This window comes from Indicator indicator, chromosome 5 (assembly GCF_027791375.1).
Source record: "Indicator indicator isolate 239-I01 chromosome 5, UM_Iind_1.1, whole genome shotgun sequence".
NCBI classification, from domain to species: domain Eukaryota; kingdom Metazoa; phylum Chordata; class Aves; order Piciformes; family Indicatoridae; genus Indicator; species Indicator indicator.
This window is the reverse complement of record NC_072014.1, coordinates 20,061,191-20,133,279: the sequence shown is the minus strand read 5'-3', so window position 1 is coordinate 20,133,279 and position 72,089 is coordinate 20,061,191. Positions and strand designations below refer to the sequence as shown.

Below are 72,089 nucleotides of genomic sequence, written 5' to 3'. Positions count from 1 at the left end.
CTTTAGGTATCCCAAAGGCTCATCTGTTCTACAAGTACCTGTTGCTGACAAAAAGGTGAGCCAGGAGTGTAACTGAATACAGACAAGGGCTTCCTTCACAACATGCAAATTAGATGCTGCAGTTTGAATGCAACTGTGCAAAGACAGGCTTTTTGTGGTTGTTTTGGGAAACTTATACAGGGCTTCTGCAAACATTTGTTTACTTTGAATCTCATTCTACATAATTCTACAATTCTGTGACACAGCTGAACCTCACTGCCTCCTTGCAGCTCATTAGTGCTCAAAGTTTTTCAATCAGTATTTGAAGCAAGTTGGCTAGAAGATTGTTAAACACTATCAGTCCTGTGACAATGCATTCTGTCTATAAACTGTACTTTGGGAAGGATATTTCCACAGTGAATTTTATTTTTCAGAGGAATGAAAGATTAGAATTGAAAAGTAAAGAAACTATTTGGAAAGATTCCCCATTTACATATGCAGTGTGAGTCTTTACGCTTCCTGTAAATCATGCTAGGAAAGAAATAACTACAGAAACACCTTTACTCATTTGGAAAAATCAAGTTGAAAGCAAAGCTCTGATTCATAAAGAACTAGTGTTTTACATACTAAACCAGTCAAATAATATACTGGTGCTATTTTTACTGCTTCAGCTTTTGGTGTGTCAACACTCCTCTAATTAACGTTACTTTAAAGAGCATGTCTCAAATTTTCAAGATTATCATCTTCAATTTGCATGTACCATCTGAGACCACTTCTGCACCTCTGTGTGCAAACAGGCACATACTCATCAGGGAGCAGCAAGGGCTGGCAGCTTCCCGAGGGATGGTGAACCAGGAGTAAGAGGTCACCCCAACACAACATCATCGCCAGTCAAGGACACAGTCCCACAGGGCCTTCAGCAGATCTGGGTGTTTGTAACTGGGTTCATCAACAGCCCCTAATGCAACCAGCACTGGAACAGGTCCTGAGTCCCTCCAGCTACAACCAGGAAGCACAAGAGGGACAGAGACTGGGACATGCTACAGTGTACAGCCATGGGGGTCTATCCAGGAGAGCATGCCTAGAGCACACCCACCTAGAACACAGGCCCAGGTTCAGATCCATCCAGGAGACAGGGCCAGAGGCAGGCTTGAAGACAGACACACCTGCCATGTAGCTCAGAGAGAGACTGGAGGTTCAGGGCTGAACTTAAGTGGAGTCCCCTGAGGGAGGAGTGAGTCCCCCAGATTGGGCTGAGCAGGACCATTAAAGGCTTATTAATATACTCAGACCCCTGACAGTTTGCATACAAGAAAAGTAATCAAGCTGCTAATTACCTGACCTACCTGAACAAACAAGGAATGCCCTGATCCTGCAAGATTAAGATTACTCAACACAAAAATAAAGGTAAAAATTCCAAGATGTGCCTTCTAGGACACATTTGTGTAACCTGCAAATCCTATTCTGTGGAAGACAGACCACATAAACTAATGGTCCTGTCTGGCCTTAAAACCTATGTTTCACCAACGAAGGAGATCCATAGTTAAAAAATGCCTTAAAAACTGCCTTTATCTTATGACTGTGTGGGTGAAAACAGTAACTCCCGCTGACAAATATGTTTTTCTCCTAAACGTTTTAATTGATTCCTATGAGGACAACACTGCTACAGCATTGTTAAACACTTCTCATTAAAATCTCTTGAATTAAATGGAGAACACCAAGAAAAATCTACAGTGTCCCTATTCTAGACACAATTAAGGCAACAGAGCATTTACTTTAGAACAGATGGCAGATAGAGTCATGGAATCATAGAATGGTCTGGGTTGGAAGGAACCTCTGAAGGTCATTTAGTCCAACCCCCTCTGCAGTAAGCAGGGACATCCTCAACTAGGTCAGGTTGCCCAGAGCCCTGACAAGCCTCACTTTGAATATCTCCAGGGATGGGCCCCCAGCCACTTCCCTGGCCAACCTGTTCCAGTGCTCCACTACCCTCATGGTAAAGAACCTGTTCCTGACATCCAATCCAAATCTACTCTTCTCTAGTTTGAAGCCATTGCCCCTCATCCTATCACTACAGGCCTTTCTAAGCAGTCTCCCTCCAGCCTTCCTGTCGGCCCCCCTCAAGTACCGGAGGTCCACTATCAGGTCTCCCTGGAGCCTCCTCTTGTCCAGGCTGAACAACCCCAGCTTCCTCAGCCTGTCCTCATAGCAGAGGTGCTCTAAACCCCCTGATAATTTTCACTGCCCTCTTCTGGACCCTCTCCATCAGCTCTGTGTCCTTCCTATATTGAGGGCTCCAGACCTGGATGCAGTACTCCAGGTGAGGTTTCACCAGAGCAAAGTGGCAGAATCACCTCACAGAATTCCTGGTCCTTTGTAGCCATTGGATGTCCCATTACTTCATCCAAAGCTGTGCACTTTCCTCGTACTTTCTAAGTCAAACCTGTCTCTGGTTTCATGAATAAGTCTCTCCATTCAGTAACAGTATGTAATGTAAGAAAACATTAATTAGCATGTGAAAACACAAGGCAAACCATACACATCTATTACATCAATGACCAAGTAAATGCAATTAAATCAAACACGAAGCACTGTGTCAAGGCTTGGTTGGTGGAATCTTTTTTCCCCCCTCGTTCTAAACAAGAGAGAAATGCATTCCACATGTACAACAAGGCATTCTTGAGAAGTATTGTGGACGTATTTATATATCTTTTCTGCATCTGCTGCATTTGGTTCTAGTAGTAACTTTATTCATATTCTCAGAGCTGCAGTAGCAAGGTCATGCTGTACAAGAGCATGAAATAGTTCAGGTGGGCATCAGAGGGGATGGATACTGCTCCTTGACCCTCAACCATCCTTTACAAGAGTTCAGAGTTGCCACTAATTCCAAAAAGTTATTTTCCCAGGGAACAGATTTTTAGAACACCATCACAGCCAATTTTCATTCTAGACACCAGCTCTCATGCTCTGAGCAGTCCTGCTCTATATTTTCAGCATGGTGAGAAGTGTCATTTTGAAATGCAATTTACACCAAAGATGACACAGAAATGTTAAAAATCCTTAGCACAGTAATGTGTAAAAAATCCACTCCACACCAATTAAAGAAGAAATAACTATTTCTAAGCTATTATGAGCACCTTAAAAACATTGACATTTTTTAGACCTTGATGTTTATCCAGAGGAAATTTAAGCCCAAAAAATTTAGGCCTATTGTCCTAAGGAAACATCCAAGGCAGCTAAGAGAGCAAAGTCCTCAAAAAAACCTGTTTTTTATCTCATAGGTAAAAGGGATGAAAGAGACTAAAAGAGATCCTTCAGCCCATCCTTCTGAATTTAAATACAAATATATATACACAGAGAGATAGATTACATATATATTTATTTGTGTGGGTGTGTAAGCATGTATATGCATGAAACAGAAACCAGAAAAGCCTACCTAAAGCTGAGCTGTGTTCCTTAAAAATTCAGGTCCGTTTTTAAAGTAAATTCACCAATTATGTTCAAAAGGCTTATGGGCAACAACTATTAAAAGAAAAAAAAAATCTTCTGATTTTAAGATTCACTAACTTCTTCAGAACGCTGTCCCTAAAGAAAAAAAAAAAAAAAGGAAAAAACCCAACCCAACACATCATCAACAAATTTAAACCAATTTTAAAAATAATGTAATTACCTATATTTCATTAATATAAATTATTATAAAGAAGAAACAAGAGAAACCTCATTAAAAATGGGAATACCTATTCTTTAGGATGCACTAACTCTTCTGAACATTTTGGAAGCTCATAATTTTCATAGAATTTTAGTACCCCTTCACCATGAAAATATCCACAGAGCAGAAACTGCTTCACACGTCCAATTTTACCATCTATCAATTAAGTACTATTGTTTGTTAAGGTGTTTCTCCAGAACATAAACAGCAGCCAAGCATTCCCCTTCTTCATAGCTACTTATTTCTTCCAAGACATCTATCTTATCTACGTCATGATAAATGAACACCCAAAAGTGATAAAAGCAGTGGAGGAAAAGATGAAATTGAAGAAGGAAAAGATGAAATTGAAGAAGGAAAAGATGAAATTGAAGAAGGAAAAGATGAAATTGAAGAAGGAAAAGATGCCCTTAAATCCAAGTCACATGCCAAGACTCAAGATATTGTGCTGATAACAATGGCAATTATAACTTGCCAGTTATCAGCAAGTTTTCTGTCTGGTCCTAGAAACAAGTTAATAGGAAACAACTGCCCAGATACATATTTCTCAAGCACTGTAACTTCTGTTTCATGCATCATACTAACATCAACAATTCAAAGCACCTACTATCATCGGCCAGACACTTGTTTTCAGTCACATCCTCCAACGGGCTGATTTAACTTACAACACTTGCTAGTGAGATGTGCTGTCATTCAGATCCTTATGACCATCAGTATCACTTTCCAGTAGAGGAAAAATTTTGAAACTTGAGTGCAGACATTTTCACCAAGAGTTTTCTTTAGTCCATGAACAGATGAAAATATCTCAGATGGTTGGACTGCTATGGTTAGTAGAGAGTTCAGTGAGGCACATAAAGCCCATCCTTTCTAACACTGCAAATGAAGATACTGTTTTGCTGGCAAAGGTAATGGGTTCACTAAAGTTCAGAGATGGGCTGACTGGCTATTTGCTCTTGTCCTATCTTTTCCTTTGCTATCTCCTCACCCCATCATTTATCCAGCTGCTTCCATTTATATTTTTCCCTGTCCTATCAACATCAGTTTCTTTTCTCAACTGTTATTTTATACTTTGTTTACTTTTTACTATTATGAAGTGTAACCAGTTGACAGTTGTTCTATTTTCTCTGGATAAATGATGATATTTTGATATATTTATTAATATTTCCTTCCATTATACAAACAACAACTGAAAAAGGAAGAAATTACATAAAGGTTTTTTTCATGTCCTGCTAGTCTGACAAAAATAGACTTGGAAAAAACCCCACTTTGCATTAACATTAAATCTCTAAAAAGAAAAAAAAACGTTTCACAAACCACTTTTGTCTGCTGTCTGTGGACATAACCTTATAGCTTATAGAGAAGGAAAGTGCCATGGATACAAAACCTCAGTACTACTTGCAGACCTGGGAGCAGAAACAGTACCAGGGGTTCTGATGAGAAATGAGGCACCAAGAAAGCAAATATTCAACCGATAATCTTTAAAAACCAAACAAGAAATATCCAGCCTGGAATATAGCTATAGAAGTAATTTGATACCAAGTGCTCAGTAATAAATACACTCTAAAGCCAAAGACTGACTGACTGTAAATAAAACACAGCTTTGCAAAGAGAGCTCATCCAGCTATTGACTTCAGTGTGTATTACAAAGGCACTCTCAACCCGGCAAGATAGACAGAAGCTGCTAAAAAAAAAAAAAAAAGTTAGCAGATATCATTCAAAGAATGTGTGCTGGTGGATGATGGAAATGACTGTATGTACTCATAAAACACAAGAGAGCTAGGGGTTAAGGAGAGCAGAATATGACAGCTCTCAGTGAACAGATGGGAAAACCTCATAGCCTCTCTTGAGATATTAGCCTTCTTGGCATAAATCACTGGACAGGGATAACTGGACTGGGAAAACAACTGCATTCAAATGCCTAGAGAAAAGGTCAGATGTGACAATTTTTTAAAAGAAGAAAGGAAAAATAACAATACCTGAAAAGGGTCTTTTCCAAGGTATTTGACAAATCTGTCTACAGGTGATGTAGTGTAATAGATGTCTTTGGTTAGTGCCTCCATAATATCACGGAAATTGCCATAGACATTAAGCCCAAAGAACTTCTAAAAATCCTTTCGCTGCTCTTAAGAACAAGCTGCACTTCAAATAAAGGACTGGATTTAAATGTTGTCGCAGTGTTTTCAGTCAGATACTGAAGAGAACAGTTGATAGCTTTGAACAGCCCATCTACAATCATGTGGTCTGTGTATTCAGTGTAGAGTTTCCATTCATCAGAAAGAGGATCTGCCTGGAGCAAATACTGATTGTCCTGGAAAGAGTAATTTAGAGAATCAGTAACAGGAGTTTAGAATTGCTCTTCCCAGTGTGGATTTCTTATCCCAGCTGACTGATCAGTCCAGGAATAAAGGAACTATCACTTTGATGAAGAAAAGCATTCCTGCTATTTACAATGTAATTACCTTTTCATTGTAACTTTTACAAGCACTTCTGGAACTAATTACTAAAAGCTATTACCCTTTGGATTTAGATTTACATCAGCAAATGCAAATACTTGAAAACAGTTTTAACTTTTACTTAATCTTGGTTTTCTTAAGTATTTAACTGCGACAACAGCTACTCCCAGGACAAAACATTTACTTGGCGTAGTCATATAGACTATCTAGTGGATCTTTCTAATGTTTCTTGAATCATACTCCATAGTTTGAGCATTTTATTTTTTTTTCTCATTACCAAAGGATAAAAGAAAGGATTCTTGCTATTTTTTCTTGACCAGAAAAAAAAAAAAGGGTTGACTCTTTGTAAAACATTCAATTTCACATTATGTTTGAGCACTCAGATTCTGTTATCCACATTTTAAATAAGGTCTCCCTATATGCTGACTACAGTCCAAGAGATCTGCACTCTGACAAGTCAGAGGCAGACATCATTTGTCTGTCAAAATTCTCCAATTCACGCATGCTTTTCACAGTGTGGTCTTCCACGGCTTTTTAATTAAAGTTAAACTTGCAGTATATCCTTTCTAAGGTTACCAGAAATACTTTTTGTCAGAAGTTTCCCTTCTTTGTTCAGTCTGTTTAGTCAATTGTGCCAAATCTGAGTGTGTTTATGTTCAGTAAACTGATGATCTTTTCTGTTAGGAAAAAAAAAAAAAAGAAAATAATAAAAATCAAATGTACTCAAACCCTGAGTTTTAAAAACATCTAATCCCAGGTTCTCATTGGGTCTTGCTTTGTTCTTATTACATCAGCAGAGTCTGCATCCTATTTATGCATTAGTGGAGAATCTGGCTTGCAGACCAGGCAGGATTGCCTGTAAAACTGAACATTTCTGACTCTCCCTATGACAGATGACTGGGCAAAAGCAGGACAAATTTCTTTGAACTGCAGCTCCTCCTTTAACTTTCTGCCATATCTTCTATGTGAAATAACCAGATTTTAGTTCACAGTCAAATTGGTACAATTCTGAATGTGGAGGTTACCCTGTTTCAAAAGTGCAGCTTGTTCCTGTTGTATAACAATCCATTTAGACCCTAGAAAACTCCTTTGAAATATGCAGAACCATTGTAACTAAAGGCAATCCAATATCACAACTTTGATTAAAAAAGGTCCAGATTAACTTTGACAGAAAAAATCCTGCAAGTATCTGCACAGTTCCTGAGACACCAGCAGGTTGAGGGAGGTGATTCTCCTCTGCAGTGTTGAGACCTCACCTGCAGTACTGCATTCAGCTCTGGAGTCCTCAGCATCAGACAGATGCGGAACTGTTGGAGCAGGTACAGGGAAGGGCTGCAGAAATGATCTGAGGATGGAACATGTCTTCTAAGAAGGAAGGTTGAGAATGTTGGGATTGTTCAGCCTGAAGAAGAGAAGGCTCCAAGGGGACCTTATGATACATTTTCAATACTTAGAGGAGGCCTGTAAGAAAGACAGAGAGTGTCTTTTTAGCAAGGCCTGTTGTGAAAAGACAAGGCTTATTGGTTTTAAGCTGAAAGGAAAGATTTAGACTAGATACAAGGAAGAAACTTTTTCATGATGAGTGTGGTGAAACACTGAAAGAGGTTGCTGAGAAAGGTGGTAGATGCCCTGTCCCTGGAAACGTTCAAAGGTTGGACAGGGCTCTGGGTAACCTAATCTAATCTCTGTTCACTGCAGGAAGGCTGGACTAGATGATCTTTTAAGATCCCTCTAAAAATCCTTTTAAGATATTTAGACTTCCAACTCCAACCATTCTATGATTTATACAATGCCATTTCCATCAGCTGCAAGAAGTCTCATTAAGTACGTTTAATTATTTCTTTTTTTCTACAGAGGAGGCAGCTGCACACTTCTAGTCAGTCCTCACTAGAGTAATGACAGTAGTTTTGTCAATATGCATTTCCGGTAACTGAAATAAAATCACTGGCAGTTTTTATCCCAGTCCCTGAAAAGCATTCTGTTCAGCCTACTAAGAGAAGTTTCATCATCTATTCACAGTCTCATAAACCTCTTATGCTTGATTTCATAAATTTCTTGATGGGATGAATTAGTTCTGTCCATGTACTTACAAATTAATGCATTAGGACTCGCCCTTTTGTATTCAAAGAACAACATACATACGCTCAGTAAGACTACAGTGTGTGATTAGCTACAAACTACAGAGTAACAATGATCCAGCAGACAAGATAATTGGGAAAAACAGTTGAACACAGTCTGGTTTTGGTTTAGTGTAGTTGAAGATTTGAAGAGATTATTATGGTTATGTCAATTTTCTAGTATGTCTTCATATTCATACACATCTGTCAAAATGAATCTTCTTTATTTTCCTTGTAAAGTGTGCAGCTCTTGCAGCGTGAGAGTACTGCAACTGCCCGGTGTTAGAAGGATGTTACAAAATCTCAAGATATTACCCACCTTGAAGAAATAGCAGAAATCTACAGAATCACAAGAGATTTTGTTATTCAGAAAAAGGCACTCAGACACTAATTAAAAAGCTTTCTCAAGTTACCACATCACAACTACAGAATTTACTGAAGCAGAATTTACATCAGCCTCCTGAAAGCAATAGCTACAAGTCTTTGCCATCTGTATCCTGCAGTTCTAGTGACTTCCTTTAGATCCCATGTGTAATATCCTCTTCTAAAAATGAAATCCAAATAGCATTTCTTTTATTTAAACCACTAGTGATTCACAGGGAACATGTATTTTAGTACAAACACACAATCCTGTTATTCCTTTTTGTAACCTGAAGTAAAAATTGATGAAATCTGATACATAACTTATGCTTATCTATAGAATGAATTTTTACCATAAAGCAAGATGATTGCTAAAAGAATTAAATGAGATCCTTATTGTCATGCACTGAAATTTACTACTGTGTTATTTTCTGATAAAAATTGCTTCATGCCATCCAAATATGAATCAACACTTACACTGAAGTCTGACCGACAGAGGAGGTGTAGATTCTGTGTCTAGTACAGGGATATTTCTTCATTTTATCAGTCCTTCCATCCCAACACTCTCTTACATTTTTGGAAAATAGGAGTTGTTTCCTCTGTCTGCAAAATTCTGCAGAGACAAAAGAGATTTCACCTCAATGTCATTCTTAAGCACACAGTGCAGCTATATCTTCAGAAAGTGCCTGAAGTGTTTTAAGCCCCATTGTAGCATGTTTTACAGCAACACTTACAGATGATTGATGTACTTAAAATGTATTCTGTGCCCAAGAAGCATCTCATAACTCCTAAGACATTTTAAACTGCCTGCAGTTAATCGCAGATTTTTCATAATATGCATCGTATCCATTCCTAAAGTTAAACAGAAACATCCATGGTGACAGCCAGTTTTACCCTTGTATGAGCTACACATAAAACATGAATCCAGTATCAGTGACTAAAGAAATAGCAGCTTCAGATCCAGAAAACCTCAGTCTTTGGGCAAAATATCTCTGGGCTCCCTGGGACTAGTTACTTTGGGTGACAGAGGAGTTTGGGGTGTCTTGCAGCAATGGTGTCATGGCCTGCTCTGTGAAACATTCATTGATCTAGAAAGAACAAGGCTTTCTGCTGCCTCAGGCAAGCCCAGTGGTTTTTCTAATGGGCCTTAGAAAGGAAAATGCATTTACAAAGCCTGGAGAACTGTAATGTGTTGCTTTGGCAACATTTCAGCAATAAGCATGTAGATGACACCAAAACAGGGGGCTGCAAACACGAATGGGGACACTGTTGTATAGTCATGAGTTCCATGAAGAGGAGAGATATCTATCAGACCTCATGTGGCTTGTCACCATGCAGATCTTATTTTAAGAGCATTCTGAAATCTGATTTCTGCTGTTACTGCCAGGATAGCAAATTCCTTTCTTTAGATTTTTCTTACAGAGAACAATTTTCTTGACATTTTATGATAATTTTTTTCTTTCTTCCATATGATCCCTGCACGAATCAGAGAAATCGGGGTGGGGGGGTGGGGGTTGTTAGAAATAAATCAATGGTAAGGATAATTCCAAGTATGACTCAATGCTCATGGAAGGGTTTATAAAAATGAAAAGGCACCCTATGCAACCATTATGGGCACATGTTTCCATATTTGTCACTCATATCAAAGAATACCTGTAATTGCTTATACAAAGATGTGCAGATCTGAGCTTTTAGAGACAGGAAATAGAACCAAAATGTCACTGGCTCCATCTCTGCTGTAGTTATTTTTCATCAAGTTTCTAAAGAACTGCATATGGCCTGTCAATTTTTTGTCTAATTCTATTTCATGTTTTAAGTGTTTTGCTTTCAGTGAATTTCATCAGAAGGTAATTTGGTTGTGGGGGAAAAAAAACAGAGGAGGAAAAAAAAGCATCTGCATGTTCATTTTAAAGTGGAAGTTTAACATAATTTGAATTTCTATGAAATAAAATGAGAAAGTGTTCAGATTTCAAGTATTTTTAATTTTCAGCAGCCTCTAGAACTTGCATTTTGGTTCACAAGAGCATCTGCTTGTTAAAATCTCCGTTTCCTGCTACTATCATTACTCTGTCAAGTTTCTTTTTATAGCATCTTCTTTTTCAAATCCTAGTACAGAGAGATGTGGTCTGCCATAATCTTAACTATGAGTGTCTCATTTCCACACAGGCAATAGGTATCATTAAGAATTGATCAGTAAATGGGAATTTTAAAATGTTTAACTTCCAAAGCCTGCATTTAGGCCAGCAGGATTGGCGAAATACCACAAATCCTCCACACGGTACAGTAAATCTCCTCGGAATGAACTAAATCTCCCATGAAGTCTGCTTGTAATCAAGCTAGAAATACTATGCAAAACTGCATGTCTCATGATATTCCAAAAAAATTGATTTTGGATTTGTTTAGAAGTCAGGAAGTGCCAAACCTGACAACACATGAAAACGAGCAATGTTGCAAAGACCATGTCAGCATTTTGAGGAGATCGGCAAAAATCCATTGCAGGTTTATTTTGAATTCTGTTCAGCATTCTCCTCAGTCATTGGGCTAATTTCAATATGTGTGGAAATATGCTTCCTTACTTTCTGATTACTTCAGAAAAAGTTATTAGCCATACAAAATTTCATTACCTTAGGAATTTCTGGCTTGAAAATGAAGACGTTCTTCTAAGCTTCTTTCTTTCAAAGAAAAAAGATACTTTAATTTTTACCACCAAGGTGTGAACATGAACAGAAAATTGTGCTCTTCTAGTTAACGTAAAATATATACACAACTATGTATTTGCAGAACAGTGATACCACTAAAAACACTGCCCAGCAGAAAATGAAAGAAGTACTTGGAACCGAAGTACTTGGAACCAAAATCCTATGAACATACAGCATTTGTCTGATGGTAATTAAAAAAAAATAAATCAATATGCATAATACAGAAAACAAGCAAAGAAAATTACTGTATTTCTGAGACTGCATATGAAACTATGAAGAATATCAAAAAATATAATTGAAAATACCTAGCTAATTATTTAAATCTTATGTCAAACACCAAACAAAATAAAAACATATATCTCTGGGGAAAAAATCATTAATTAATAAGGTATCTTAGGTCAATTAAATTCATAAAAATATAAAATCAAAGTAAATAATTGAACCAAAAATTATAATGACAATAAAAGGACATTTTCCCTAGTTAATGTTACTGATTCTCAAACATCTCCTTATATTAGCTAACTTCCTCATCAAACATTGATGGAAGGACAGCAAAACTGGGATTAGAGCTGGAACTGGTGTCAAACCTTTCCCCTAGATTACTATATATCTGCAAATTGGCAGAAAATTCATTGAACAATAAAGAACTGCAATTTTATTCTAAAACATTTTACTCTAAAAACTTCATTTTTTCCAGAAGTTATTTTGTTAAAATACTTTCACCCATTTTACCAATTAAAAGCTTGCCTTTTTTCTTTTTCTTTTTTTTCTTTTTGGCTGGAAAAGTAAACTATTATTTACATTAGGAACAGTACCTAGAATCCTCTTTTGCAGTTACCTTTATTGCCTCACCATGTGCAAGATTAATGTCTACCATGAAATGTAACAGCACTGAGGAAGAGATTAGGAAGAATTGCATGATGAGAACAAATTTAATAAAGCTATGAAAAGCCAAATATAGAGGGGAAAAAAAACAGAAGAAACTTACTACCTTTAGTATAAACAGAAGACAAAGAAATATAGAACTGTTGATATATATATAAGGAGATATCAAAATAAATATTATTTATTTAAATAGTAATTAAAATTAACTTTTTGCTTAAATTGGTGGTTCTAACAGACAATTAAGAACAGTGGCTGGAACAACACCGTGAAAGACCCATATCTTGTACCACTGAAAATCAGACTCAACAACATGCCCAAAAAACACCTTTCAAGAAAGGATGAAGTATTTGGGGGAGGAGGGCAAAACTCCGTTACTTCCATGAACCAGGACACTGAAACAGTGATCTATAAACATGAGGAAACACTTTGAAATAGCATTGTAAGACAGTTCTGCAGTCTTGCAAGTGGCATGGGCCAGGAACTGATGTTTTTTAAGACATTATCCTCAGTAGGTCTTAAACTTTAACACTGGATCAAAACACCAGTGGCACAAAGCTGCAAGGGAATCTGGCAGAAAACAGGAGAACAGCTATCCTGAAGCACTGGACAACCATAGGTCAGAGTTTCTCCACTTACTCAGTGTCAGAGATCTTGAGGGACTGAGACAACAGAAATTCTTTTTCCACTGATGTGGTTGCACTTTGAGTTAACAACCACTAGGAGATAATGCTGTGGATGGTAATCCTAGAAGTTTTTAACTGCCTGTTGAGCCTGTGACAATCCAGTTTGTTCAGAGGAATACTCACAGTACAAAATAAGTCTTCTTGCTATGTAAATGCCATTACAATTATGCCCATGATACTGTGAGAAATGGCACTGAAGCTTTGACTTCTTCACGTCAGGTCTGCAAAAGATAAATTGCATTGTGGACAAATTCAAGAAACACAATCCAAAGGTTTATGGTGTGATTTTATATAATTCTTCCAATAACATTTGCTGTATTTGAAGATGTATTGCCAGCAGCAGCCTCTGTTTCTCACAATTTGTGGTTAAATATCCCATGAAAGCTAACTCACTTGTTCTGTTCTGAACAGACTACATTCATGCTGACAACCCAAATTACAGTATTTTATTAGACTGCATCTTTACTGTGTCTTTTATTTATCTCTGTTACACCTTTTACTTTTTGGCTTCTATTCAAAATCTTTACCTGCACTGTGCTGCTTGCGGGGGTGTGGTGTTGTGAGGGAGGGGGTATTGTAGCTTCTTTTTTCTTTGTACCCAGAACAGTATCTTTTATTTTCATATACTACAAAGTTCATTAGTTTGGAGAGCTTTTGCAGTCTCTCAATAACATCAAATTGTGCTTCTGAAATGCCAGACAGCTACAAAGATAGCCTGTGTATTAAATCACCAATTTTGACAACCTCTGAAACACTACTCATAAATATGTTCTTTATGGCATTAAGCCAATTTAATTTAGCAGCTACATTTTTGAGTGAAATGTCACAGTAAATAAGTATGTTACCTATAAGCAATTTGCAATTTAACTGCTTTTTACACTGTCCATTTACTGTTTGTTAGAACTTCATGTCTTTCTTTGTTACACGTCTTCATCCAGTCCTAATAATACAGCATCTGTGAAAACTTGAACTTTTCATATGGAGCACAAAAGTTTGCTCCCTGCTGTAATAGATATATTCACCTCCTTGTTTCAGAATTTCCTGGAAAATGTAAAAGCTTTAACAATTATTGCCTTCATTTAGCAATACATTTCATTGTGTAGCTCTTAAAAGTAAACACTCTGCCTTTAACTTAGGTTTACCTCTAGAGTCTGAGTCTACATAGGCTCACCACAGGCATAAAACAAGATGCTTGTATTCACTTCAGCAGTTGCACAGATATGAACAGTTAGTGAGCTTTGTTTGGTGACATTTAACTTGATCATTCTTCACAGCCACACATGGGTTTTTTTCCAAAATTTCTAGAGTTGATCATGAGATCAAGTTGCACAGCTTCCACTGATTTTAGTAGCTCTCATTGACTTAAAAATAAGTTTTGTGGCTAACTCCTTGGCAGCTCTGAAAATGTGTCTCGCAGGTATACATTTTTTTTGTACCTTCTTTCAACAGGAGTTTACAAGCTGCATATCCAGATTCAAACAAATTAAGAAAGATTAGTCATTTTTCCTTGAGTCCAAAATTTTGCCCTTGCTTTTATAGCTGCAGCCTATGGTGGTCTTCTCTCATCTACTGCAGGGGAACACACATCTTGAATAATGAATGAGCCTGCCATCAAAAAATATGCAAATCTTTATCTTCATTTCAGTATTTGGGCATATCAACTTCAATTTCCAAAACCCTCTCTTCTAACTTCATCTATTAATGATGTTAAGACAGTTATCTAACTCTACCAGGCTGCCTACTGTGCATCTAACAGAAACTCTTACTTTTACTAGAAAGTCAAACTATTTCTGTAATTATTTACATATAATTTCCTTATTCTTCTACAGCATTTCTGTGTCTTAAGTAGTAGCCAGCTATCAGACAAGGAAGCTTTATCTGAGAAAGTGATATGTTCTTATAAATTCTCTGATGTAAATAAGAGCAAGTAAGCCTTCAGGCTTATGGCTCCTTCACTTGTATCTTAAATTTGTGTTATTTTCAATGAGGTTGAAATCCACTGTTAAACTTTGGTCATCTAAAAAAAAAAAAAAATCTCTTACTTTTCTAAGGATTTTATATCATTATACACTGGCAGCCAGCTGCTGCAGTGGTTCTGAATACTTTCTATGAAGCAAAAGACCAAGGTACTGGAGGAGCTCTGAGTCACTGTGCCAGACCAATAAGGAAGCCAGCCACAGGGAAAAGAATTCAGATTCCAAAAAGCCCAGGGTACATAAAGCACAAAACATTCTGCATCCTCTGTTTCAGAGAGGTAATAGAGACAATACCACTTGCAGTGGGCAAACAACAGGATTACATTCACTGTCTCCCACTGCATCTTAGTCAACTGCAGTTGGAGTCAGGGTCACCATATGTCCCTGCATACAAAGTGACTTGCAACCACAGACTAATATACCTTCAAACTGCTGCAAGGTTATGATGTAAACAGATTTTCATTTAATACCATTGGTTTTAGCTGAGGCTGAGAAGATACATATCATTTGTCCATATTTTTCAGTTTTTCTTTCCCCAATTTTCTTTCCTGAATTCAATAAAACAAACCATTTACTTAGTTTCTTTCTCTAAGGTATGTGGTTTCACAGGACCATCTGAAGCTAAATGTACAGCTGAGAACAGAAGACCCTAAATAACAGATAATGCACAAGGTTCAGTCAGCAGCTCTTATATCACTTGTTGAGCTTATGACAAAAGCAGCTCCCAAGACCTCCCTATGTATTACAGAATCACAGAAAACATCTGGTTGGAAGAGACCTCAAAGATTATCCAGTCCTACCTTTGACCCAGCACTGAAAGGTCAGTATTAAACCATGTCCCTAAGTACCAGGTCCACATACTCCTTAAACACCTCCCGGGATGGTCACTCCACCACTGCCCTGCACAGACCATTCCAACGTTTGAGAACCCTCTCTGTGAAGAAGTATTTCCTAGCATCCAGCCTGAACCTCCCCTGGTGCAGCTTGAAACCATTTCCTCTGGTTCTGTCACTTGCCACCAAGGAGAAGAGGCTGGCCCCCTCCCTGCTCCAACATCCCTTCAGGTAGTTGTAGAGAGCAATGAGGTCTCTGCTCAGCCTCCTCTTCTCCAGACTGAACAACCCCAGCCCCATCAGATGCTCCTTGTAGGCCATGTGCTCCAGGCCCTTCACGAGCCTCATTGCCCTTCTCTGAACATGCTCCAGAACCTCCATGTCCTTCCTGTAGTGAGGGGCTCAGAACTGAACACAGTACTCAAGGTGATCATGTTCTCCTACATGCTCACAGCCTAGGAGGCTCCTGACTCAAGCACAGGGCTCAACCTTATGAACTATTACATTAGCAGGTGTAGCCTACTGACATGACCAATCCCATTAGAGAGAATGAGACAGAAACAGACCAGCAGGGCTACTCCTAGAATTTAATTCTCTATTTTCTGCCTCATTTTTAGATCCTCACCACTACTCAGTTACAGCTGGCTTACCAAGAAATGGCATTATAACCAAGATAATAATATCAAAGAAGCATCTGAATAAGAAAAGTTTTAAAACTCCTATCACCATTCTCCTTTTAAAAGGGCTGAATAAAATTGCTATGGATAAGAACCAGTTAGATTTAGACTCCAGTTTTCCAAGGTGCCTGGTACTTTCAAACGTTTGCGTGCTTAAAATCTCTCACACAGCTCCACAAGCAGTATTCTAACTACACTTCTTCAGCCACATAGCTGGCATTGCAGTGAACACAATTGAGCTGGTGAAGAGAAGAATTAATTTGTATATATCCCAAGCTTACTTACCAGTCAGATTTCCATGATTTCCAGTCACCTTGAGCCATCAGTCATGCCTTGATTTGCCTTTGTGGCAAGGGGACTTCTAGCCAACCCTATCAGTCCAGTGAAATCCTCAGTCCCTCAGATGGCAAGGTAAAGGCAATCAGGGTTAAAAGTAGAGTTTTGTGGATCAACTCCCTATTCCATGTCATCACTCTGAGGGATAAGTATTTTTAAACAATTTGTTAAAAAAAAAAAAAAGTATGTCATGTCTAGATCAAGCAGACACTTTCTGTACAAGAGCAATAATCAAATTTCACCAAAAATTGAATAAGTCTATCGTGTAAATGAAGGACTCCCTAAGCACACATTAGCAAGAGAGACCATAGCAATCTATCATTTCAACGATCCCTGAGCAAAAGGGACTGTAAGTAACTTGGATAGAACAGGTTGTGACAGCTTCATAGGAATTATTACAAATTGCATAGTCAAAAATCTACAGAAGAAAAAAGGAATCAAAATAGGATGTAGGCATTGCGTCAGTTTGTATGTGATCCAGCATGGTGAGTAGCCTTGCTAAAAATCAGTGAAAGGGGTCACTATAATAAAAAGGTACAGTGATAGTACAGGAGTGACTGAAGTGTCACATATGAGCTAACTATACTGAGGACATCAAATGAAGATTTTATTATTAATGAAAATATTAAGAAAACAAAAAAGGATTTCTTTTCATCTTTCTGAAGAAAAAACAAACAAACAAGACTCAAAAAACCCCAAACAAACAAAAAAAACCCTCTGCTCCTCCTTATGTATAAAATATGTTGCCTTCCCAGTAAACCTGTGAGTTAACACTGTAAGAACAGAAGAGTCTGGATTTTTTTTTTTCCACAAGAAGATAAACCCAAATTATATACATGCATGGCATAGTCTGGTATAGGTGGTCAAGTGTGCCATCATTATTTGGGTTATAAATCCTTTACTATCACCTCTTGCCTTGTATATCATCTTACATAGAGATAGTTACAAGTAATTTGCTAAGACAATGTTAGAAAACTGCACTGGTCTTCTCTTTAAAGAATATTTCTGATTTTAAGAAAGTATTTATCTATTTTACAGAACTCTTGAGCAAGACACGACCTGAAACACTGAAAAAGACAGCGGGGACAGGTAGCAAAATATGTCTCTCTCCTCTCAACTTCTCTGCAAAAGAACTGTTGCTGTCTGTGAAAAGTGGGATTTATCTGCCAGCCTATATCTGTGAATTGTCAGAAAAGAAATAATTTAGAACAGCTCAAAAATGCTTGTCCACAATAGTTTAGCCATTTGTGTCAACACTTCTTTCACTGCTGACATCAGTGTTTCCTGTCAATAGACAAAAGTCTACATTTTCACAGTTTTACTTGGGTAAAAAGAAACAACAGATAGTTTAAAAGGGTGAGCTGAAAGGAAGAAATTGTAGTATGTAGATGCCCTAGCAAAAAGCCCATTTTGTATTTAATGTGCTGCCTAAATTTCAGCATCTTTATGTTAAATACTTCATTTATGTTCCCTCTCCTCTGCTCAGGGATCATTCCACATCCAAAGAAAAAAGCAAACTGACACAGCTGATTTAATCAGTACTTCATTGCTCTTCACAAAATCTGGAAACTGAGCTTTCCTCTTCCCCCTCCTAAGTTCAGTGGTAGATTTGCCACAAAGCTCATGAGAGTTTGGGAAGACTCAATTTCCAGCACTTTTGGGAGGCACAAGTATGGTTTAGAACAACTTTAATGTATTACAGGAGACCTGGGCCACAAGATGGTGTTCTGAACACACATTAGAAGTCAAAAACACCAGATCCCAACACACCTTGATAATGACTGATCTATCTAAGCTGGAACGCCTCTTTTACACATTTTTTGGAAGCTTTGATGTCTCTTGGTGTTATTATTCACCAGCTCCAAACAACTTTTGTAAGTATAGCAAACTAAAACAAAAAGCATGTAACTTAGTAAAATATGATAATAATAGACCAATAGGATACAATGCATGTAAGAGTTGCCTTTAGGAAAGATCTGTGGAAACATTACAGCACTGGCACTTATTGACTTCTTGTAATCCAGGGGGCTGTGTTTACTTTTACATGTTTGCCTTTCAACACCCATTAAACTCTTCCCTCACACTGAGCTTCTATGCTGAACACCTTTTGACTCCCAATTTCCATTTTCTCCAACTGAGAAGTTCAGAAGCTGGTGTGAAAAGCTTTATGGAAGAGCAGAACAATTTGAGACAAATCATCCATCCTCTTTCACCAATAAAATGTTTAACTTTGGTGACTTCAGGAAGTTACTTCAGTCACTGTCAGAGGTTCCATTCATTGCCACTAATATGGGAGGATGTCTGTTTTTTTTTTTAACCCAAGAAATAAATATATTTTATTTATTTATTTATTTTACTTCTTTATTTTAAGTGGGCTAAAATAACTGCCCGCTTAGCACACAGTTTGGGCTAGCTGCAAATTTTTTTGTGTCAGTGCCATTTGTAAAACAGCATAGGTGTGTCAGCGTTGGCAACCTACTCCTTAACACCTTCTATCATAAAACAGAACACTCGGCCAGGAATCTGCAGGCATTTGAAGTCACATATTTGCCCCATAAATGCCTCCTTCAAAGAGTGCTCCCTCTGAGAATTCCCACACACATCTCACTCCTCTCTGAGATTTCAGGTAGGAAATGTCAACAAATCAGCTGTCTTTCAATAACTTTTCTTGCATTAATCTATGAAAACTCAACATTAATTTCCTAATTAATTTCCTAATTAATGTGTGAGGTGTCCCTGCCCATGGCAGGGGGGTTGGAACTAGATGATGCTTATGGTCCCTTCCTACCCTGACTGATTCTATGATTTTAATTCAGGAAGTCTCCAATGCATTTACAAAGTTCAAACCTAATTGAAATAAATACAAAAAGCAAAAAAAATTGAATGCTCTAGAATACAAATCTGATAATGCAGTGACTTGATCCTGCTAAGGAGAGGATTACTTGGCACCAGGTCACAAGATCAGTGTAGACAAAAGTTAGACCAAAACAGCTCAAGAATTTAAGTTTTCTCTGAAACACCTTCACTGAAATTCCATCTGTTTTTGATTTCCAGATACAAGTTCTTCTGCTCTCTGCTTCAGGACAGTGAAATGCAATTCATCTTTTGTCCAAAAACCCTATATTGTTACAGTGGATATTATTAGCTCAGGAAAAAGCAGCACTAAAACAGCTGTGGAGCTTTTGGACTAAAGTTGCCTCCAGTCCGGAGCTCAGAAGAACCTAAAATCAATTTACAAAGGCAGACAGTGTGGCTCACTTACAGTTAAATGCTCTTCTTTCTTGAGAGTTGTGAAATGAATTTCACAGTACTAAAGGTCTTAAAAAAAAAAAAAAAAAAAACAAACAAACAAAAAAACCCCAAAACAAAACAGACTAGTAACAATGCCATTATGGAACAATTTTGATTAGCTAATTTTCAACTGCTGCAAACAAACCATTTGCAAAAGTATAAATCATTTACAAAAGTACAGTCCTTCTCCCCAGTAACTTCTAGTTCCAACCAAAATGCCCTGGCTTTCCATGTCTCAGCAGAAAATACATGTTATTTTTCTAGTAATTCATGCAGCACAGGCTACACTATGTTCCTAGCCCACCATGTGGTGGGTTTTTTTCTTTGTTTTGTTTTGCTTTTTTAATACATAAAACTAATATTTAAGATGAAAAAAAAGTAAATACAAAGTGATTACACTACCCCAATAGACAGCAACATTTCAATAATGTCATTAAACTAAGAAAATACCAGTGCAGAAGCAAAGTTTCATTGTTTACCAACTTCCCTCTTTTCTAGGGCTCTAAGAAACTGCCATCTTTTAAGCATAAAAGAATTATTACAACTTCTGAACGCATACACTTTGTTAGATGCTTTTGATTCCTTCTTCTAGATCTATTGAAAAAAATCTCTGCACAAAGCTAATTTCAATTTCAAGAAATACATACACATTATTCCTGTAAGTTTAAAATCTTGCACTTCTACATTTCAAAATATAATAATTCAGTTAACCATACAGCTGTGCAGTATCAGTCTGGGACAACAACCATATCTCTATACAAAAAAATGAGTGATTGAGAGACTGATGTATTGTAATTGATACTCATTTTGTTCTAGAAGTGCATGAAACATGGAAAAACATATCAATTGTGACAGGAAAAAAAAATGACCAGAGAAGCACCTGCTTTACTATGACCATCTCCTTAAGCAGTACCAAAGAGATCTGTGGTAGAGTAAGCTGAATAAATTAAACAAATTTCTTGAGCAGAAGGGAAGGCAGAAGCAGCAGCATTTGGGGCTTTGAGGAGAGTCTCTTGTATACAAAAAGAAAACAAACATGGACAGGCATCAACCTCAAATATGTTCTTTCATTCTGAGGATGTTTACCTTTCTTTTCCCAAATAGATGAAATATCCCATGCCAAAAAAACCCCACAAATTAAAAAAAAAAAAAAGAAACCAACCACAAACCTTAGTAATGCTTTGAATTTTGCAAAGACTCTTTTTATGATGAGCACACTATGAAGAGCAAAAAAAAAAAAAAATCCTATCCTTAGAGCTATCTTTTCCTCAACATCATGCAAGATGTAGTAAATATTTACATCCTCATGCTTCACTCTACTCCCCTGTATAATGATATGCTGCCATACCTACACTGTCTTTATCTGAAGTCTGATTCATTAATGATTGTAAGGCACACTGAGAGGCTCACTTAAAAGCATAATATCAGAAACAGCTTTTGTAAAGATCATAAATGAAGTGTCATTACAATAAAATTCAACTTTTCAATAAGAAAAGGGACAACCACATTCGTATGTGTTTCTTAAACATTAGAAAGAATCATATCCAAAGTTTTTAATCCACAAAAATGAAATGCTATCCATGTTTAAGTACAGAAGAGATAATTCAGTAATGATTCTATTTATAACACCTCATATTTGTGATCTGGAAGCCAGGTATAAGAATAGGCTCGAAGTGATCCTTACCAGACAACTGTTACAATCTGCATCTCTGCTTTGTTCCTGCTCTCCTATGGCAAGGTGCAACAAGGAGGCCTAGCTCCAGGTGATTCAACGTGCCATATGTGCTGCATTTCCTGCACAAGCTAGGAGCATTTCCAGGTTTGCAGTTGTGCTGATTTGCTTGCCTTTTGTCAGTTTAAGCCTGCCCCCTCCTGTTGTTTATACATGTTATTAAATTTGTGCCTTTTCTTCTTAGATAGATATATATATGAAGGACAATGAAAAACATACAATGAAAAGGCAAAGAGAAAATAACAAGTATTCCCTAAAAGACTTAAAGCCAAGTTCAGCCTCTTGGAGAATCTGCTCACAGAAGCATGAAATTTTCACAGATGTCTGGGTAGTGCAAGGGTAGCATGACAGTTATGTTCTGCCACCCCTGCTATTCAGAGTAGTTTTGTGGGTGGCTCTGGGTGCGGGAGGGGCCTCTCTTTCACAGCATTTCAAAACACAAATCAGCATAGCCATTTTGGAAAAGGGAAGACATACTACAAATGCTGGCCTGTATTTTAGCTTCTCTGAGTGGTCCTGCTGACTTCGAAGGGGCCATTCATACATGAAAGGTACAGCATTTGGCATAAGATCAGTTTCATGGTCAGATTTTAGGAGGTATACCAGCTTTGCTGAGCCACCTGAAACTGATTCACTGGCTGTGAGCTCTGCCATGGAGGGATAACAACAAACATAGGAGGCAGAGACGCTGCAGGTCATGCTGCTGCTGTGCTCTATAGAGCTTCAACAGCAGTGATGCTGGTATCGAAAGGAAAAGAGCAATTAAACAAGAGCATTCAGATTGCAGTTTTGAGACTATTACTATAGCTACCATGCAGCATATCTTCTACTACAAGAACACTGTACATTCAAAGGTTGCAAGCACATTCACCCAGGTTTGCAGAGGCATTAAGACAGGAATCACTTGTCCTCCAGCCATTCCCTCCCCTTGGGATTTGGCAAGCTGATGGTTCAAAGATTGCCAAAAAAACCCCCACAAAAACAGAACGGTAAGTCCAATGCTACAGCCTAATTGCTTGTCAGATTAATTGGAAAAATGAAAGTCTACAAAAGCAAGTAATATTGGTAAATATTTTGCATTTGTTACAAATACTGTGAACCAGATTTCCATCCCTCCAAATATCTCTATTTGAATCTTCCCCAAAAAAGACCAAACCATTTTAAAATAAATTCCACACACAAGCTTATTTTTAGCAACCAAGTTACACATTTACAAGAACAGGGCTCGGGGCTGACAGTGCAAATCCAAAAAACACTGCTTGCAAAACACCAATACTGAGTTAACCTCCCAAGCCTATGCTATTTCCTTATTCTGGTCAGACAGACTGCTTTCTGACCACATCCATGTAATTAAATAACATGGAATCTTTTATTAAATACAAGGCCTGATTCTCATCTCACAGGAATTGAAAGCAAAGTTGCTAGCTGAAGTTTAGAACTTATCACACTCTTGTTTATATCTAATATATATTACACGACAAAGTTTTGGGGCTTTTCTTTCCACAGGAAAGAGATCTGGCAGTGTACATCTGTTTCACAGAAAAAACAAGATATTAATATTATCCAGTAATTCAGCTGCTTCCCAGCCTTTGGGCAAACTTCGATGAAGTGAGCAGACTCCCTGGTTTCATACTTGTTAATTCTGCCAGCTTCCTCTTGAGGAATTTACATGAGAATATGTTCATTTTCATGCAAGTTAGTCTGGGGTTTTTTTCCAAATAGCTTTCCAGAGTAATAAATATCATGTGGTTGTAAAGCTACACCCCATGCTATAAGCTAGGTGCTGAGTGTCTGTTTAGTAAAGAAAATACAGTAAACTAATATTATAATTGCACAAAATGGAATCCAGATGCAATTTTAGCAGGTTACACTGAATGCCAATTACTGGGGGGGGGGGGTGAGGGGGGAAGGAATAAACCATTCAGATAGAGTATTAATAACTCACAGCAACATCAGAAAAAATAATAAACTGTGAATTGCTTTTTGCACTGAACACATTCACCACCAGAAGAGGAGAACGAACTTTCTTGTTATAGAAATTGGTGCAAGCAGTATACCTTCTGGAATTCCAGCTGAAAAGCAGAAAATGAATGATATTTTCTATTTCCCCTGGAGACCTCTTTAAATTATCAAGGTAGAGACTCAGTAGGAAGCTATTTAACATATGAATTTCATCGATCGTATCTGCCTTGATTTCAGCTACTTCTGTCTCTCCTTTTGCCACTTACTAACGATTTTTTCAGTTTTATCAGCACAGGTCAAAAGGTGAAAGTTTACATGCACTACTCCCAGACTTCCTGTTCAGAAGAGCCTAACTAAGCAAATACAACATTTGTACTGCCAGGGCACTGGATAAGGACCTTTGTGCAAACGATTTTATTTACATATACAAAGTCTTCCAGAGTTATAGCCTGGAAAAGACTTCAGCAGTGCTGACACCTTTCAGTTACCATCCCTGTGTACCCTTAAACCACTGACTGAACTCCCAACATCTTGTCCCAGCATGTAGAGGATTCAGACTTAACCCTGAAGCTGGCTGCCTGAGAAGACAGTTGATTCAAGACAGTTGTTTCAAGCCCCTTGTTAAGAGTTTGGAAGTGACTCAGATACAGCCATAAATCACAGTATCACAGTATATCAGAGGTTGGAAGGGACCTCAAGAGATCATCAGGTCCAACCCCCCTGCCAAAGAAGGATAACTTAGGATAGACCACACAGGAATGCATCCAGGTGGGTTTTGAAAGTCTCCAGAGCAGGAGACTTCACAACACCCTGGGAAGCCTGTTCCAGTGCTCTGTCACCCTCACTGTAAAGAAGTTTCTCCTCATGTTGAGGTGAAATCTTCTATGTTCAAGTTTGAATCCATTGCTCCTTTGCTTATCACTGTGAACCACCAAAAAAAGCCTGGCCCCCTCCACTTGACACCCACCCCTCAGATATTTATAGACATTGATCAGATCCCCTCTCAGTCTTCTCTTCTCCAGACTAAACATCCCCAGGGATCTCAGTCTCTCCTCATAGGAGAGAGTCCCCTAACCATCCTTGTGGCTCTCTGTTGGATTCTCTCCAGCAGGTCTCTGTCTCTCTTGAACTGGGGAGCCCAAAACTGTACACAGTATTCCAGGTGTGGTCTCACCAGGGCTGAGGGAAGAGGTAGAAGAACTTCCCTCGACCTGCTGGACAAACCTTTCTTGATACATCCCAGGATCCCATTGGCTCTCTTGGCCACAAGAGCACATTGTTGTTCCATGGAGAACCTGCTGTCCACCAGCACTCCAAGGTCTTTCTCTGTGGAACTGCTTTCCAGCAGGGCAGCCCCTAACCTGTACTGGTGCCTGTTGTTATTTCTCCCCAGATGTAGGACTCTGCACTTGATCCTGGGAGTTGAAGCTTCACTCTTTCAGTAGAGGAAAATCACTTCTTCAAACCAAGACTGAAGATAACCCAAAGTATTCATCTCTTAAAGAAGAAGCAATAGCAAAAAAAAAAAAAAAAAAAAAAGAAAAAATTAAAAAGCGAAAGATTGTGTGAGAGATATTCTGGGATACAGAGAGTTAACTCTTTGGCAAGAAATGGTATCACTGTTCAGAGATGATCTACATAGTTCAGAATATAATATAATATGCTTCTCTTAAAGGAAGTTGTCAGTGTCTGATGGGTTTTTATTACAATTGCTCACTATAAAACGCACTATTTAATTACTAGCATGAAAGTGATTCTAGCATAAAGGAAGAAGGGGAAATGAGACCTCTCCACCTTTTCAACAGTTAATGCACTTGTGCACGTAAAAATACAATGCTTTTTTGTATGCATTTTTAATGATGCATTGCATTTCCTAGACCTATGGGATATAATTTCTCTGTTGATGTCCTTAGATATTATGCAATATCTAAAGCAATATATGACCATAAATCAGATTTTAAATCAGTCTAAAATTCTTAAGATATTGGTGAAGGAGAGATTAGTGATTTTATACCAAACTTGACAGTCCATTAAATGGATTGTGGCTAGTGCTCAGCTTCTACGATACAGTATTTTTCTTAAGATGCTTCACATTGAACTTCTAAGACAATTATTGCCAAAATGCTGAATTAACACTTCTTCAACTCTGTGTATAATCTGAAACTTGACTTTTTTTTCTTAACCAATCCACCAGATTTCAAAACTTCCATTCTTGAAGATTGTACAGATACTGCAACAAAGTAATTATCAAAATAAACAAACTAACACAGCACACAATTACAGAAAACACAAATGTTTCTTACAGTGAGCACTCAGGTTTTCAAAAAAGGAAAGCACAAGTCAGAGTTTCTGACAAAATAGCTCTTTTGGTGTGCGTCTTAGAATCTACAAATTCTGAGTGTTCATGGCCATTCAATATTTATATGCCCTATCGAATGAGCAACAGAACATAATGTGAATTTTCCTTACCCTGATGGAAAATTCTTGCACCAGGACAACAATATCCGTTGGGAAAGCAGCATTATTTGGAAAGAGGCCAGATCAGACAGATGGCAGAGAAAAGGGGATGAGTGAAATGTTCAGTGTTAGAAAGTTTCAGTAGAATCGTAACATTTCAAAAGACAAAGAAATTGCTCAGACCCTTCAGCTTCTGATACTAATAATAATTTAAAAAAATAACATAAACAAAACATTTTTCTAAATTAAGCTGAATAAATATCATTGGCTGTGTTTTTGAGAAAAAAGATCTGAAATACTTAGTTGAACATAATATTAAAATCTATATATTCTCTTCCAAAATATTTCCCTGTGTTTTCCAAATTTGTATATACTGTATATATAAAAAAACCCCAACCAAACCCCCCCCCCAACCCACAATAAATGCCTTTTAGCTTGGTTGGACTATAAGGTCTCCAGAGGTGCCTTCCAACCCCTACCATTCCATGATTCTATGATTTTGCAGGCACTTTGAAGATTCAGGGGAAATATTTTAGATAGCCACCCCATTGGGGCTCCTGCAAACATTTTCACGTTCAACCCAAGTTACATATATACACACATAGTCTTTGTATTGTGTCCTATGCAGCTCAAACATATGGCCAGTGTGGATCCTACTGTGCCAGTCATCATGCTATACACTTATTTTCATTTGTGTTGTCTTCTGTTTTCCCAAGCAACTTCACATCTAGCTCTTCATGCAACTCTGTGATGAGGCCTAAGACAAAGGTGAACCAGTTAGACTGCAGAGTAAAACAAACAAATGGGATCCAAACTGGGATCCTTCCTCCTTTCAATCCTCAATTCCCTCCTTTGAATTCAACCATGGGAATTCTGGAGAGGTGAATAAGACAAAAATAATGATCTTTCTGGATCAGAACATTTTGCAGTCATTTAATATTTTAATTCTGATGAGAACACAAAAATAAATTATCAACAAGTCTTTAGCATCGCCCTTTCAAATTTGTATCTTAGGAAAGAAAATTAGTCCTTGCCACCCAAGTTTTTTATATGTGTATATATATATATATACACACACACACACTCTGTACTTTTCATATATATATATATATGGATATATGCTTTCTTATTCCAGTTCTATAGGAAAATTACTGCCTTGGTATAATATGGTAAGATAGCAGATAGAACCTTAGTGTCACTGGCGTTTGTTACTGGTCATTGTGAGAACAAAGTCAAGGAAAAAACTTGGGGTTTTTATGATAATGAAGAAAAAGTCTTATTTTGATTTCACTAAACAAAAGAGCATGAGAACTTCACATGTCTTCTTGTCATCCCCTTCTGTTCCCAGACACTACGGTTTATAGTTATAATCAGATTCAGGACACTGAATGAGTACTTATTCTTCAGCTCCATCCTCAGCTCCCACCTATTAGGGAAAGGATAAATAAGTTCTTGCTGCCATTAATTCTTCAAGAAGGTTGCTTTACTTTGCTGCTTTTCAGAATACATTTTCACATCCTCAGGCACTGCATGTGGCCAGCCATAAAAACTGTTTCAGTTGGAATGAAAATCAAGTAGAATCTGTCAATAAGTCAAACACAGAGAAATAATAGAGGTTCTGAAATGTGGATCTGGGACTTTGGGGAGAGAATATTTACACTTCTGAAAGAAACCTCTCAGCAGTAAGAGGTCAGCAATAACTCTACAAAGACCAAGATAATATGTTAGCATACATTTAAACTCCTCCTCACATTCCAGCTGTTCACATATGAAGAATCAATTTATACACTGAATGTTCTGTCTGTTTTGTGGCAGGACATACACACTTGATGCTACAAAGTCATTACCAGGACTAATGCACTCTAATTCCTACATATGGAAACACTTGGGGCTGAAAGTAAAATATCTGAATGAAAACATTGACTTGCACCTTATTGGAGGGTTTTACATATGTCAAGCCAGCTGTTAAAAGGAGAGAGCTGTTTCAGCATTCTATGAAAATTTAAGATAGTTTGAGAAACAGTTACTAGGAACAACAAGGTTTTGGTGATCAGTAAAAAACAGGAGGCTAAAGCGCACCTGGGCCCACATCTAAACTTCCACGAGGCTGACAGTCCTTATCCATATAGGAAAAATGATTGGGATAGCATTTTTTTACTACAAAGAAACAGAGCAACAAATACCATTTATTCTAATTTTGAATTTTTCACTTGTATACAGTGATATACACCACCATTCTCACCCTTTAAAAGTAGTGCTTCAATTACATATTACGCTAGTAAATCATTATACATTATGCTAGTAAAATGGCCTTCAATTGCCACAGTTAAAATGGCTGCAGCAAGTCCAAGGTATGGACACATGGGACTTGAGGCATAACTTTTGCCTATCCTCCCTTTACCATTTTGAGTAAGTGCCCTTACTATAAGGTTTATGTCCTTGCTATAAGATTTATGGCAATGATTATATCCTTCTAATATGCTGTACTGCTACGAAGCTTGATGGAGATGCTCTAGCAAGCTCTTGCAAAACAATGTATCAGCTTCCAAAAGCAAAAGCTGACCAGTCTTTAAAAGCATGCTGACTGCCATTACAAGTTTCTAAGCAAGGTGTTCAGAAGTATTGAAAAGACCTGATCTCTGGGAGGGCTGTCATTTTTCTGAAGATACTGTCTAATTCTTTTCTTGTTCAGAAGGCTTTTCTCACTCAGATGGTGATTTGGGCAGCTGGAACCTGGGGGCATATTTGCTTCATTACATACATTATTTTGTCAGCTGGAGCTGATTTTTTGTTAATATACAGATGGACACAGAAAACCTTCAAAGACCTTACAAATATATTTTGTTTTAAATGTAAATACCACCCTGGTATCATTAATAGCCTAGCTAGCTTATTTCTCTTCGCATTCTATGCTTTATATGCCAATAATCTCAGGGCCTTTTTATTTTAAAATAAATTTTCATTAAGCCTGAGGAGGGCTCTTTCTGTCTTTCCTAACTGATTCAGGTTTAATTGGCCTCTAAGGATGGTAAGCTGCTTGAGGGTTCTTTCAGAATCTGTTTCTCTGCTTCTTTGCCAAATATATCTTTTTTCATCTAGCAATTTGTTTCTATCAGCTTCTTTTCCTCATTTTTCCTGCCAGAGACAAAGCTGCTACATTTTTTCTTTCATTATAAGCTTTCCCTGCTATCAGTGTTCTCAGAAGAAACACTGGCTTTCAGGTAGCTCCACCTTTTCTTTCAAAGGTTATTCTGGTATGTCCTGAAAAAAAGGTCAGAGGATTTTGTTACTTGTCTCCACTCCAAGCTAACTGAATCTCCATAATAGATGTGTGGGCTGACCATGCCGTTTAATCTCTTTCCCACAAGGCCAAATCAAGTGTAAGGAAGTGAGAACAAAATTGAATCTAAGATAGAGACAGTGTGAAAAGAAAAGAAACACCCCAAAATCCTCTTATATAAGGAATTCAAAATTACAGAGAAAATAATTGACTTTCAACATTCTTTCTCTTTGTAAATAATTTTATAGGATTGATGGAGCTTTTTTTTCTTTCTTTCTATCAGGGAAGACTAGGAGTCTGATATGATTTCTTTTAAAATGAACTAAGAGGTTTGCTATCACTGTGCATTTTCACGACCTTTTGCTGTCTTCTGCGTGGGTATAGAAGCCTCCGTGCAAGCACTATATTATTTCCATAAACAGTACTGACTAACTTCTGCTTGCTGTACCTCTAAGTTTTGTTTCCACTGTTTCAAAAACAGTCCCATTCTGCAACAGTAATTAGCAGATTTCTACACTGGTAGCTCACAGGTAGCTTTTTTGGGCTGTCTTTGTAGCCAGTACTTCTCTGTTCCTCAGTGCAGCTTTAGTTATTTGGTCACAACCATAAAGTTAGTGGCAGTCAAAGCCATCTCTCTTTTCCTAGATGATCACGACATTCAAATTAATGGCCATTTCATACAGCTGAGTACTCAGACAAGTTTAGCCTGAGATGGACTCTGACCTCTCACACATGATACTTGGGTTTTCGGTAGTGCAAACTACAAAATTTGAAACATGACATTCTCAAATATGTCCATGTGATATTTATCTCAAATATGTTCATGTCATATTCTGACGTTCAAGAGTATCTCAAAATGGAAGAGGAAACTGTTCCATAACTTGGTGAAGTTCTGGATAGAAACAGCAGAAATTGTATCAAGAGGAGTCGAGCAAAATACAATAATTTACTGTATGACATTTTTTATGTCTAAGAACTAAAAGTTGCAGACAAAATCTACAAATGTATACTTTGTACCTTCTATAACCAGAAGGGAGGACAGAGGAAAGGCTCCAGAGAGAGAAAAAGAGTAGGAGAAAATAATAGGGAGGGGACATGGAAATAAAATGTTAAGACAGATAAATGATTGACAGCAGCAGTCTGCTTCTTACCGAAATGTGGTGGATGCTTCCCATTAAAGCAGCTGTCTCAAATTAACACCTTGAATGAAATTCTTCATCCACTGAACATCAAGGAGGACAAGATTTCATCACAATCTTTGAGATAATACCAAATAACTGGTATTAGAATGCTTTCTGTAGTCTTTCTTGAAAATGAAAACAATGAGAGAGAAGAGTAGGGAATTAAAGAGTTGAACAGTTTCATTTTTATGCTTATGTTTTTGTATTTATGCTTATCTGGACAAAGCGAAGCAGGAAAGCATATTGTCCTAGCTCTGGGGCCTGCTTGGACCTTTTCACTATCTTTGTCTTCCTGTGAACACACAAAATTTTTATGCTTCAAGGAATAGGAATCTAAGATAACAAGCAATAAAATTTCATTGCCTTAGTAAGTTAACATATACAAAATACATTTTCATAAACAGTGAAGCCTCACATTACCCAATAAGCATCAAATATAGTATCTGGATCTCCACCTGTTTATGAAGTCTTGGGACTAGATTTCGCTCGTCTGCTATGCACAAATCTGCATACACTAAACTGACAGATCGCACACTGTGCTGCCAAACACAGGAACTAAGCAAGAAGAGTCAAAAACTTTTGGCCTTTGTGGTCTTTTCCAGTTATTGCCACTTCAAGTGTTTCTTAGGTTAAGCATAGATTAAAATCTACTTGAAGAGAAATGTAATTTTAAATTGCAAGGATTACTAATATGTGCTGAATGGTGCACTTGAAATACAAATCACATTTTGCATGCACGCACAAGTCTTTAAACATTCAAGCTGCAAACTGTTTATATTTGACATGTCAAATGTATGGGGATTTGGCATGTTGTTTTTTTTTTTTTAAACTGACAAATTTATTCATTAAAAAAAAAAGTTGCAATCTTTTGCAGCTCTTTATATGTTCTGATCAGAAAAACTACAATCTTCTTACAGTTGCTTAGTGCCAAATTTCAAAACTAGTCTGTTTCCAAAGTATGAAAAAAGTCATGAACATTTGGGGAAAATTACAGCCCTTACTCAAAATAATAAGTGCTTTGCTTGATTTTTTGTAGTATAACCCTGAACTGAGCTTGACTATGGCAATCCCTCACTTCTGTCATAAACGTAGACATGATTCTTACCAAAACAAAAGCATAAAACTTGTTTGTAAACAATAAATTATTTGTGAAGTTGTATATTTAATTAAGTGAGGAGGAGAGGGGTTTTCCCTAATTGTAAAGGCTTTATTGTATGAAATTGCATATATGGGATAACACAGTCTGCATGGATTTTAAAACCTATGTGATGACTGGGCAAGAGACATTCACAAATAGCACTTTTACCTTATCTAACATTCAAAGATGCAAAGGTCTCTTGCATTGACATCAGGCCACAGTTAATTCTTTGCCTATTTTTTACATGTTCAATGTTCAAAGGCAGAGTCCTCAGTTTGGTTTTTTTGCACTCTCTCTCACAAGCATGACAGAAAAGTTTTGAGCATTCCTACCCCAATGTATTCTGCCCCCCACAAATAGAGAGGAAACATTTGTTGTTCTTGCTAGAAGAGGCAAGAGGAGCAAAAGGGCTTCTAAAATTTTTTTGAGAACTGTGGAAGACACTTGTGTTAAATGAGGCTGAAAATGAAGACAGTGAGAGGATTAACTCCAGGAGATGATGGTTTACCTCCCTTACTCTGCTTCTGAAGTCAGAGCTCATGCACAATTGCTCTGTATTCCCACTCATTAGTGTTTGGTATCATACATGTGTCAAGAGGGAAAACTGCCAAATATTACAGATCCTCCAATCTTACCACATTTGCAATTTCTTATAGCTATTCCTTCTTTGAGGACTGTTAAGACTTCCAGGGAAGCTGGAAAATAGCTCCTGCTCTAAATCTCAGATGAGCAAATACATAGTTGGACATACAGCAAAACTGATGAATACAACTAGAAACTATACGATTTTAATTCTTCATGTAAATACTGATTGAGGGGGTTGTTATTAATTTTTTTTGTTTGTTTTTTGATATGTCCCAAAATGACAATACCTATTGATAGAATTTTTAAAAGTGTGTTATTTACAGGAAAGATTTGAGTAACTCCTTTGGCAGCATTTCAAGTTGCTATATAATTATGTGTTTAGGACAACATTACATTTTGTAACACCTACAAATGTACATGGAAAAATTGTGGCTAAATCCCATTATCTCAGACAGCAGCTTTGGCACAAATCAATCCAGATGGAACTACGGATTTAAGCCAAGAACATAAGGCACAGGCCTGCCTCTGACACCCCTTCAAAGTCGCAGTGACCCTCTTCACTTCTCACTGGCATGGCAGCTTGCTGACCAAACCGCTTAGAAACAAAGTCCCAACGCTGACCAAAGGTCACTTCAAAACGAGCCCCGACACCACACGCTCACACCCTCGGCCCACACCACATCAGACCCATGCCACTCTCAGCCCCACATGCCACCTGTGTCACCTGCTAACAGTGAAGGGGCTGGGGGGAGGTTGGGACCATAGTGTCCTCCCTACTGCTGCAAGGAGAACCGGCCAAAGGCCTGGCCTCCAAACCAAAACCTCAGGTTGTGCTCCATGTGTCTCTGTGTGTACACATACCTGCGGAGGTGGATGCAGCAGTCGCCGGGGAGCTGCAGGCCCGTGGAGCTGTGTGGAGGTCTGTGGGTCTTCCCAGATGGTGTGAGCATCCCCACGTGGCCTGGGCCTGTGCCATCACAGGCTCCCTATGTGGCAAGAGAGCCATGAACCAGCTTTGACCACAACAGACGAACAAAGCTTACGTGGCTGAGGAACTGAGAAATAGCCTTTTCTCAGACAGCAAATACAGCCAACACGCAGAAGAGCTGTGAAAGGAAAAAAAGGAAACAAGTGTTATCTTGCCACAGGACTATGCCCCTATCTTGTACTTAGTTTCCAATACAGTTCCTAACCCTTTTATCTTTAAAGATAAAGCCAAGAAACCACTCAAGCAGCAGTCTGCAGTTGGATCTTTAATGCATATATGTTTTTCTCCATTGTAAATTGCCTTCAACAGTGCATATTGCCAGATACAAGCTTTATTCTTCCTCAAGCAGTGATGGGTATCTATGGCAAGCCTCAGTTTAGCACGTGCTCTCTTGTGGGGTTTTTGGTACCTGGAGACCTTACGTCACGAAAAGAGGTGCACAAAGTGGTAAAACCCAAAAGGCAGTAAGCACTGCTGTGAAAACATGAATGCTAGAAAGCTTTATGAATCATTTTCATTTTGTCTTTTAGCTCCCTTTCCTTACTTTATGGCATCCATCTACAGCCCCTCTGGCCAGCTGCATTCACACTTGGCTGGAACTCAGACACAGAATGTTTCAGTGGGGGCACCAGAGACTAGGACCCATAAATCTTATCAGCTCTTGTTATTGTGTGCCTCCACAGCCTTCTGCAGCCCTGCTCCAAGTGACTTGCCTAACCAATCTGCTCTTACCTCTTTACCACCATCCTCACTTCATTCTCATGTTCACAAATATTCCTATCAGCCCATAAACTGAGCACTCATTAACTGGTTGCTCAGTATCAGGCATTAACAAGCTCTTGTTACCATCTTACTTAACCTAGGGTTTTCTTACCCACTCCTCAGTGCTGCTCTTGAAAAACACAACATTTCTCTGCTAGGTATCAGAAAAGTGCACCTGTGAGTTACTTTGCAGACTGTGAACTGTTACTTTGCAGACTACGTTTTCCTTAATTTTGAAACATGTAAACTTTCTTTGTATGGGCAATTTTAGATCCCAATGTCCACTAAACTATGGAATTTACTACACACAGTTTGTAGCTAACTATGACTTAGACATAGTGAAGACTTACCACTGAAGTGAAGGACAGGTTTTTCAGTGGCAGAAGCATTTCTTGCTTCTGGGTGAAAACAAAGGATCTACAAATAACATATTACCTCTCCACACAGGTGCACAGAAAAATGCCTGTTAATCCTATATACATCACAGTACATCATGTATTATGTACTTAAAAAATAAATTGTGTACACATTTCATAAACATTGTCCAAGCACAAAGGCTGAGACACTGTGCAGAAAAGGCATGCAGCACAATTCTAAGCAAAGCAATGGTGTGGACTTTGGACTGCTACAAACTCCAAAAATCAAACATTTTACTTTATTTTTTTTTTTTTGTTTACCTGTTTTTTGTTCTTGTCTGTGGTCTCTTGGACATCTCAGGAATTAGGAAGGACCAGTGCATATGGACAAAAGTGGTGTAAGGCTCACACAGACCACTGTCTCACTGTCAGGAAAAAATGTGGCCACGTTTTCTTGTGAAAGATTACTCTTCCCATTTGGAGAAATACTTGAGACTGCATAAAGCATCTACATATCTGACTAAGATTCTAGCAGATGTCACACAGATACAGATTAGAGGAAAGATGTACCAGACTACAACGAAGGAGTAATGCACAGCAATTCTGGAGCATCAAATGGAGGTGGTCTTTTTATAGAAAATATCATCTACCAGGTAAGATCTGAGTCAGCCACATCAGCTTTTCTGCCTTGTTATACAGTGCATGCTCTGCAATTCTGTTGGTAATGGTGGTGGTAAAAAGCTAGAGGAAAGACAGACACCTGCTCATTAGTTCTTCACTTAAAGGAGAACTAAGAATCATTTGACAGGTGACCATTAGCTCATTCCTCAACACTAGAACAAATTGTTAGAGAACACATCAGAGCTCTCCTGAAGTCACTGGGAAGGATTATCTTACCGATTCCAGCATCTCAAAATACCTCAAAGACTGGTATATCTCATCCAGACAAGCTGAAAGAAGAGCTCTGTGCAATCCCTTCAGAGAGGAAAATCTGCATTTTCAAAACTCACAAGTGATTCAGTGATTGTAACATTGTCATTGCTGGCAAGTAGCAATGATTAAAACCTCTTGTTCTCTTCAATAATTGCTAGTAGTTTGTAACTTGCAAGGATCAAACTATTGTACTTCAGGAACCATTGTAATTCAGGAATAAGTCCAAGAATACTTAGGTTATAGCAAGTATACATACAGGCCTTCTACTTACTGAGAATAAACACTCTTGACTGTTGAAGTTGACAATCCCAGATGTTTTCAAGCTCACACTGTCTTCCAGAACCAGCTTTAAGGTCTTCTTAATTAGCAATTACATCAGATTGCAAGAAATACAAACCAATACAAACTTGAAAGTATCTTAAAGGCTACTACACCAAGGAATTATAAAAGTGAGGAAACCCGACATGAAAATGAATATGCAAAATGCTACATACTGTACCAATAAGAAGCAAGAAGCACCAGGCAACCACCATCAAGAGCACATGAACTTATTCACAGATAAACTCAGAAAGTCTTCCACAGAATGCACAATTTTCTCTTGGTATCATAGGAGTTGCTAGTGACCACAATAGGAAGCAATGAGGCAGCAACAATCTTAGACATACCAAAGTAGTTGAGTTCTGGAGGTGAGCAGAGGTCTTTCAAAAATCAGTATCATGCAGCATGTGAACACATACAGCAGCATTCCCAGATAACACAAACACTACAGCTGTGAGCCATTAGGCAGACAGCCCTTAGACTGCAGGTTTTTCATCAGACTTTTTCCTATGCATTTCCAGAGTTACTTTCTCCTTATCTTCTACCTTCTGAAGCTTCTTAATAAGAAAATATCCTTTTTAAAAACGTGCCACCTAAGCATTAGTTAACCACTTGATGCACTGAGCATTAAAGTCCTAAGAAATGAAGCAATCCCACCTTCAGCAACGGGGAATCGAAACACCTTCCATCCACAGATACATATCTGTGAGTGTTTTTCCATAAAACTCTTAAAATGCAGTTTCATTAAGAAAGTAACCCTCTTCAAATAATGCACTAACATAGCTAGAAATGGCTAGAAAGACAAGAAATAGAACTTCAGTATTAGAAATAGAAGTAATCATACTAACATACTCTCTGAACCAAAACAGCTTTTGGAAACCAAACCCATTCACCTGTCTAAAGGCAATGGATTCAGAATATATTCAATATTGACAACATTCATGGAATGTTGCAAGTCTAAGCAGAACTATCTTCCCTCCCAAGATACTGCTCTTTTCACTTCCTAACCAATTTCTCTTATTTTATTAAATAGTAGATTAAGCTGATGACGAATTAACTCCCTTTTCTTTGTACCTGTCAATTCCCATTGCTCTAAATCTCAGATGATTTGCCTTTTTCTCCCTCCATTAAACTGCAAATGCAGAAAATCTTCCCTATTGTGCTTTTTTTCCCCAGTCCTCTCTTTTCCAGGTTGAACTCTTCCTGCTTTATCCTAAACTACCCTCATCTGTCCCCTGACCATTTGATATTGCAAGACTCTAGACTTTACAAATAGAAGCTTTTCACTTTATAGCATCATACAGAACTATCATTCTCTTTAATCTCACAGTTCTCACTCATCTTTCTTACTCCAGCCATAATATCCCCTTTATCTGACCAAGACTGTCTGCATTGTGTCAGGGAACTTAAATGCAACTTTATTTTGTATTCTAAAGCATAGGGCCTATGTTTCCTTCATGCCCTGTTCAGCATAAGATCAAAAAAGCTTCTACTACATCAACACAATATAGCATATGCATGCCCACGCATGCACAGATTCTTTTGAGAGAGGGCAGGTGGGGTATTATCATCTCCTTGCCTGTGGAAACATCATTCCTACTTCCCACCAACTAGCACAAAATAATAAAGCATCTCAATCTACCAAGATGTATTATGAAACAAGGCTGTGTTAGTTAACAAGAAATACAGTAAACTCAAGTCAAAAGAAAAAAAAAATAGTGTTTTATTAACTACCACACTGTTATAATACACTTTAAACGTACAATAAGGTAGCCTTTAAATTTGAGGTGGTTTTAAGAATAACAAATGAACAGATTTCCAAATGTTTGTAAATAGGTGAACTGCAGTAATTATTGTTGTACATTTTTTGAAAATGGTATAGCACTTACAGACTGGCTATATAACTTCATTTTGTACATTTTTCTATAATTGAAAATATAAACAGTAATTAAAAAATAAAAAGAAAATTCGGCATAATAAAAAACATATATGTTTATCAGTTAAATGTACTGGATACATACAATTTTTAAGGGAAGAAGCAAAAAAGGAAAGATGGCTGATATTTAAATGCAGATTGACTAACCAAAAACTAAACAACAAACAAATAAAAACATCATAAACCCCCTAGTTCACTATGACTATATCCATATGTTTGGGAGTACTGTCAATATGGAAGTGATTTTTCTGTTGTATTTGCATATGTTCTATTTCACTGGTAATTTACATGATGGCTTTTAAGGCCCTGGCAGACAGATGTTTTTTGGAAAAAAAGATTTAATAAAAATCACTGCTGAGACGCAATACACCTTATTTTTGGTCCTCCAATGTTCAAAAGAAGGGATATACTTCACTATAACATTTGCCTTACCACCCAAATGCCTCAACCTATACATATTTTTTTTTTAACATTTTAAACTTTTTAAACATTGGTTATATTGCCCACCTTGGTTATTGAAAGAATATTAACAAGACATCATTTTGGCAAATTAAATCTTAAACATGGCTTTTCAATAGGATTTAAAAGGTGACTATCCCTAGAGTTCCATGTTAAAACGTAGTTTTCAAAATCTTACAAGAGTAATGCTTAAAATATTGTACATAGTTAACCTAATTAAAATAATTAGCTTCAAAATGACAAGTTGATGAGCTAAGTAAAGCCTACACTATGTAACATTTGCTTGGAAACTTGATTTGTCAGTTATGCATAATAAAAATTCCAGTCATCAAGAAAATTACAAAATTTCTTTTATCATAACATGATTTCTTTTCACCCATCAACTTCTTTTATCTTACAATAGATAAATACCAACATGTTCTCATTTTTTTTACACTAAACCACACAGGATTGATGCATTTGGTTAGACTACCATTTCCATCGTTAAATTCTTTTTTTGTTTTTTGTTTTTTTAATATAACTTGGTAAAATTTCATCTCTTCTAGATTCCAAAAGTACCTACAAAACCCATGCAATTTTACCATTTTAATATACTATGGAATATCATACAAAGTAAGGCATTTCAGTGTCATGTATAACCAAGTTACTGTCAATCCAAAAATTTTTGCACATCAATAAAAAGATATCTAAGAACTTAGGAACAATATTCTTCTCACTACTGTATAAAAATAACCACAATTAATAGGTATCTTGTGAAATATTTACTCCATTGTCTCGTTTCCCGAAACTGTGACAAGCTGTAAAGGTATTTCACTGTTGGTAATAATATCCTGATTGCTGGTGCCAGATGTATTGACAGTTCCTATTCCTGAAACAGAACCTTGCTGAATATTTGCAAGGATAAGTGTTGTTCCTCCTGCAGTAATCAAAGTATCATCAGGTGTTGCTTCTACTGATGCCAGCACTGTACTGCTAGAGTGAATACCTTTTTTATTCTGATGTGTTTTAATGTGTTTGGCAAGGTGGTCACTTCTCATAAAGCGTTTTGAACATTCTGGACAGACAAATTTCTTCTCACCTGTCACAGAAGACAAGAAAAAAAAAATCAAACACATTTTCAGGAACATAAAAAATATCACATGTACACCAAAACCCGGTAAGTTACTGCCTTTAGGAGTCAGAATTCTAACATCATCTATGCTTAAGAAAAAAAAGCAATCAAATGTGATAAACTTGCGTGTTACCTTTCCAGGCACTCATACAAATCCTTTAAAAGAATTTATTTTGCTGTGTCTCACTGAGTTTGGGGAAATCTTTCATGAAAGCTAAAGCATCTCCTATCCTTAGGCTGCTAAGCTTCTCTGCAATTATGACAACAAGTAACTTTTAAGACGAGAACAAAACCTGCTAAATGATAGATAGCGAAGACTACATGAGCTCCTGTGGAATCACACTTAAGACTGACAGACAAAATCTTAAGGTAGTTCAGGTATGAAAGGACCTCTGGAGGTCTCTAGTCTGATCTCTTTCTAAGCAGTCAGTTACAAGGTCAGACCTGGTAGCTCAGGAATTTATCCAGTTAGGTCTTGAAAACCTTTAAGGATGGAGACTGCAGAAACTCTAGGCATCCTGTTCCAGTGTCATCACAGTCACATTTTCTGTTTACATCTGGTTTGAACCTCTCTTGTTTTAACTTATTCCTGTTGTCTCTCATCTTCTCACCAATGCTCCACCACGGAAAGACTGGGTTTATCTTTCTAATACTGTCTTTGCAGGTACCAGAAAGCTGCTATTAGAACTTCCCCTGCCCTTACTGTTCTCTTTACGCAGCTAAATAAGCCTGGGTCCTACAACCTCTCTACATAAGGCAAATGATCCCAGCTTCCTGATCATCCTGGTCTCCTCTAAGTCAACTCAATCCTGTTGATCAATGTCTTTCTTCTATCTGGAGCTAAAAATGAGATGCAATATTCTAGACGCAGTCTAACCAGTACTGAGAAGAAAAGGATAACCATTTCCCTAGAACCAGTGCCTCTGCTTCTGTTGATACAACCCTGGCCATCTTTGCTGCTGGCTCTTGCTCATGTTCTAGCTGTCTGTCAACACTCCCATGTACTTTACAATAGAGCTACTTTCCAACTAGCCAGTGCTTAGCCTGTGTTGCTGCAAGGGCTAATTCCATCCCAGGGGCAGTACATTCTGTTGATCCTTGCTGAATTTCGTAGGGTTCTTTCAGCCTGTTCCTTTCAGCCTCAGTCCCTCTGAATAGCAGCCTTGCCCTCAAACGCATTGACCAGTTGCCTCAGTTTGGTGTCATTGGCAAACCTAAGAAGAATGTGCTCAGTTGCCTCCTCCAGGTCAGTGATAAAGATGTTAAAAGAGGCCAAAGGGTAGATCCCTGCTGTACTCTAGTTTTTAGTGGTATGCAGGTACACTGGGAGACATTAACCATGCCCTCTCAGAGGGATTGTTCAGTAGACCTCTGTTTTCCTTAAACCCATCCAGCTGTCAATACAGACAGATTGTTAACACCTCAGCTTGGGTTCAAGCATCCAACATGTTTAACGAAAGCACACCATTAGGTAAGAAACATGAAATATTTGTCAGAGACATTGCAAACACAATTCTCTAAGCAATAGTAAATGTTGGTAAGCGTGTAAGTTACCTATTGTGCTTTCACTGGGTTTTTTTAATAGTCTAATTTTAAAATGTAGGCATCCTAGAGAATGCAACTATGGGTTCAGTTTATAGGAAAATAGGTAACAGGCAACAAACTGTTTCTTGAAAACATGGGAGATCTAGCCTAATTTCTGGTATTTGTTTTAGACAAAAGGACAGATATGAACCTTGAGTCCCTAATAGGTGATGTAACAATGAAACTAGAAAACACAGAATGATGCTCTTCCTTGACTTTGTGGCATCTAATCTCTTGGACATCTAGCCCTCTTTTTTTTGTTGTTTTTGTTTTAATGAGAGAGAGTTAAGTTCTAAGTTGGAACAACAACCTGAATCAAAGTATTCTGGCTAAGCCCTATTGTTCTGAATCAAATAAAAGGTAGCTGCTTTTCCTCCTCAGACCTATTAAAGTCAACAAAGGGTATTAGATGACTTTAGAAAAGTCACATGACATTAAACCCAATCCAATATGAAGAGATATTTTAAGAGAGTTCTCTTCAAAGGTATTTCTCCAAGCCCTTGTTAGTCAAATGCACCAGAATCAAAGAATGTAAACCTGTGTGTGTTCTTCGGTGCCGCTGAAGCTCATCGCTGCGAGTGAACCTTTTGCCACAAAACATCCAAGTACAAACAAATGGACGCTCTCCAGAATGCCAGCGGAGATGAGCTCTCAAATGTGACGTTTTCCCATATACTTTGCCACATCCTGGTATGTGGCAAATGTGTTGCTTCTTTTTTCCCAAGTTGGAGCCTCTGTTAATTAAAAGAAAAACAAAAGAGAGAGAAGTTATACATTCTGATACATTCTTCCTGAATATTGGTCACACATATAAGTGGGCTTACATATACCAGCAGATCTGCAAACAAACCTGAGCAGCTTCCCATTTTTGTTTCAAATACAATCAGAGTCCAGTACACTCACTAAGAAGCTGGAAAAAAATTCTATGCAGCTATCTCAATTCTGCAATAAGCTATAAATTCAACAACATGTGAAGTTTAAATGATAGAAGTGCAATCTTTAGCAGGCATACACGTATAAGAAGTTGGAAACACAGTCATTACAGCAGGTTGTACTACTTTGATGAAGCAGTGCCCATATTTTAAGTTTCTCTCAGTTTCAGCTTTTACCATACCAAAGAGAGCTTTGGCAAAGAAAAACACAAATAACTGCAGTTGCCAAAATGGAAACCAGAGATCTTTGCAACCGGGAAGAGAACAGATGGGACTTTTGGCATCTTGGGGAAACCTGAGAAGCAGTTTGGGGTTGGAGGACAAGCACACTAACCTGTATATTTCCACTAAAAGGAGTGGCAGGGAAACAGCTGATCTTGCTGATATTTATATTAATTCCTTGGTATTTCAGCAGGGTGGAGGGGTCAAAATGAACACAATTCACATATAGAATAATCCAGACTGTTTTAAGATACTACTTCACTGAAATGTTAGGGGATTTATTCAGGGGAAGCACCTAACAGAAAAATCTTTTTCCTTTTTTTTTATTTTTCCTTTTCTTTTTGAATAAAATCACAAGAGAGAGGTAAGAGCCTCTGAAGACCCAGAGAAAGAGAACTGTCAGATTGATTTTAGCCAATTTAAGTGTTTGCTGCTGCTGAAAGGGGCACTCTAGGGAACAGATACGGCTAACAATGCTGTTATCAATGCTGATACAAGGGAGGAGATTGGAAAATGCAGCCAAGCATCAGGCCACCTTACTCATTGGCAATGCTAACTTTGAACAGCTTGAATGGATGCTGAAACCACAATCTTGGGCACTACCATCCCCCATGACAGATTATACAATTCTCTGTTGCCACCCCAGGTCAAGTTTTTTTTGTCTTAAATCAGATGCTCAACTTCTGCTTAGCTATCCAGTGGCTGAAGCATTTGCCAGACAACTATTAGACATGGATTCTCACTCCTGTATTCAGAACAGCTCTGAGGGTTCAGTGTAAAATGTGCATACACTTTAAGGAGCTAGCACTTGGAGCAAGCATTTTAAACAGACACAGAAATGAACTCACTCTAAACACGCAAAACATCCAAAGAGAATTCCAACCTAAGCACCCTAAGATACTCCAGACACTGCAGAAAAGGAGATAAAAATCATATTAGGGCCTAGAAAATGTTTCTAAGAAATCTCAATATAGAGCAATCTTCATAGTGCTTCATTAGTCATTTTGTCTCAAAAGAAAAACTATCACTTTAACATACTAATTATTTGTCATGACAGTGTACATTTTCACTTCAGAATACGTTTTACAGAAGTAGAATTATGGAGTTCAGAAGGCTTTTGACCCTGCTGAGGGAGTGGCAGACTTGCATGAGCCTATGAATATGGTGACAGAAGAGATTATGGTTTGGAGGGATTTGCAGTTTTTTTGGTTGGTTTTGTTTGGATTATGTTTATGCCACCCCTCAGAGAAAGTTCACCTGCCTGTTTTATCCAGCTTGCTTATAAATTTCACACAAAATGTTACCTGGCATCTCCTTCCTCATCTGAAATACCCATTTTTGGTAACCTTCGCTACATCTAAATTGTCAGGTTCACACTTCTCCAAGACCTTCCCTGAAGTCAAGTTACAAAGCAAGATTAACTCTAATGTCTAACTTTGTACTATGTCTCCTACACAAAAGCTCAGTGTTCAGAAGTTTTGGACATTCAGCCAATTCTCAAAGTGTTTAGTAAAACATCCGTAGATTGCCCCCTTTCTTCTCTAATTTCTTTGCCTCTGCAGACGACTAGACCACAACACCAAACTCTGTAACAGTTCCAGTGGCATTCATCTGTCAGCCCAGAACATCAGCTCCATTGGCTCCAAGAAAGTAATTTTCTGCATTCTTCCTTTTGCCCCACTGCAACCAGTTCCATGGTTCTCAGGCTCTATGTTTACCTTCTTCTATTGATTCTGTTCTGGACAGCTCTTTTTTAGGTCCTCCTGCATGGTGTCTGAAAGCATCTAGCAATTGCAATGCAAGTAAAAGGAACACCCATGGCTCTTCTCCATTACACAGTCTTGGTAGCTGAAAGAATTCTCCACAGGATCTCGTTATCCTGTGTTTTTAATTGCTGCCCATCTCCATGTAACACTAAGAAATGCTCAGCCTGTGCTTATCATCATTTCTGCATTTGGAAGTATATTTCTGTATACAGAGTATTTTTTCTGTAGTCAATATTTCATCCTCATACCTTCTTCAAAGACCGTAAAGCATTTCCTTCCACAACAAATATTTTTGTAACTTTGTATGACACAGTACATAAACGTGACACAAAAGTCATGAAATCATATCAAAATTCCCTTCAAATAATTCCAAGATTCCTAAGTCAGTCATTTGAATTTGCTTCATTACATTTTTAGTCTAGACTGAAGGAACCAAAGGCTCAACTCATGGTCAGCTTACTGTGGTTAGGTGGTGTCACACATTTTTAAGAACTTCACTTAACTGGTGACAGAATTCTTCAGCAGACTCCAAAGTTCAAAGTAAGGGGAAGCCAGGGAATCACAGAATGAAATCTGCAAGACTACTGGGAATGAGTAACTAAGTGTATTTATTGCAGACAACCTCATGTAGGCACCTGCATGTGTGCACTAAAACTGACTGGACCGAAATTCTACCTGTATGCTTTGCAGCTGGGACAGTCTGGCACAACACCCTAACGTATCATGCTAAGAGGTCTTTCTTGTTGCACTGGCCAATAACCATCACCACAATAAAAGCATATGACTCAAGCCTACTCCTCCAATTAATAGTGAAGTATTTTCAGGGTACATTTTAGATATATAAAGACTGAAAAAGATGTTTCTCAGTAACTATGCTGAATGCAACAGTTTCAGCAGCAGACACATTCACCCACTAAGAAACTGGACTTCAGGAGGGACATCAAGTATTCAAAGAATAAAACATACACTTACTAGTTGTTCTAAGAATGTGTATTTTACAGTTATGTACCACAAGTGATACTCAAAAGCACTCTTCCTCTCCAGATCCAGACAATAGTAGTGTAATTCCAGATGTAATTGAGAGGAGGTTGAAATCTCCAGATGTAACTCAAAATGAAGGTGAACTTTCTGCCTAACTTCAGAAATTCTATGTTCTGTTTGGGATCAGAGTTATTCTCCCAGGTTCATCTCTCCCTCTCACTCTTTTTCCACCTGCTTATCCACCATTTACTATATGAGCTTAAGCCCATAAGGTCTTAATTCACGTACCTACTGCATCATCCTCTTCCTTTCTTACCTTGGCCCCTGTGCCTAGTTAAGGTAAAAGTGGTTTCCTGCTTCACAGGCCTTGTACAAACAGAAATCCTTTGAAGACTGCCATGCAGTCTAATTCTGTATTAAGAGTAAAAAAAAAAAACCAAGAAAAGCGAACGAGAAAAACCAGAAAGAACCCCTTAGGTCACCTTTGCAACCAAAAAACAGAAATTACAAGAAATGCCAAAATTAAGGCTATACAAAAGATGAAATTATGATGCAGTCTGTATATGTGAAGCCATGTACTACCTTTTCCTATCCCACTCAGTGCATAGGCAGGACAGTAGTTACTGAGTGAAATGCTATTCAGAGTTTTTTTGTACCCATCTAATGAGCTTTTCTTGTCTCACCAGTCACATGTTATTTAAGTACTAACTTAAATACAGAATTAATAATTTCCCCAGGTTTTTTTTTTCCTCATCATGGGCACTCAAACACAGTATCCAAGAAACTCCCAAACATTAATGAATTCATCATCTTGCAACATTCCTGTGTAGTGGACTTGAACCAGAACAATAATTTCCTACATCCAAACATGAGGTTGAAAGAGATTAAGGCCAAAATTAAGGCCAAATCAAAGACCCACCAGCCTTCAGGTGTCAAGTACTCTATTTCCTTAGCGTATTGCAGATGTTCACAATTCAGCTTAATTGCCTTCTTTACAGTAATGAACTCAGTGCTTCTGCAGTGGAAAAGGTGGGGTGAGTATACAAACACCTCCAAAACATCAGAACCCTTTTGCTGCAGTCCTGTATCTCATTCCCTAAATGCCTTTTGATTTCTGCAATAAGTGAAGCAGGCACCAATTATTACACAGCCCTGATTCACTCCCTGTGCATCATCCATTCTATCCACTGAATGGCACTGGGGTCATATGAAAAAGATCAGCATGCACTCATGTAATTAGAAACCAAATGATAATGCATATGCACAAGGGATTAAAGTTGCTTAGGGGATCTTAACTTCAGTATTTGCCAATTTCCAAGTTTTCAATTTTGCAACCTTAACATCACTTTAAGAATTATGAAGCCAATATCCTCTTATCTGAATCTCCACAAGTCATCAGCAGAGTTGAAAGAAATCAAACTTCAGAATTACAGCACTAGAGACAAACAAGTAACTCTAGCAGCTATGAAATATGACCATCGTGTCAGAGGAAGAGGGAAACTATTCCTCCAAGTGGACTTACTCCTTTTTGCTAGATTCTGAAGGAATTCCACATTCTGGTGGAAAGTTGCTCTAGCAACTTTAAGACCTTTCACTCTTTTTGTTTCCTCACCATTGTCTCCTTCATTATCCTCTTTCTATTCCAGTTCAAATTCTTCTCACATCCCAACTTCCTGTCCTACTTCTACTCACTTTGTACATTTGTTGTGTCCAGTCCTTCCTTTACAGTGGATTTCAGATTCTCACTTGTCTGAACTCTATTCTAGCTCTTATCTCAACTCCTTCCCAAATTCCCATATCTGAATTTCAGTCAGACTACAGCCTTCTCCAGACTTCACCAAAACCATCTCTCAGATTCTCTCAGAAAGATTCTGTCTTGGTCTTTGACTTTAAAATACACTGTTACAGCAATTCACCTGAGGAGGAAGAGAACTTTAAAGATGTCTCTAAATTAAAGCCACTGTAGTCTGGAATAGAGCACAAAGAAGATGGGCCACGTGAAATCTCTGTTTCCTAGAAGTATGGGCAATGCGAATCACATTTTCAGAATTTTCTCCCAGACTGAAGCAAATCTCAGCCCATAGTATACTTTGGGCAGTACTCCATGGCAGGTTCAGGGTTCACTAAGAACCTAGAAACGTCTGTGCCAGATTTCAGTGAACTACGCACAGGAATTAAACAAGAGGAAGCGGATGGACAAAGATGCTGCATAATCTTAACTGCAGATATTATCAGTAGCTTTATTTGTGATATAAACTTATCAAAGTAGTTTTGTTTTAAACACTTAGTACCACTGCCCAACATACTACCTCTGTGTTTGCACAGAGGGTCTAGAATATACAGTAAAAAACCACAATAGACTTGACAAGAGACACATTCAGTCAGTGTTATCAAAACTCTCAGAGCCACAGGACACTGACAGGTTATTTAAAGAGAACTCAGTAATTTATACTATAGTTTTCACATAAAGATTTCCATTTTAAAGAAGAATCTATTATCAAAATGGACAAATTTGCATGTACTGGAAAGAAGCCCCTGCACAGTTGTATCAAGCACAAACACACCTAAGTATTTTCACTTGTAAAAGGCAGCCTATTATCTTCTCATATACATAGTCAAGATGTTTAAAATTAAGTGTAGAACAGAATATAATCTTTAAAACAGCAAAACGCTGAAAGACATTTCATGGGCTGTTGAATAATAAAATATGGCTTTTTATGCAGCCCTGAAGTTTTGTAAGAATTGGAACTTAGAACCTCTTTGCTAGCCCCACCTCCACTAACTTGGAAACAGTTAACTAACTTTGAAAACAGTTCAAAATTTGGTAATTAGTTATTACACAAACCTTGTTTTTCTTAATAAGAAAACTAGGATAACAGTATTTTTATAACATTCTTAAGAAATCAATTTCTTTTCCCAAACTTTGGGGGGAAAAAATGCTCAGTCAGTGAGGAAATGCAGGAACACAGGATTTAATCAAGTTCTTGACATATGACAGGGAGCCAATCATAGATGTGCAGACTCCAAAATACTTCATTTTTCTATTATTTAAGGCAATATTCTATCCCACTCATTTGTACTAGGTAGCATCTATCTCCAGACTTTTTCCAATGAATCTCAATGAAGTAACTGAGAGAGGATGGCATAATCTGCCCATCCATCTGCCAACCCAGAAATAAAGGTGTCAGTCCTTTATTCCATAAGCTCCTTTGCCTATTCCTCTAGTTTTCTCTCACCACTGAAAACTGCTGCTAAGTAAGGCTCCTTTGCTCCTCACTCATTACTGTTTTCATCATCATATGCATTACTTAACAGTGAACATTACGTACCTTCCACCACCTTCTTTGCAGTTGGGACATGTGCACGCTACTCGTCGCAGTCTTTTTCCCTCTTGATGTGGTTGGTCCCCTTCCTCATCTACCACTTGTACTCTCAAATGTGTTAGATCATTGGTATTCAGTGTAGAATCACCACTAAGCTGCCACTCTTCTGGATCAGGCTCCTCTTCTTTAATCCTAATATCTGACAAAAAGAACAAACTCAAATCCATAAGTAGTCCATTAAATAGAGAGACAAAAACCATAATGATCAAAACCTTTTACTGCTGAGAGCAACATGTCAGTCAAAATTCAACTTCCTTTAGTGCATATTGACATTTTTTCTGTCCCCTTGTAACCTGTAATGTATTAAAAAAGTTTATCTTACTATATATTTAAAAGTTGAAGACAAGACATAACAAAGTATTCAAGTTCGAACTGTTCTTGGTAGGGAATGCTGTCACCTGGAGGATATCACTTGCTGGAAACTTGGGAAAAACAGAGGAACGGGAGGTTGGACACAGGTTGAAAAAAATGTAAACAAATGTTTCAAATGATCCAAAATAGCCATGTATGTTTGCACATGAAAACTCAGTATGACATGACACAGCCTTTCTCAATGATCATCAGAAGTTTTCAGTATGCAGTGATACATAAAACCACATGAGAAACCAAATAAAAGGGTTTGACCTAAGAGAGATCAAGCTATCTAAAGAACATTCTAAAAAAGCATGCCTTTGCTCCACTTTGCTCTTCTCACCTCAAACATTTGCCTTTTCCACTATACACGGAGAAGAAAATATTTAAGGAAGAAAGCTATTCAGCATTAGAGACAATAAGCAACACAAACCACTTAAACATATTGATGAGCTAGTAGTCCGAACAGGTCTTTGCAGTTTCATGGATTTATCCTAATATGATAGGCATCTGCAAGCATGTATACCCTCTCCCTGCAGATCATTCATTCAACCTAATTCAAGAAGTAATTACAGCATTATAGGACACTGTGAAACAACAACTATTTTAACATATGTACATTTTAATAGGAACTTTTTCCTCTCAAACACTATCCTGGATTTCCAATGAGCTGAAAGTCTGTATTTAAAAAAAAAAAAAAGAAGATGACAGTTTCCATAAATCATCTTAGAAAACTGAACCCCAGCACCTTCTTTGGCTTAGCAGAGTAGTTAGTTTGGGGTTTTCTTTGAGTTTGTTTTTTTTTTTTCCAGGAAAAATTATTAACTGCTAGTACAAACTAATAAGGAAGCCGTAATTTTTTAATTATTATTTTTTTTCTTTTATTGAAGCTTCAAACTAAAAGCTGTGTGTCTTCCTGGATGTATTTAAGAGACTGCTGTCTCTGCAGAACAAACTTGGTTATCACATAGATTTTCATCCTCACTCAAATTCCACTGAAATTCCACTCAAACCCTGAAGCTTTAACTGAGCACTGTAGCCACTCTAAATTCTTTCTGGGAGCCAGTGATCAGACATTGTCATAATGAAGATAAAGCTGCACAGACTGCATGATAAAACACAAGAAAAACCATTATGGTCAGATCAGAAACAGCATCTCTGTCCCAGCAGAGATCAGGAAAGAAATTAATGATAAGACATGTAAAGAGAAGCAGTTATCTGGACTACGTTCCAAATCATCTCCAGCATTCATTTGTTTAGAGACAAAGAATGTAGCAACACACAAAAATACGCTTGGTGCTAATAAAGTCTCACTCCAGTCTTTCCAAACACCAGTTTGCCTTCCTTTTACTTGCAGACATAAAACCATTTGTGTGCTGTAAACTACAACACTGATATAACTAAAGTTAAAATAATTCTCTACGAAACCACTGCATTAGGAAAAGAATTGCAGGTCAGAAACAGGGAAGTCTAGAACAGTTATCTGGCTTAGCTGTAAAAGCCAATGCAAAAGTTCACATGAGTATGACAGGTGCTGATCTGTGAGAATCCAGGAGCTAGCATGCTCACTTATTTTGACTCTACACAGGTGGTAACATCCAGCAGAACTACTGCGGTTAGCCTGTCCAAACACCTGCACACTGAGCTTCACTGTTGCCGTAAGAAGTTCACAACAGCAGACAGGAACAAAATAAGTATCTCTCATGTGAAGACCTACAAAACCTCTGTGGTGCCTTCCAGTCCTCTGCAATAGCCACCAAACTATCTTCCCTACTAAATTAGCTCCTTTACTGAGACTAACCTATGAAATAATGTTATTATCTGTAACAACTTCTATATATATGTAATACATAAAATTCATTCTACACAAGCAAATATTAAAACACTACACAAGATAAAAACAATTTATAGAATTGATCTTTCAAATTGGATACTATTAAATATACTAATACATTCACTTACAGAAACTTCAGAAAAAGGCAAAAGCCTGATGTACTCATTCAACAGGGTACCTAATAGGAATTTAGATATAGCAAAACAGCAAGGCTGCCAGGACAGGACAATTCAAGCCCCCAAGTAGCTCTTTAGGACTGGGCATGTTATGCACCACACTCAAAACTTTTCTATCAAGCATTCCACAAAATGTACATTATATAAATTCTGTTTTTATTTAAAGTAAGAATTAAAATAATGCTAATAAAATAAAGCACTGTATTAAGAAGATAATTTATTATTTAACTAATATTAGACACCGGCATATGGTGAGTTTGTAAAGTCAGCAGCTGAATCCAGTTAGTACCTCAGACCCATACCTCAAGAGACAGCTACATGTCCTAGCAAAGATGAATGGATTAAATTAGGGTATGGATCTGTGCTTCCAAAACCTAACTCCACTACTGACATAAACACTCCATATAGCATATTTCTGCTGTTACACTGACACCTCAAAGTCACACTCTAGTAACAAAGGTACAGCTCACAATAGAAAAGTCCAGAAGGTCTATTACTGTGCATCAGTATCCAGGGTTTGTATCTTTATCTCCAGCAATGTCTGTCCACTCCACAAACTTGCATCATGATTTCCTTTCACTTTTTTCATCAGTATATCTCTGCTCCCAGTTCATCCCAAACACCACCATTTTTGCAGCAATAAAAAGGCTCATAAGTTTTATAATTGTGCAGACATAAATTAGAAAACTATTTGGACAAAATAAGAGCAATACCGGAGTAAATAACAATTTGCATAGACATACAATAGTTTATAGTATTATTTTTAAAAATGCAAACCTGAAATGAGGTCAAAGTAACACTATGTGTGTAATCTTGTGCTGTGTTTCCTGGTTATCTTGGTAAAGTAGAAAGTGTAGCTATTGCTTTAGGTATTCCTCAGAAGGCCCATCTTCTACTCCAGCCACACAGAAAAGTATAATGTAAACTGGCCATTTACAGACAGGACTTTTTAATACTTAAGTAGATTACAGTTTAAGTAAAACAAAATTAAAAGATGTATGTTCATCTGGCCTCCCCAGGATGTAGTACAGCAGAGTGTCGTGAATTTGATTGCCTGATCAAGGTCCTGAGAACCAGTAAGTCTGTTGTCCTCCAAGAAGGTTTCGTGTTATTGCAATTGATAAGGGAAAATTCCATCGCTATTTTGGGGGGAAAAAGGTGGTGCCACTGTAATTTAAATAACAGGAAGAAAACAAAGGAGTAAAAGGGACAAGCCATGGAGAAGAGCAACAGATAAGAGTCTTCCCATGCAATGGAACTGGAGATTATGCAAATTCATATAGACAGCAATGACTCCACATTTCTCAGTTCCTCTGGATGTGCTCTGTTCTATTTCAGTCTCGACAGAATACTACACTTTACGCATACTCCGCAAAAAATGGCATAAACAATTACATAATCCCTAAAGCCATGAAAAGCTGATGCAAACACTGGTAAATTAGAAGCAACTTTTGTTTTCTACCAGTTAAACACAGACTAAATGAAGGTTCCATTTTCTTTACTACTATTTTATTTCCGTGCTTTCAAATTTCTATATACCATTACTTCTTAATTAAGTTCAAAACCTATTACTAGATAAGTATGAAGGGGAAATGCAGACAAAGGCACTGTTTCAAATTGCCTACAGATGCTGAAAACCAGTTATTCTGTTTAAGTTCTTTTTGATATTTAGTGAACCAGAATTGTTTTAGGTTTTGTTTTCCTCTAAAGAATAGAAACTGGAATCTTGGTGTACAATTTTGTTCCAAAGATAGTATTTCATAGTCAAAAAAAGTCCAAAGCTGGTTACAATATGGAGCACATTTAAATGTATTTGGCAAATAAAAAACAGTAACTAAAGCACTTCAGAGAATAGCTAAACTGACAGGATGAAATTATGCAGATGTAAATGCAGCTCAAATTACTCACGAGTACATTTCAACTACAACCTAGAGTGCTGCTCACTGACACAGCCAGGTCATGTATCTGCTTCACCATGTATCAGCTGAATGCATCAATTAAGCTTTGCGTTCTATCTTGGTCTGTTTCAACTAGGTCTCTAAGAAAACGCTGTTTCTTTCATCCCTGAGAAAAGTTACTAGTTTACCCAACAGTAGTCATGGAAACCAGGATAAACCAAGGGAGGAGGATGCAGTGGAAAAACGCTTCAAAGGTCATGCCATTCACCTGCCTCTGCAGAATGTCACATAAAGGCACTCTAACTAAGCATTAACTGCAACTGTCTTGAAACTGCAGGCTTCCAGTTTAGCTGCTTTTCGTAGATGCTGAAAGCCACCCTGCCTTTTAACTCAGCTAAGCTTTACAAGTTCCTCACCTGAAAAGATGAAGTACAGTGCTTCAGCTGAAAGATTTGCAGCACCACTGCACATACCTTCACACACTAATTTCCTCACAGCATCACAAATTGACTGCAGTTTCATTGTCTTGCAATCAGTCACGCCTATTCATTCAGCTTTCCCTCCCCACCCCTCCCAAGAAAACACACCTCCTTTACATCTTCTCTTGTAAATTTTATTTTATTTTTTTTTTCTACATTGCAACCCCCATTCCCCCAGTATCTGAACTACTCTCGCCTTAATCTCTGGATGCAAGTGAGCTTTGATAAAGATGTTCAAAGGTCTTAGACACTATTCTTGTCCATTCCCATCTAAATGTATCCCTGCCCATAGTAAGAGGATTGGTAGATAATTTTTAACGTCCTCTCCAAGCAAAATCATTCTATGACTCTGTGATAAACCACACTTCCTAAACTAAACTATCTGCATATTCTCATTGACCTTAAAGGTCTTTCGAACTTAAATGATCCAATTATTTTAAATTAAAACTCTCCCTACCAGCTGACCAGATGTGCAAATCTTTCAGAGAGGAACCTCAACAAGGTTAATGATTCTTATTCTGATTTGCCAAAAAAAAAAAAGGTGTGAATTTAGGCATTTTTATTATGTCATAAATTACAAGGCAATAAAGCACCATCTTGAAATACCTGTGAACTCTATCTTCAGAAGATAGACTGTCATCTAGTTTCAATAGCTCTAAATGAGATTTTAAGTTTCTGAGGAAAATAACTGTGGTGTATAAACCAAAGAGCAAGATCTCAGTACTAAATATTTAAGCAGTACCAATAAATTTATTAAAAATAGAGCTACAGATATTTTTTCTTGAAAAAAATGCTACATACTGTATTTACAAGTGATCCTATGCATTTCTGTGAGCCAATTATTTTAAAATTTGAATCGCAAAAATATCTAAGCCAGTGCTACCACAACACATATTATGCATCAAAGAACAGTTACTTACCCTACAGTAACTGCAGTTCTTTGAGATGTGTTGTCTACAGATTCTCAAGATTTTGGATTCTTACGGACAGTAATGCCTGCTGCAGCATGCCCTTAATTTTTCCTTTTTTTCCCATAGTTGAAAATATAAGAGGGGACAACTAGAAAGGGGGAAGAAGAGTTAATCATGCTCAATATAGAAGAAGCCAGGCACTGCAGAAATAGGCAAGGAAAGCAGGTGAACACAGAATTCTGTGACCAGCAGGGTTAAGTATTCTTACATAAAAGAGTATGAGACTGCTGCTAGGGTCAAACAACAGAACTGTCAGCAGTAATTCAGGAAGGCAGAACTGTTCAACAAGTATTTTTGTTCCATATTACAGTAAAAGCCAAATAATGGTCCTATCACCAGATGAGAATGAAAAGCTTTCCACTGACAGTAAAGTAATGAAGATGTGAAAACAGCTATTGAAATGAACACTTAATAAATCAACAGATTAGGATAATTTTCATTCCATAATTTTAGAAGAAGGCTAAAGAGCTCTCTGCAGTTTAATGCTGCAAGCTTTTGACCATGTGAATGCTCCAGTGGATTAGGAAAAAAGCTACAACTGTATTAATACTGAAAAAAGGGTAAACAAAGACTCAAAGACGTAGAGAAAGAATCAATGTCAGTCTAAAATGGGATGATGGGAACAATTAGATTCAGAAATACTTTTGTGTATCAATGACGACACCATTGTTTATGGAATACATTTGAGAGTTCTGCACAGCAAGTGACTTAATAGGATACAGTAAAACACACTGATTAAGAAAAATGAAGTACAAAGCATACATGGAATACATGGATTCAAAACTGGCATGATGTTTAAATGCAGCCTGAGAAGTATCATTTCTGCATGATAAATAATGAGGACGTGTCACTGACAATGTGTATTTTTTCCCTTTTCTCCTTAAAAATTACTAACTTACAAAAAAAAAAAAAATGTCTTCTACAGGGAGTGAAAGACAACTCATCCACCATACAGCCTGATCTTCAAGGGCACAATCACAACCAGGATCCTGGTGAGCATTCCTAGCATTATAAAAAGACTGCCATTGTCCTTGATAGAAACTTCTGATGCCTTTTACGAGCCAGATGCACTGACAAGTTAGCTTGAGAGATCAGAACCAATGTATGTGATTCTGCCAGGAGGTTCAGAAAGCAAGAAAACTGCACAGAACCTGAAATGACAGACCTAAAGTGCTGAGACTGCAAAAAGACTTAAGATGAGTTTCTAGGCCTTCTTCTTAAGCTGAAGCAGTACTAGAAATAAAATCCCTTGCCTCTTACTTCATGGATACTTGCCATACATCCCCACAGGTGTATGAGTTCTCCTTTTGCTTCAGGAGTACCTTGTAAAAAGGGTATTTGAAAAATGAAAAAGGAATAAGTACCTGAAATTGGGTAATATATACTTTTGTGAACATCCAAATGGTATCTGAGCCTACAGTAACTCAAGCTAACCTCCCTAAGCTTGAGAATCTAAGTTGCATCACAGGACAGAATATTCACTTAAGAGTAACATGCATACAACAAAGTTTGAACTCATCAGCATGGGCTGTAAAAAAATTAGATTGAGTTGTTTTGAAAAAGAACAGAAAAGCACACAAAATACAGAGAGAGAGAGAGAATGAGACAATTCCATTTTTTCAAGAATCTGAAGAGAATTCTATTCCACAGTAGTAGACACTACATTAAAAAAAAAAATCAACTTACTAAAATTATGCAAACTTTCTTACATTTGCAGTGACATCTATTACTATATACTGATTTAAGCAAGACAATGAAACACATACAAGCATTTCAATTTCACAATATGCAAACTAAATGCCTCAAGTATAAATAGCCCAAAAGAGATGTTGTTATTTACTTAATGCCATTGGTTCAGTTTACTTCACACATTTCATAAAACTTTTTAATAATCATATTCAATTTCGTGATAACACCATGCCTTTCTCTCAAAAGGTTGGCACAGATATGTCTTAGAAAGAAAAACTGGATAACTGAGAGTAAAAACTGGAACTTAGATAAAAATTGTGTAGTACTGAAAACACTCAAAATTTTCTATGAAGTTCTGGATGCCAGAAGAAAGCTATGCTTTAAGCAGCATTCTGCATTGCTTCACCAGCAGCATTAAAACAATGAAGCAACCATCCCTGCAATTAAAACTGTAAACACTCCATTTTTAGTTTTGTTTGTTTAGACTGTTTTACCTAACAGATGTTAGACCACAGCTTCACAAGATACCAGCAGATCAAAGTTAAGCTGCCACTTTGGCAACTATTTACTTTGAAAATCGTCAGCCAATTTTTGGTCCAAATTTTACTAAATTACTTTAGCATGATGTTCTGGGAAGAGTGGAATGAAGTCCCCACCACAAATAGCCAACCATTCCCATTCTCTACCAACTGGTATAAGTTGATCAACAGGCATGACTGTAAGCTTCAATGACAGCAGGCAGATGAGTCCATTAAGTAGCTGGGTATACTCCTATTAGAGGAGGAGCTTGAAAGAAACATGCACAAATAAGGACCTCAGCTTTGCAGTGGCACTTTGAGTCAACACTTGAACAGAAATCCCTTTGACTTTATTCCAGCTGTAAACCAATCTGGAAAGCCCTTTTTAAAAATTTTAAATTAATCTTTCAGCTGAGTGTGTCTGGGTTGATAAGCAGTAAAGTCCCTTCTCCAGTTAGCGTTACATTCTTTCAGGTCACTCGCTACTTTCTTCAGATGCTACTGGAATACCAAAAGAATTAGGAAAAAAAAAGTATCCAGCATTTTATTAAAAGTTAAGCAACCTAGATAAGACTTGGCAAAATTGCCCTTTTTTCAGGAAATAATTAAAAATATCATTTACTACATTAATAAATTAGCGAAGACACTATTACAATCAGGTTTTGATTAACACTGTTAAGTCTCCTTTGTCTGGACAACAGCTTTAGGGGAGGAAAAATTCGGTAATTAAAAATTTCTTTCACATTAACAAAAATTTACAGGACAAAACCATGAAAAACAAGTTGGCACATTTCAGTACCCTGTATTTTTCCAAAAAGGAATGCTACTTTACATGAAATGTTTGAAGAAGAAATCTATACACATAGTAAGAATAAACACCTTTCTTGAGCAGGTGTGCTGCTAAAGAGTAAGGTGAACTGTGTGCCTAACAGCTTTTTGTTACACACAATGCAGTATTTTATTACAAAGCGTCACAAAAGCAGTACACTACTAGACAGCTTTCTCATGTTTAACTTCCTCTAAGACCAGATGACTGAAGCCAGAACACAGGTGACAAAGACATCTCTTTGCCAGTGTTTAACACCAAGATACTATTTAGTATAGATTTCTGGTTTGAAAAGCACTGCTGAAGTTTCAGCTGTGACCAGCCAACACCCTTCCCTTCTCCCACTGCTAGGCAATGCTAAGCACAATGAGGAGGAACATGAGCTCTCACAAATACTCTTAAGATATAACAAGTTCACCCAAGACTTTTCAGAACAAATTCAGTGCCATGAAGACCTCTGCATATGTATGCCTCAAACCAGACATTTTGGTAGGAGCAGCATCACTGGACATTTTTCAAAGAAAAACGTACATTTACTGGACAATGCTATTAGCTCTGTATTAGGGTTGTGATGACTTTCCATTATATAAACCAAATGTGAGACCTAGGTAAAGACATCTTCTTCTATGACACACTGATGAGAAAAGAAAATATGTCCTCTGTTGCTTACCCAGGAATGCTTGGAAGAACACCTCCCAACACAATGGGCTGTAACGACCAAATTCTAAAACCTAACCCAGTTAGGTTTTCATAGCTACATCACTCACAGAACAATCTATGTTATTTCCCCTTCAGATAATTACCAACCATCTCTGACCCAAGACTGGCAACATGGTCTTTTTATTTTTGCCACAGGTGGAAAAGTTTTGCTAAATGAAAACAAAACACAGCCCAACTGCATTTATGGAAAGAAGTGTCATCCAGGCTAGGGGGAGAGAAAATACAAGGAAACTCTTCTTATTTTACTTCCAAGTTTGTTGGTAATCGGCAGAAAAGGGGAATCAGGTAGCCTCTTACTCTTTAGCTTCAACTTCTGTCATTCTGCTGTCCCTCCCACAGACCTTCCTCTTGCAGTTTAAAACTAAACTGGATTTCCTCATCTGCAGATCAGAAGAGCAATAATTTTTGACTGCAAACATTTTCTACATAATTTCTTTATCTGTTTTAATTGCATATTCATTCTTTGACTTGAAGAAAGGGTACCACACTATCTTGTAAGGAGTTAAGAAGGGGAGGACCATCACTGAAAAAGTATTAACTCAGACAGCTTTGATACAGACGAAATACCAGATACATATGGAAAAGACAATGAAGGTGAAGTCTAGACGATTCAGTTTGATTCCGTTAGTTAGAACAGTGTCACACTGATCATTACTTTAGAAAAGTGAGTTTCTAGTAACATATAGGAGGGACCAATTAAATTCTCCCCAAATTTAGGGAATTTTTAGTTTTAGTCAGTTTTAGTACTTTCCAGTCCATTTACTGACAGTAGGAAAAATGTCACTATGAATCTCCACCTGATCTTTAATATAACCAGGTGTTTATGCCTATTCACTTCAGGCAATAGTTTCTGCTATTCCTCTGCTGCTTCTGACTATTTAATCACACTTCATATATCCCATTTACTGTCTTTTTTTTCCATGAAGAATTCCTCACAGGAAAATATGCTTACAGAATGTTTGGTGGAACTCCCTTACATTTTATTATGAACTACCATTAGGACACTCTCAAGGACCGTCAACAAAAAAAATGATTATATACAGCAGGCAACTTCTTTTTTCATCTGTTTTTTTCTTTCGGTTCTACTCTCCTTTTCCATCTTTCTTCTAAAGTTTCTGCTGTTACTCTAAAAGCAGTTACATTAGCTACATGAACCTATACCAAATATAAATCTCAGAAATAAAGTTCTCATCCTCCTTGTATTTCCTATTAACCACAGAGCCCTTTCTCCAAGAGTTAGATTCTGACAAGTGAGTTTAGCTGTATTATCATACAAAATAAGCACTTTTTGTTACCAATTATCTATGCTTCATGTCTTCACAGTTAACAAGGTGTCATGAAAACAAACCAAGACTCTGTGACCACTAGAAATAGAATATTTTAAAACCAAGATTACACAGCAGAGCAAGTGCTCTGTTGCTGTTGCCTACAAACCAAGGAAGAGCTTATCTAGTTCTGGAACTTTGCCTTGGGAAGTCCACAATATAGAAGTCACTTCCAATGAAAATTAACTAGAAACTTATGCATAAAATACAAAACATGTATGTTTTATTTAAACATTTATGCTTTGCTATCTTAATGAACCAGAGCCTTGGATTACATGATTATAGTAAACCACCAATTTCCAAACTACCCTGTACACATTTCCCTCCCAGATTACCTCTAGTGTTCACTCTGCTCCTCATCACTAGCCTGGGTACAACCCCTCAATGATGAGATTAAATGATTTCTGACACAGCAAAATGTCTTGAACCTCAGTCATCTCTTTTAGGTAGCTATGCCCTGCAATTTAGAATACATTGTATCAAGTTTATCAAAAATAAACAGGCATGTTTATTTCTTTCACATTAAGAAACACCTATTTTAAGAAAACAGCCTTTCTTCTCTGCTTACAGAGGCAAAACACACTGTGAAGTTTATCATTCACAATTTCACATTCTGAAACATAATGCAAATACTAGTACAGGAAATTCACATATATTCTTAAGCACAGCCTCAATTTTGGTTTTACATGCTTGCTTCACTTCCGCTCACACGGGTTTTGTACATCACAGTTACACTGATATTAAATCAGTAGGAAATGAATTGAACAAAAAAGCAGATGAATAACAGCACCTCAGGGGGAAAAAAATTCTATCCACAAATACATTTGGACTTCCCATGAAAACAGTATCTATTCAGGGCTAGGAAGAACAAGGTGTGCTAATGATACTGCTCTCTTAGAAGAGTGGTAGTTTATTTTCCCTTTCTCAATTTAGTATGCAGATGATCTGCATGGCAAGACTTACAATCATCAATTTTGTATTAGAAGTGTTGTTGACTATGACCATTTTGGAGTTCCTGGAGCATATACTAGAAGAAGTACGGATGGACCATGATCTGCATTACAGCATCTGGACTGGCAGTTTCAAATAAAAGCTATCATCACTATGTTTACCCTACTGTATTTTGTAGGCTTCTGCAGGAAGACAACAATGTAACAATTATCACCATTTAAACCAATCACATGCAATAATAAAAACCAATTTTCTGCAAAAAGAGTGAAATAAATACCTGCAGGACTGCCAGCATTTTCTCCTTGATGCAGCTGAATACCAGCAGAATCTATAGAGTTTACTGTAACTGTCTGTAGATTTGGCAACTGAGCAGTGCTTAAACTAACTGGAGTTGACGTCAACGCCCCACCTGCTGCAACTTGACCAAGCGTGAGAGTCTGCACAGGAGTTAGAGTTATTTGTTGACCAGGTGCATTCTGAATTTGCAAGTTCTGCAAGTTCTGAACTCCTTGAACTTGAAATGTCTGCCAGGTTATCTGCCCAGAAGGGGTCACTGTTTGTGCCTGAATTAAAAAAGTCCCAGGATTCAGCTGCAGTTGAAGATTTTGAAGAGCCTGTTGAGATATACTTTGACTTGCTTGCACACCGTGGATTGTCTGTTGCGTAATACCTTGTACAATCTGGCCTTGGCTGGTTGACTGCTGAGATTCTTGAAGCTGTATGTGTTGTACAATTGGCTGTGCTGTGGACACCTGAATATTCTGAACCTGCGTGTCATCAGAAACTGATGTCTGGATGTAATTTCCCTGAAGATCAGAACTATGAACTTGACCACTAGTTGTGGTCAAATTGTTTGCATTTTGTTCCAATATACTTGAACTGTCTATGGTAACAGGCAATTGTGACGAAGATGACGTTGGCACAAATAAGTCATTATCAGTGGCGGTTTCTGTAATTTCAGGAGAAACTTGCTCACCAGTCCTTTCAGAAGTATCTGAACTATCCATGGCCTGTCCAGTATTTATCAAGTGCCCATCAGCATTAATGCCTGCTGTCATGGTTTGAGAACCACTACCAAGTCCCAGAGAATCTAGATCAACACTGTTGATGGGTACAAAAGTAATATTTCCTGGCAGTCCAAGTGGGACATTAGCAACCACTTGTGCTTGGCCAGGGAAAGATGAACCACCAATTGCAACTCCCTGAACCTGGACTTGACCAGACTGTGACAAGATATTCTGAATATTAGTTGAAGGTGTTCCAGAGGCAATGATGGTTTGATTAGAGCCAGGAATGATCTGAATTTGCCCAGTTTCTTGATTTATACTGCTATTATCAGAGGAGGCTGCAAAGCCAAGTTGAACCTGCTGACCATCCGCTGTCTGGATCTGGGGTATTACTTGGTATTGTACATTAGACACTGTACCATTCGACGAATCTGATCCTGGTGCAACAGAAAAGATTTGTTGATTTTGCAAACTCTGAATAGGAAGGACGTATTGCCCACTTGAAGTTACTGTGGCAGCACCTGGAATCTGTACTATATTACCAGCTTCATCCTTTATAGTGGCAGGAGCTGCAGATAAGACCTCCCATCTATTTGGAGTTCCTGCTAATTGCACAGAAGCCAAATCCCCCGTCTGAATAAAGAGAAAAAAGAAAAGACAAGATTTTAAAAAGGGTCATACAGACTATATGCTACAACAGTTATGCAGTTCAGCACTAGAGAAAACTCCAAGCAGTGTAGCCCATACGAACAACAGCAACTATATTAGAAGTATGGAATACAGATTTTGTTAAGTGAGCTAATGCCTAAGTCAGGATAACCAGCCTGTAGGTAATGAGCTGCACACTGCTTGCAAGCAGGTCAATTACAGCTCCTGTGCCATGACTATGTTTGGTGACTAGCAGCAAGGTTATTCTCTTAGGGGGTCTGCTGGGCAATCCAAATCCTGGGCTGTGGGAAGAACAGAGCTGGCAGGGGCTGTTGGAGCTGTCATCATCAGGTTACCCTGTGCCTCAGCTACACTCTACCTAGCCCAGTACCTATCTTCCAGAAGCAGAGAAATCACCATGAAGCCAGCGTTGCCTGGATCTCCACTGTGCTATACCTGGCATAGATGTGCACATTGGGACTCCCAATAGTACAGTGTTAAGAGGTGACTAATATGCTACAGTTGAAAAGAACGGATAGCCTCAGTTTAAATTGCACATAATACAAAGTCCTAGTATTTATTTATATGCTTGCCTGAGTTACTGTTTCCCTATGGAAGAAAGCCTCTAAATTAAGGACTTTCACACTGAAATCACTATTGGATTAGTCATACATATATGTTAGAGGGAAGAAAAAAATCATATCTTCATTAAGTTGGAACAACAGAAAAGGTCAATGTTTCAGAACAGATCCCCGGATCGTTACAGATCAAGGGAAGCAAAGGACTGATGTCTGTCTTTCTTACTCAGTAAAGAAAGGGCAAACTGCACCTACCTTTCTTTACCAAAGCAATCTTTTTCAGAATGGAATATTAAGAATTAGATTTAACATCCTGTTATTGTAAATAACCATCAGTCTAAAAAGGATGTAGTTAAGCTTCCCCTTATCTGTTTTACAGCACTACAGTAAAACCAATGGAATAACTTAATTTTTGGCAGTAAGTAGCTTGACTTACAACTTCTTCAGCACTGTGAAACATTTTTTTTTTCTATTTGGCAGAATCCTCAGGACATAGGAAGAAAAGTGCTAATTTGTCTTTCTGCCCTGATCCTGCGATCACTCCTGGTAGGGAAGTTACTGGAGCGTATTATAGCTTCCTTATGATGCTGCACTCTGACTTCCGTTAAAATAAACCCTGGACAAGCAAAATACAGCACACAGCTCATCCTTTTCTAACATGGTACTCACAGTTACCCAGCCTAAATTAATCACTTGCTATGCATTCAAGTGAATTTAGTCCACAGTGTAGGCTGGGACTTTGCTAGTTTCACTTTCATATTCTATTCTGAGCTCCAAGGCTACATGAATAAGAAAAATACACTGAGTAGTTACTGAAAAAAATAGAATGCTAGCCTTTTGTTCTCAAAGATATATATAATATGTCAGGTAGTTTATTAATAACAAAAGTTTATTAGAACAAAACAGAAGTTTGTTAGAACAAAACTGACTTCACAGCCTTGATGCTTCATGGATCAGAAATATATTCCATTTTATTATTCTCCTCTTACACTGATTAGCCCTTCATTTAAAGAACATTCTTAATTCCTTTAGTCTTTCAATCTTATAATTTATGAGACTAGGGAAAAAAAGCAATATTCCAAATCACACCATCTTACCTAGAAAAAGGCAAACATTTCCATTTTCTTCTCCTACTGCATTAGCTTTATGCTCTTGTGTTCAATATTGTTTACTGGCTGTTGAAATGCTGCCAAGAAAGTTTACAACTACTCAATTCACTGGTATACAAATACTTACTAACTAAAGTATCAACAGAGCCATAAGACTTACTGGTAAGCATCAGTCAAAAATACCAAAAGCAAAAATGTGATTGTTAAATATTTAATGTGTGTCATTATAAAATAAATGAGCAACATAATGTGCTGATACTATGTTAGAACAAGAGAAAAAGAAAAAGCAATGGGAACTATTACAAGTTGGTAATTTCTCACAGATTTAAGACCATGTACAAGCAAATGTTGACTGTTTAGGCTGTAACTGGACTGAGCTAATACACAAAAGTATGTCTATGTCTACTCATAATATACAAGTATCCTCCACAGAAATAGTTCAAAGGGAACTCTCTTCCTTCATGGTATGGAAATGATCCATACTATTCTTCTCACCAAACATATGTTGATTTCCATGGTGATTCAATGGTCTCTGCCCTTTTCATGTTGGGCACACATCCCTTCTCACCTTTTCATGGTCTAGTGAAATCTTCCCTCAAAGCCTGCTCTGTAGGGGTTTTAGCTCAAGAGCAACATTCTTTTAGTAGATGCATTTGTCAGTCCATGGAGAAGTCCAGGATAGCCATGCACATGGATATGAAGATACTGCTACACATGGTACATGAAATGTGTTATTCACATGTTGCTCTTACAGCTGGCTATATCAGACATTACCAGATGAATCATGAGGAGGGTGGGGCAAAGAGGGTGAGGTTTTCAAGAAGCTATCTAGCAGCTATCAAAATTACTAGTATTAAAGCATGAAAAAGTCTTTATGGTAAAGAGTACTTGAGGGTGATCTCTAACCTCAACTGGCCATCACCCATCACCTGTCATAACAAACCTGACTATTAGACCCTTCTCAGTCTGCTGAGAAATTACGACATTTCTTAGACTACTAAAAATAGTAACTTTTCACTGCATCCTCAAGCAATTAAGCTTTGTTGCAGTAACTCAAAGTTCTACAACTGATCCTTGAGCAGCAGCCTCTACTTGCTTATTAATCTTTACAGCACAGTACTAACAGATCAGAGTTTGTTAGTCATCCATGAAAAATACCTAGAGGGTAGAGATAAAGCAACAGTTCTTTTCCTTATCATCTGCTATTCAGACAGCAGCTACATGAAAGCTGCTCCTTTAAGAGGCAGATGGACAGCTGTTATCCAGAGGCTCTGTGTGAAGAGGAAGGGACAAAGTTCTGAGGAGAGTTTAGCATTAGTACTACTCAGCCATGGAGGAGAGAACAGGAAGCAAAGAGTAGCTGGCACAAGGTATGGGAACAATTAAAATCAAATTGTATGTCCAGCTAAAGAAAGGTCTAGTACCACTGAAGAGTGGAAGCAACAAATGACATTCAGCCTGTCTTTTGATTCTTTAACAAGCCTTGTATAATTTCCAGGGAATAAAATAAAGAGATCTCTCCAGGCAGAAATTCTCATCCATGAAGAATGAGTGGTCATAATAAATAAAAATCTAGCAATTGTCTTGTTCAATTTGTTAGAGAAAATTAAAGAAACAAAATTAAAAAAAAAAGAAACACATACAGAAGATAAAATACCTTTAAAAAGTAGTCTAAACCTTGTTGAGGGATTGAATAAAATAAAACAACCATCACCAAAGTAAAACTGGAAAGGGGAGAAACATCCCTCTAAGAACTGGTGTATGTTGTCTGCACCTGCATTTCAGCAAGTCAAATGTGATCAACTGGACACACGCCACTAGCCATGGGTATTTTATCACTAAAGAACTGCCAAATAGATTATCTGTGCCAGTCTATTGTGGGCTGCTTTTTGCTGCACTTTACAGAAAGTCACTTCTGCTGCATTTAGGTCTGGAGCAGAAGCATCAGCAAAATGAGCAGAGGTAGACAGATAATGAGTCACGAGCTCCTAAACATTTAAACTCACATACCTAATGAAGAAGATTGTCCACTGCCTCATCCAAATTGCTCTTTTATGAAAGAGTTAGGGCTCTAATGCATGAGCTTAATAACACGTGTTTACCAATGTACAGTAAACTATCTGTGCATTCTTAGGTCATTACAAATGAAAGATAAAATGCACTTACTTCAACTCTTTCATTAAGGTATGACCTAATACATTCTATCTTATACTTGCCATAGGTTAAAAACACATTCAGCACCAGTCACTGTGGTTCAGCTGACAAAGTTGCTTGTTACGGCAAATTAATTCTGTTGCATGTTTCAGTCCTCTGTCAAGGAAGGCACTCAATGCAGAGAAATACAGCTACCCAAATCAAAAGTTTAGAGAATCAAAGAATGTTTCAGGGAAAAAGAATTATCTAGGGCTGCTTAAAATGTAATTTAAAAAGACAATTCCAATCTGGTGAAACATAACTAAAACTTAATTTACAGAACATCTACGTCTTTTCACCCGAGATTAATTAGACCCAAAACTTACAGGGCTTGTTTTTAATCATTAAAAATTCAGAACCTAGATTAAGACAGTATAGTGTTCCTGACATAAGCAGAAACAAGAAAGCTGCAGTATTAAGAAATGAGACATGGCATGTGTATCAATCTCTATATAACTGCATGCCAAACTAGAATTTTGCATAGATGTTTGTGTGAAATGGTTCCATTTTCCTCATGCCTTTAACTTTGGTCCTGAAGTCTCTACCAAGTCATCAAGAAGGGCAAGAAAGAAGACCCATAGCCAGTCAGCCTCAACTTGATGTTTGGGAAGGCAATGGAGAAAACAATCTTGGGTGAAAAAACAATAAAAAGGGAGGAAAAAAGAAGGTGATCAGGAGTAATCAACCTAGATTTAGGAAGGAGAAATTAAGCTTATTTAACCTCTGGTGATGAGAATATTGGCTTGGTAAATGGGGTTAGGCAGGGGATATTACTTATCACTACTTTATTCAGGCTTTTGACTCTGTCCTCCACAACTTAAGAAAACCTTTTTCTTACTACTCTATGAAATCTTATATTTCTTACTAATGCTTAAGTATCAGAGAGAGAACTTTCTGGTTTATGCTGGTTTTAAATATGGAATGTTTTAAGACACGTATTTTCTGGCTTCTCTAAAACTGTAAAGAGAAATAAAAACATTTTTTTAAAGCACCTGTAAAAGAACTTCTGCATTGGGTTCTGATATGCACTAGGAAGACATAATCAGAATTCCAAACTCAAAAAAACATTTTAAAAGGTGAGCTTCTGCACAGTAGCAGGGGAAACATACTATTAGGTACATCATTCTACCTGAAATCTTTCATTTTGCCAAGATGTGAAACAGAAAGAAGCAAGGCAGACTTTTCTGTGGTGGCTGGACACATTCTGGTGTATCTGTTCATGTCCAGAAACTTAATGTCAGGAAGCTGTGTTATCATCCATAAAGGAAAAGAAATGGATGTCAGACTAACTTTAAGCTTCCTCAAAACCATCATACAGATGAAAGTACTGAGAAGTATAGATAACTCTGACACATTACATTCATTCACATTTGTGCTTAGTGGAAAACATGAAATTGGAAGTATCTTCACATTCCTTTATCCTGTGAGTACTATTACTATTTCCACCTAACATGAGATAAAGCTAGTTGCATCTCAGATGGCTGAAGTAATGTTCTGAGGCATAAAGAAACTGGAATTCCAGATTTTCACTAAGTTCTGTGAAGCATTAATACTTAATTGTAAAGCTCAAGATATGCCAAAGCAGGCCTTACAACGCTCCAACCTTTACTTGTAAAAGATACAAACAAATGCTTTGTCTAAAGAAGAGAAATTATATCCATCCTCCCCACATTGCTAATTATTAACCTCTCCAAATATTTTCCACATATGGTTGGTAAGCAGCAACACAAATAAATCATTCCCTCTTTTTTTTTTTTTCTCTTTTTCCTTTCTTTTTTTCCTTCCTTTTTCTTTCTCTCTCTTTTTTTAAGTCTAAAGAATCAGTGCAGTCTGCAGTGCAGTAGATGCAACTACATACCACAATTGGGGCAGTCATCTCTGACAGCTCCCATTCTTTGGCAGCTGTCAGAGCCAACGGTTTTCTCAGCCAGCCTGCCATTTTTCTCAATTCACCTGCCTTCCAGTCCTCCCACCCCACACTCCCATCAGTCTTGCACTGTATCCCAGTCATGCCCAGCACAACCATAAGAATGGTCCTTCTTCAGAGCATGATAGTTTGAGTGTCTGTAGCTTTGCATTGCAATGAAGTAAGACAACATAAACATCTGGCAATCATCTCAACTTCATAACTTTTCAAAAAATCATCTGATCACATCACAACCATACTGCTGACCATCAAGACATTGTTGGACCTAAACATTAGAATCTGTTTCTTCTTTTGTTTCCTCTGCTTTGCAAGGCTCTGCCACAGTCGGTTTTGCTTCTCTTTGTCGCTTAATGCTAAAATCTTTGCATATGTTTAAACTGGGAAGAAACGAGAGTATTTATAACTAAATTTAAAAGAATTCTAAATATGAAAGTTTAAACTAGAATTATTAGTCAATGATAAATGTGAAAAAGCAAGACTCAAATTGAAACTTCTCAGACTTTAAATTCCCAAGAGAGGGAAAGACATCCAGAGACGTCATTCTAGGTCAGGCAGTAGCACATACCATCCCAGCAAGGCTTTCACACACATCAGTAGGCAGCAATATTCAAGGCAGTTTCCATGGCAAGTGTCTGAACCAACCATGAATGTAGCAGTATGGCAACCAAGGAAAAGATTCTCAGGTAGGCAAGCCACAAACTCAAGGACATCTACCCTAAAACCAAACACTAGCAGGCAGAACACAAAGCACTGGTATCGGATGATCACAGACAATAAATCATGGGGTCAAAATCTAAGCTGACAGACTGCAGTCTCCACCAACACACAAAGATGAGATCAGCAGTAATGGCTGCTAGCAACTTGTCATCCAAAAGTAAATATAACTCTAACTAGAATCCTGGGCCAAGCTGAAAACTTTGTGGACTAGAGACAGCCTGTTCAGTTCATTGACAGCATGGAAAGGAGAAGAGGGTTGAGTTTAATTCTGTCAAGTTCACTCACTTTCCATACAAAGCATTGGCCACTTTCTTCAGTCTATTTCTACACTAATCCTTTCAGTGGCATAAAAGTAGCACCCACTCAAACACCGGACTTGGTTTCAGACACCAACATAGAATCTCAGAATAATTTCAGATTGAAAGGACCTCTGAAGGTCATTTGGTCCAACCCCTGGGCTCAATGCAGGACCAAATAGATCGCAGCAAACGCAACATTTGCTCATGCTCTTTCCCAAATCCCAGACACGCAATATTCCCTGTGTTCCTTTGGGAGCTTTGTGGTTGATATTGCTTTTAAATCATACTACTGGTCTCCTGAGGAGCAGCTGCAGCATACTATTTCAGCCAGGAAAGCAGCATGCAGTCTGGCTAGCCTAGTATACTGGCTCCAGCCTTGCCAATTCCTACCAAGCAGATGTCAGTAAACCATTAACAACCTAACCCGCAAAAGACAGCACAACTATCCTGATATATGCAAGCTATTCAAACACTTCTAAAGGAAAACTAGTTTAACTTCTACTATCCATTTATACAGCCTGAGAGTGCTACAGACATTCAGCAGTCAGAACTGCATTCTGAATATAGAAGATAGTGGCAGAGGGCTACATTAGGCACCATCACCCATACACTGATACCACACGAATTCATCTATGCTCCTGGGAAACAGATCAGCATAACAAACATGAGGAAGACAACATAACTATGTCCCTGTATATACATTTCATTTTCCATATGAGTTATGAGGTGCCTACAATTTAAGCCTTTTTAGCTCCTCCCTCCTTCTTTCACCCTCCAATAAGCTACACTCAGGAGACCAGAAAAAAAAGGCTTTATTGCAATAAAATCCCTTCATATGTTCTGTTTTTCACAAGAAATATTTTTCAGGGACTTGACTCTCTCCCCTATCTTTATTAAGGTCATCTTAATTAACTCAAGTGTCTAGTTGAGCTACTGTAGGTATCTCCTCCAATTTATTTTTAGTTTCCACCCAAAATATTCTGAATCATTCAAGTACTGTGTTGTAGGAGTATAAAATTACCAGAATGCTATAACCTAACTCACAGCAGTATGTAGGAGGCACATATCTGTATATATGAAAAACAGTGAGCTTATATTCATATTTAGTTTTAACTAAGATTTTGGCATCTCTTGAATTGCTTCTACCTTGCCCTGAAAAGCCCCTTAAACACAACAACAGATTAATTTAACAGGAATAAACAAATATTATTTCGAAACTGTGAAATACCAGGAACCACCTGTCCTGTACCCAGACTCTAGTACCCCACCAGACCTTGCACTGCTCATGCTAAGCAGTCAATCCATCCTCAAGAGGCACAATTCCAGCTTTAAAACGAGATCAATCTTAAGGTGGACATAGGAAAACAAGGTATCATTTAAGCATCATTCATTTTTCAATATGTATGTTGATGCAAGAGACAGCTCCAACATTCTGTTTTTCAGCACTGTATGCACGTGGTATTATGAAACTAATATTAGAGGTATCAGGCACTTAACATCTAGAAAAAAAAATTTAAAAAATTTAAAACAGACTACTTAAGAAAATAAACAGGTTCAGGGGGTCAGAATCTTAATGCATTTCCAAGCTCTGTGATTAGTTTAAAACCTGCTGCTCGACCTCGGAAACCTATTTTACTTCAGCTTCCCTTTACGTAAAGTAAGCTGAAATGTACAGATGAGAATTATTTTAAAGTTTAGCACTTAAGTATTTAGTAAACTTCACATTATCATTAACATTTTGATATTTGTTAAAAGCCTGACAAACCCACAGCACAATGCTTTGCGGGTTTTCTTCCTATTTACAGGATCCTAAAAACATACGAGGCTGCTGTGTACAGCAAGTTTAAAAAACTAGAGTTCCTTAAAAGCAAAGAAAGGGTTTTTTTGCTTGTTTTAAAACTTGTTCTGTAAAAAAACAAAGCCAAAAAATCTTGAGAGGTTCTATAAGCCATTCCCCAAGGACTAAGGACAAAAAGACTTCATCATATTATTTTAAAATATATTTTGAAACTCCCTTTTAATATAGCAGTATTTTTAGGTATCAATTATTTAGAAATGAACCATCTCTTTTAACTTTATGAGTGTATGTCAACAAGATAAGTTTAGCTACACCAATTAAAAATGTGAGGTTCCCTTGAGCTTTTGTTATGGAGATGCTAAACTAGCTTCAAGAAGAACACGTTTCTAGTCTGCAAGACCCATCTCATCACACAAGTTTCCAAGGTCACGAAGGCTCCTTTCAAGAGCTGACAGTGCATTAAAGATAAGGACAGAAATTCGGTTTGCAATATGAGGGACTGCATGATAACTACACCTATAAAAACCAGCGTCAATACAGGAAGCAGCTTTCCACCACCACGTTCGCTTCTAAACAGCCATTTTACTTCCAACTACATCTTTCCCTACAGCCAGCCTTCATTTTGTATTCCTGCCTGGGTGCGCGGTTCCAGGCTGACAGCTCAGGAGAGGATACTGAGGGTGCGCTCAGGTAGAGGTGAGATGCCTCCCAGTCTTACGGGTGCCAAGCAAGCCGCTCCGGTGCCAAGGCTGGGGAAGGAAGGTTTCCCGCCTCCCCCCATTTTTGAAAGTAAATGAAGGCGCTGCTCCCAATGGCGGGGGAGGGGGGAGCTAGGCTCCCTCCTCCTCCCGGGAGCCCGGCTCCTCCTGGAGAGGCAGGGGAGCCCGGGGACCCCTCTCCTGGCAGGTCGGCCCTGCTATCGTCCCTCCCCCCGGGCGGGCAGTGCCGTGTGTCCCGTCCCTCCCCCCGGGCGGGCGGGCTGGCTGGCTGTGCTGTCTCTCCCCCCGGCAGGCCGTGCGAGAGCGGCGGGGCGGGCACTCACCGCTCCGGCAGAGTGAGAGGCAGCGGCGGCGGCGGCCTCATCCTCCTCCGGCGACGGCGGGCCGATCTTGCTGCAGGTGGCCGCCAGCAGAGCGAGCGGTGACGGCTGAGCGTCCTACCCACAATGGGCGGGTTCAGGGAGAAAAAGTGGGTGGCGGTTAGTGCGGGACAGCGACCGGGCTCCTCGCAGACGCGCACACAGGAAGCGGCGGCGGCGGCGGCACCGGCTCCCGCACCCGCTCACAACGTGTCACCCGGGGGAGGGGGGAAAAGGCCCGGTCGGGCCTGCGCTTACCTGGGAGGCGGCCGCCCCAGCGGAGGCCGAGGCGGCGCCGTTGCCGTGCTGGAGATATTCGCTGTGGCTGCTGCTGTCCACGTCTAAGGCAGCCATTTCCTCTTGTTTCACGGGCTTCTCGGGAGCTGCGGGCACAGCGGGGAGGGGGAGGGGAGAGTCACTGACGGGAGCGATCACCCCCCTCCCTCTCCCTCCCTCCCTCTCCCCCCCCTAACCCCAGCGCTCCCCCCGCCCTCCCGCACGGAGCCCTCCTCCTCCTCCTCCTCCTCCTCCCCGTGCTGCTGCCCCTGCCCCTCTTCTCCCTCCTCCCCCTGCTCCTCCTGCTGCTGCTCTCAGTGCCGCTCTCGCCTCGCTCGCACACGGACGCTCCGAGGCCGGAGCGGGGAAGCGCAGGGCCGGAGCAGGAGCAGGGAGCCCCGCGGGGCAGCTCGGTCGGTGCGTACGTACCGGTCATGGTGTGAGTGCGAGCGGCCGGCTGGCTGTCTGGGCGGGAGGCAGGCAGGCAGGCAGGCTGGCTAGCTCGCACACAGGCCCTGTTGGCTGGGGCTAGGCGGCTGCCGCCGGGGACATGCTTATTGTGCTCACGGGCTGAAGCGGCGGCGGCGGCCCGAGCCTACTCCGGGGTTTTTTTTCCTATTTTGATTGACGGTGCGGGAAAGCCGAAAGGTGGGGCTTGCA

At 38.3% G+C, this 72,089-nt stretch overlaps 1 protein-coding gene across 1 annotated transcript; it reads right to left on the bottom strand.

Moving 5' to 3' along the window:
- Positions 1-37,805: 37,805 nt before the first annotated feature.
- SP3 (Sp3 transcription factor) lies at positions 37,806-71,865 on the bottom strand. Its single transcript, XM_054381220.1, has 7 exons — positions 71,859-71,865; positions 71,412-71,536; positions 71,118-71,231; positions 60,077-61,439; positions 48,008-48,200; positions 41,315-41,511; positions 37,806-39,160 (listed from the first exon to the last, which is right to left on the bottom strand). Exons 1-7 carry the CDS (start codon positions 71,863-71,865, stop codon positions 38,844-38,846), a joined length of 2,316 nt encoding a protein of 771 aa, XP_054237195.1. The 3' UTR covers positions 37,806-38,843.
- Positions 71,866-72,089: the final 224 nt, after the last annotated feature.

What these genes read in the sequence shown, in the direction of transcription:
- SP3 (XM_054381220.1), bottom strand. An exon ending in AAATGCTGGCAGTCCTGCAG is followed by an intron (nt 48,201 to 60,076) that starts GTATTTATTTCA and finishes TCTTTTTGTCAG; the next exon opens with ATATTAGGATTAAAGAAGAG. An exon ending in GCACCGAAGAACACACACAG is followed by an intron (nt 39,161 to 41,314) that starts GTTTACATTCTT and finishes CTTCTGTGACAG; the next exon opens with GTGAGAAGAAATTTGTCTGT.